General features: G+C 43.0%; 1 protein-coding gene across 2 annotated transcripts; it reads right to left on the bottom strand.

Moving 5' to 3' along the window:
• Window positions 1-34,288: 34,288 nt before the first annotated feature.
• TLE5 (TLE family member 5, transcriptional modulator) lies at window positions 34,289-59,245 on the bottom strand. Of its 2 annotated transcripts, none has more exons than XM_075281823.1 (7): window positions 58,920-59,245; window positions 57,570-57,667; window positions 51,774-51,837; window positions 45,190-45,234; window positions 42,941-43,003; window positions 40,055-40,129; window positions 34,289-38,421 (listed from the first exon to the last, which is right to left on the bottom strand). In XM_075281823.1, the coding sequence occupies exons 1-7, from the start codon at window positions 58,950-58,952 to the stop codon at window positions 38,203-38,205; spliced, it is 597 nt and encodes a 198-aa protein (XP_075137924.1). In that variant the 5' UTR covers window positions 58,953-59,245; the 3' UTR covers window positions 34,289-38,202. The 2 variants fall into 2 exon arrangements, with proteins under 2 accessions (XP_075137924.1, XP_075137932.1); XM_075281831.1 differs by having other exon boundaries at window positions 34,289-38,418; window positions 58,920-59,244.
• Window positions 59,246-72,089: the final 12,844 nt, after the last annotated feature.

Here is a 72,089-nt window from a genome sequence, read left to right as displayed (position 1 = left end):
GCAGTCTCTGATCTTGCTGACCTGGTATATTTTTTCTTGTATATTTCTTTTTTTTTTTTTTCAATTCTCAGTTTTATTAAGTTTTTTACAAATATTTACAATAGAGTTTACAGATAATTGTAAACATCGAAATTAAAACAAGTTAATAAACAATGAAGTTGAAAAGGATGTGCTGATGCAGCGGTCCAATACAAGAGTTATAATTTACGTAACTTTAAATTGATAAGGTACGCGTAAATCTAATATTCATACATCAAAATTATTTTTTCAATGAAAGCATTAGAACCGTGTTTTCTCAGTTGTTATGTTATTAACTAATGGAAAAAGGGAAGTGAATGGGGGGGGGGGAGCTGTTTTAAGGAGGTGTTGTCCCACAAACTTGGATTAAGAGCAATATTTCCACAATGGTGTCCAGATTTGAAGGTATCTGTCATGTGTTCTGTCTTTACAGCTTATTAGCGCCTCGAATCTCGCAATTTGGTGTATCTTTTCTCTCCACATCTGCAGAGTTGGAGGTTGTTGTTGTAGCCATTGTAGTGGTATGAGAGTTTTTGCTGCTTCTATTAAGTGCGTCATGAGGATACGTTTGGAAGGAGAGAATTGGCCAGTGGGTCTCCCCAAGAAGGTTCATGTCTGGAGTGAGTGGGATTCTAGTCCCAAGGATGTGGTTTATTTGTTCATGATGTCTTTCCAGAAAGGTTTAATAAGATCGCAGCTGCACCATAAGTGTAGCATGGAGCCTGGGTGTTGTTTGCACCTCCAGCATAGATCTGAGGTGGCCAACTTATGGTTGAATAACCATGTGGGCGTCCTATACCACCTAACTAAGAGTTTATAATGTGATTCTTGAAGCCTCACGCAAGTGGAGAAGCCATGTGAGAGGGTCAAGATAAAGGCGGTCTCTTGCTCAGTAAATTGATGTGTAAACCTTTTCCCCATGACCGGAGGAAAGAGGGTTTGGTGACTTTATGTGATGAGGTTATAAATGTTTTACAAGTGTCGAGCTTCCTAGTTGAAGTTGGAGTAGATATTAAAGAATTTTCAAAAGGGGATAGCTGTCTAGAGGGGAGATTTGTTTTCAGAATATCTAAGATCAGACCTCTGTAGTTGTATAGTTCTATCATGCCTTGGAAGTCCTTTCATATGAATTTAATGTATTCTGTATTTTTCAATAAAATAGTTTTGTATTTTCTATAGATTTTTGTGTGTGTATATTTTTGTGATATGTTGAGTGTTGTACTTACCTCTTTTTCTGAATCAGCTGTTTGGTAGGGACACGCCTATTTGAGGGCTTTATGGTATTAGTGGGGGATTATCCACTTGGAAGTGAGTTGTAAGTAATTCTTTCCCCCCGGTGTGCTATGTTCTTTTTCTTGTTCTTACGGTACTTTGGATGGGGTGGTTTTAGGACTGGGAACAGAAGACAGATTGTAGTTTGAAGGACAGTTTGGAGTCAATATGATGGCAATAGTTGGAGAAAGAGGCCGGGTCATGAACTAGTCTGATGGTTGCATGTTTAAAATCCAAAGTAACTAATTAGGCCAAAGCCTCAAAATTACTCTGTGCTCCTGCTTTTGTTAAACTCTATGATTCCATGGCATGACAGACTTGTTCATCTTCTGCATAACACTACATCCTTGTTTCTTTACGTCTCTGTTGGTGTCCCTCAAGGCTCTCTTCTTGGACCCTACCCCTTTCCATCTCTACCACTTTTACAGCATGACTCTCAAATTTACTTCTTTGTTATCTAAAATACTAGAGAGTATATCAATATATCTTCCTTCAAATCCCACTTTCTAAGACTCAGCATGGAAATACATAAATGTATAATTTCTCCCAAATCTGCTGAACCTGCCCCTCCAGACCTATCAATCACAGTGAATAGCCTGAACACCTTTTTCATTCCCACAGGAGTGAAAGCTGCCTTGGGATAATATCTGATTTGGTCCTTAATTTCAAACTGTAAATCCAAGCCCTTACTACCTTGTTGAAGCTTCTGAAATCTGCTCTTGCCTCGACTTTGAGTCAGGAAAGATGTAAGTAAATGCCGTAGTCACCTCCTACCTAGACTATGGTAACATCATTTTCAATGGTCTCCCATCTAACTCCCTTGTACTCTTACAATCTATGCTCTACGTCTCCTCTCTGCCAGAGATTTTACTGGCTACTCAGCACCCAGCCAATTCAGTTACAAATATTAACCCCTTAAGGACCAGGCCATTTTTTGGTTTCGCATTTTCGTTTTTCCCTCCTCACATTTCAAGAGCCATAACTTTTTCATTTTTCAGTTCACAGAGTCACATGATGGCTTATTGTTTGCGGGACAAATTGTACTTTGTAATGGCATCATTCAATATGCTGTGCAATGTACTGGGAAGCTGGAAAAAAAATCAGAATGAGGTGCAATTGGAGAAAAAATGCATTTGCGCCATTTTCTTATGGGTTTAATTTTTACAGCGTTCACTGTTTGGTACAAATGACATGTTACCTGTGTTCTACGTGTCAGTACGAACGCGGTGATACCAAATTTATATAGTATTTGAAATGTTTTGATACTTTTAAAAAAATGATAAACTTTGCAAAATAGAAAAAAAATTTTGTGTCATCATGTTCTAACACCTGTAACTTTTTCATATTTCCATGTATGGAGCTGGTTGCGGTGTCTTTTTATGCGGGACAAGATGACGTTTCTATTGATACCATTTGGGGAAAGATCTGATGGTTTGATCACTTTTTATTCAATTTTTTATAGGAGGCAAAGTGTTGAAAAAAACGCTTTTTGGCTGTTTTTATTTTTTTTGCCGCTACGCCGTTCGCAGTACAGGATAAATGTTTTAATATTCTAATAGTTCGGGCATTTTGGAGCGCGGGGATACCTAATATGTTTATGTTTAATGTTCTTTAATTACTTTTATAGCTAATCTAGGGAAAGGGGGGTGATTTGAACTTTTATATTTTTTTTATTTTTTTAATACTTTTAAAAACTTTTTTTTTTCTTCTGTTACATTTATGATCAGACCCCTTAGGTACCTTGAAACCTAGGGGGTCTGATCGCTCATACTATTCACTGCAATACTACAGTACTGCAGTGAATAGGAAAATCCCAGCACTTCTATTAGACGATGCCTCTGGCATCGTCTAATAGATCTCATGCAGAGACAAGCCTGGAAGCCTTCAATAGGCTTCCGGCTGTCATAGCAACCGATCACCGCCCTCTTGTGACGTTCAGGAGGGCGGCGATCGGCAAAACATGGCGGCGCCCATGCCGCCTGCGCTGTTTACACGCTGCGGTCGCGTTTGACCGCAGTGTGTAAAGGGTTAACAGCAGCGATCGGCTCGGGCACCGACCGCTGCTGTTAGTGGCAGGTCCTGGCTGTATTATACAGCCGGCATCTGCCGTGTATGGAGCGAGCTCAGCGTGTGAGCTCGCTCCATACATCCCCATGCGACCCATGACGTACAGTTACGTCAAGGGTCGCTAAGGGGTTAATAATAACATATCAGGCTGGCTATAACTTGTCCACTCCATACATAAGATCTCCTCCTTTGTTCTCCTCTTGTCTTCTCCACACACACTTCCCTCCAAGATTTCTCCCGTGGATCCCCCATAATCTGGAACTTGTTACCCCAACAACTCTCATCCAAGTTCAAAACTTTCAAAGGCAACCTGAAAACCCACCTTATTATAATTTAGAAATTATTGTTTAACTTGCACAGTGCTGTGAAATTAATGGCACTGTGAAAATAATAAATATGCAAACTGTGGACTACTCTACTCCACAATTGCAGTCTGCATTATGTTGCCACATATGGTAATCATTAAAAGTTGTGTGTCTGGCTGCTCTTTTGTGCATGCAATTGATTTGACTTGTCATGCACATAATACAAAGTAGTAGCTACACAAATCTGTGGGTTACAATATATCACTATAAGTAAAACATATTAGCTTGGAATCAATGCATTGGATTCATGGATGCAACTTAGGTTAAGGCCCCACATTGCGGAAACGCAGCTTTTTTTTGTCGCAGATTTTGTTGCGGTTTTTTAAGCCAAAGCCAAGAGTGGCTTACAAATGGAATGGGAAATATATAGGAAGTTCTTATACTTCTCCCTTTTTCTCAATTCACTCCTGCCCTTGGCTCAGAAAACCGCAACAGAATCTGCAAAAAAAAAAGCTGCGTTTCTGCAATGTGGAGTTTCAGCCTTAGGGTAAGTTCAAACTAAACATTTTTGCCAACAACATCATGCTACAAACTATATATCTCTTACAATGGTAAAATTGGCCATGATTTAATAATAAGATGCACTAAAGCTCTAACAGAAATTGAAAGCCAAATTACAAATCCCCCGCCCACTAGATGTATACAGTATATATGTATATATATATATAGTACTGCCTGATTGAGGTCTTTGTGCTTTAAATAGGTCTAATGCCTCTGCAGAAATTCCCCTACATACATGCGATCTGACAGGGTTAAGTCACTGAGCTGTCTGGCAAGGATTTTCCCTAGAGATACAGCTTCTGAATATTTCATGCAGCCTCATCTTTTATGAATGAACGTGTTTACTGCCGGATGCAAGGGCAGAGCGTGGGTGGAATAAAAATGGCAGAAGCCTAGACCTCTCTGCATGTTATTAAATTATTCTACATGTTACTTATGTGGCTCTGTAGGTCTATAGTTGCTATGCATTCTTATGATGTTGCTAATATATATATATATATTTATAGTGTTGGCCAAAAGTATTGGCACCCCTGCAATTCTGTCAGATAATACTCTTTTTCTTCCAGAAAATGATTGCAAGCACAAACTCTTTGGTATTAATATCTTCATTTATTTTGCTTGCAATAAAAAAAAAAACACAAAAGAGAATGAAAAAAAAGTCAAATCATTGATCATTTTACACAAAACTCCAAAAATGGGCCGGACAAAAGTATCGGCACCCTCAGCCTAATACTTGGTAGCACAACCTTTAGACAAAATAACTGCGAACAACCGCTTCCGGTAACCAGCAATGAGCTTCTTACAAGGCTCTGCTGGAATTTTAGACCATTCTTCTTTGGCAAACTGCTCCAGGTCCCTGAGATTTGAAGGGTGCCTTCTCCAAACTGCCATTTTGAGATCTCTCCACAGGTGTTCTATGGGATTCAGGTCTGGACTCATTGCTGGCCACTTTAGAAGTCTCCAGTGCTTTCTCTCAAACCATTTTCTAGTGCTTTTTGAAGTGTGTTTTGGGTCATTGTCCTGCTGGAAGACCCATGACCTCTGAGGGAGACCCAGCTTTCTCACACTGGGCCCTACATTATGCTGCAAAATTTGTTGGTAGTCTTCAGACTTCATAATGCCATGCACACAGTCAAGCAGTCCAGTGCTAGAGGCAGCAAAGCAACCCCAAAACATCAGGGAACCTCCGCCATGTTTGACTGTAGGGACCGTGTTCTTTTCTTTGAAGGCCTCTTTTTTTTTCCTGTAATCTCTATGTTGATGCCTATTCCCAAAAAGCTCTACTTTTGTCTCATCTGACCAGAGAATATTCTTCCAAAACGTTTTTGGCTTTCTCAGGTAAGTTTTGGCAAACTCCAGCCTGGCTTTTATATGTCTCTGGGTAAGAAGTGGGGGTCTTCCTGGGTATCCTACCATACAGTCCCTTTTCATTCAGACGCCGACGGATAGTACGGGTTGACACTGTTGTACCCTCGGACTGCAGGGCAGCTTGAACTTGTTTGGATGTTAGTCGAGGTTCTTTATCCACCATCCGCACAATCTTGCATTGAAATCTCTCGTCAATTTTTCTTTTCCGTCCACATCTAGGGAGGTTAGCCACAGTGCCATGGGCTTTAAACTTCTTGATGACGCTGTGCACAATAGACACAGGAACATTCAGGTCTTTGGAGATGGACTTGTAGCCTTGAGATTGCTCATGCTTCCTCACAAATTTGCTTCTCAAGTCCTCAGACAGTTCTTTGGTCTTCTTTCTTTTCTCCGTGCTCAATGTGGTACACACAAGGACACAGGACAGAGGTTGAGTCAGCTTTAATCCATTTCAACTGGCTGCAAGTGTGATTTAGTTATTGTAACCACCTGTTAGGTGCCTCAGGTAAGTAACAGGTGCTGTTAATTACACAAATTAGAGAAGCATCACATGATTTTTCAAACAGTGCCAATACTTTCGTCCACCCCCTTTTTTATGTTTGCTTTGGAATTATATCCAATTTGGCTTTGAAAATTCTTTTTGTGGTTTTTCATTAAAAGAAGATAATAATACCAAAGAATTTGTGATTGCAATAATTTTCTGGAAGAAAATGAGTATTATCTGACAGAATTGCAGGGGTGCCAATACTTTTGGCCAAGACTGTATATATATATATATATATATATATATATATATATATATATATATATATATATACAGTCCTATGAAAAAGTTTGGGCACCCCTATTAATCTTAATCATTTTTAGTTCTAAATATTTTGGTATTTGCAGCAGCTATGTCAGTTTGATATATCTAATAACTGATGGACACAGTAATATTTCAGGATTGAAATGAGGTTTATTGTACTAACAGAAAATGTGCAATATGCATCAAACCAAAATTTGACCGGTGCAAAAGTATGGGCACCTCAACAGAAAAGTGACATTAATATTTAGCAGATTCTCCTTTTGCAAAGATAACAGCCTCTAGTCGCTTCCTGTAGCTCTTAATCAGTTCCTGGATCCTGGATGAAGGGATTTTGGACCATTCCTCTTTACAAAACAATTCAAGTTCAGTTAAGTTCGATGTTCGCCGAGCATGGACAGCCCGCTTCCAATCATCCCACAGATGTTCAATGATATTCAGGTCTGGGTACTGGGATGGCCATTCCAGAACATTGTACTTGTTCCTCTGCATGAATGCCTGAGTCGATTTGGAGCGGTGTTTTGGATCATTGTCTTGCTGAAATATCCATCCCTGGGGTAACTTCAACTTCGTCACTGATTCTTGAACATTATTCTCAAGAATCTGCTGATACTGAGTGGAATCCATGCGACCCTCAACTTTAACAAGATTCCCGGTGCCGGCATTGGCCACACAGCCCCAAAGCATGATGGAACCTCCACCAAATTTTACAGTGGGTAGCAAGTGTTTTTCTTGGAATGCTGTTTTTTTGGACACCATGCATAACGCCTTTTTGTATGACCAAACAACTCAATCTTTGTTTCATCAGTCCACAGGACCTTCTTCCAAAATGAAGCTGGCTTGTCCAAATGTGCATTTGCATACCTCAGGCGACTCTGTTTGTGGCGTGCTTGCAGAAACAGCTTCTTTCTCATCACTCTCTAATACAGCTTCTGATTGTGCAAAGTGTGCTGTATTGCTGACTTATGCACAGTGACACCATCTGCAGCAAGATGATGCTGCAGCTCTTTGGAGGTGGTCTATGGATTGTCCTTGACTGTTCTCACCATTCTTCTTCTCTGCTTTTCTGATATTTTTCTTGGCCTGCCACTTCTGGGCTTAACAAGAACTGTCCATGTGGTCTTCCATTTCCTTACTATGTTCCTCACAGTGGAAACTGACAGGTTAAATCTCTGAGACAACTTTTTGTATCCTTCCCCTGAACAATTATGTTGAACAATCTTTGTTTTCAGATCATTTGAGAGTTGTTTTGAGTAGCCCATGATGCCACTCTTCAGAGGAGATTCAAATAGGAGAACAACTTTCAATTGGCCACCTTAAATATCTTTTCTCATGATTGGATACACCTGGTTATGAAGTTCAAAGCTCAGTGAGGTTACAAAACCAATTTTGTGCTTCAGTAAGTCAGTAAAAAGTAGTTAGGAGTATTCAAATCAATAAAATGATAAGGGTGCCCATACTTTTGCACTGGTCAAATTGTGGTTTAATGCATATTGCACATTTTCTGTTAGTACAATAAACCTCATTTCAATCCTGAAATATTACTGTGTCCATCAGTTATTAGATATATCAAACTGAAATGGCTGTTGCAAACACCAAAATTTTTAGAACTAAAAATGATTAACATTAATGGGGGTGCCCAAACTTTTTCATAGGACTGTATATATATATATATATATATATATATATATATATATATATGTATATATCCTTCAGATTAATGCATTCCTGTATTAAAAATAATCCAGTGGGTTGTTTTCTAGGCATTATTAGTTATATTTATTTACAACATATTTTTTATTAGTATTTTTATGTATATTATATAACCAAAAGATGCACAATAGGCCCACTGCTTTTATATAGTTTATGTCTCAATTATATAGATATTACGCAGTAGGGGTGTATTATGTCATTTAGAGCAGTAGCTTCAAGTCAAACACAATATAATCTGTTAGTGTTATGGATGATTATTGTTGTAATTAGCGGTATCATTTTATCACACTAGGGATCTTTGCAGAATCCCAATGCACCTGGAGTCCTACCACACAAATATGTCTCTTGTAAACCCAACTGTGCTGTCATCTGGAGAAAAGCCAGACTCAAGTCTGAGATAAAAAATATAGGAGTGTGCATATGGTCTATGAAATCACATCCTGAATGGTGAATTTCTACTTGGGGTACAGATTAAATGCCTACTAACAGGAGTTCAGTGTAGACATTACTGGTGGATCTGGTTATTACACCAAGGGCCCATTTAACACAGTAAGGTACCCTAGGTACATGTCCATACACTGACCAATTTGACCAATCCATTAGCAATAAGGAACCAACAGTTTCGTGTTTCTGAACATGGGTTCACATTGAGAAATATAGTTTCAACAGTATTTATTGAAATGTTGCAACAATGATAATCCAATCAATAAGACAATCGTAATACAAGTGTAAGAGTGTGAAATAACAGAAATACAAACAGGTTGTCTATAAACAATGGAAGTCAGTAAAAAACATAACACAGGGAAAGAGGTTTAAAATAACTAATACCTTAAACCAACTATAGAGGTGGGAGGGCAGAGTGCTCTTACACAAACAAATAAGAGGTTGGTGGGAAGAAGATACTAGCTGAATTAAGGAGGAGAGGGGATGAAGCATTCTGGGAATTTTATTCAACAAATCAAAGCTGTAGACAATATAGCAGACCCAGAATGCGAGACCTGTTAATCCAAGGTGTCCAGATCTTATTGAAAAGCAGGCAGGTATCAGCAAGACAGGCATTAATTTTTTAATGGAGCATGACAGTATTGACTCTTCGAATAATGTCAGTCAATGTGAGAGAAGGTTTCCTCCCATTGAAAGTGATATGAATTCTGGTGGCCATCAAGATATACTGAAATAGTTTAAACTGTGCATATCTGAGGCTCACGGGTTTAAAACTAAGAAAGAAAACGGAGGTTGACATAAGAAGGGACCATTGAAAAAAGTTAGCGAGTCATTCTATGTATGGCTGTCCAAAAGCGACAGGCATGAGGGCAGGACCACCACATATGGAACGTAGAGCCTATGGCATTAAAACCCCAGATGCAGAGGGCTGAAACCGCTGGATAAAAGCTATGTAATCATTGAAGGACCAAATAGGTCCTATGAAGGACCTTCAATAATGGTTCCATAAGGGAGAACTGCCAGCCGCCTTTGATAATGGCAGTGCAACAGTCAGTCTATTGGGCAGGGGTTAGAATAAAGCCACGGTCTTGCTCCCAGGCCACCATAAAGTTGTGTTTAGCATCAGGGATGAGACATAAACCATATATAGATCCCCTCTCTCTGCATCGAGTAGACAGAGTCTTTCAAAATTAGTAAGGGTAATCTGAGGAAGGTGGGGAAAGTGTAGTAGTAAGGTATTAGTCTTTGGTGTAAACCCACCTGTTACAGAGGAAGTCATGAAGGTGGTGGAACTGAACGCATCTCCACCAAACACCTCGGGGGATAGGCCAGGACGGAAGAGAAGGATACATAACATTCATATTAAAGGCAAAATCTGGCTTTGAAGGCCATGTTGAAAATAAACAGTCTGCCACAATTGTAACATGTAATCAGTCACCTTGGCCTCAGCCGGAACATTAAGGGCTATTGACCTTGGAGTCCAAGGTAAGGCCTGTAAAGAAGTCAGGGCTATTAGTGCCAAGTCCATTGTTACCCATTGTGGGCAGTTGGTCTCTTTATGGATAGAACTTGGGAGAGCGTATCAGCAAAGCAGTATTTATAAAGATGGGGAACTGACAACCCACCCAGCCTCCTATAATAGTGCACGACTCACCTGTGAATTCACAGTTGTTTATAAGTCCAAATAAAATCAAAGATTTCTTTCTAGAGGTCAGGGAGGCAGAGGTCACCGGGGTTGGGAGGGTGCAAAAGAAGTAGAGGAAACGGGGCAAGGTAACCATTTTTCCTGAGTGGATACATCCAATTTAACAGAGAGTTGGGTAGTGCCATAAATGAGTTCTCTTAAAAGCTTCTGGATCAGTGTAGCATAGTTCCATTTAAAATGGGTTTCTATTGAGTGACAGAGATTAAACTCTTAGGTATGGCAGGAATTTATTGTCATGACCTGATTGTTTGTATATATTGGTGTGTATTCTGTTGGGGATTTGATCCGGTGGTCTGGGGTCTTGTGGTAGTGTTCTTGCCATTGGGCTGTCTGCTTGGGCATTTAGTATCAGCCTTTGGAGTATACCTGAGGTTCTATGAATCGAACCTCAGGTGTGGGTCATTATAATTATCCAATGGGACTATCCTGGGGCCTTTATTAGGAGGAGGGCTGGCTTCCCCAGTTGCTGGTTTTTGTGGTTACAACCTAGAATTTGTGGCCCTGGGAGGAGGAGTGTTTTTGCTAGTACTTCAACTGTCTAGGAAGTGGCATGAGTGTTGCTTTGTGTTTGAGTCTGGTTTGTCCCTCCACACTTCTACTCAACCCTGTCCTTCAGCTCTGTTTGCCTGGCACTATCTTGTTGTTTGAGGTTTGGGTTCCAGTTTGTTTTGCCCCAGTCCTGTGTTAACCCTTTCCTCACCTCTCCACTGTCCCTCTCCTCATTCTCTTGTTGCGTATTGTGTTGTGCTGCGTGTACCTTGGTTTCTGTAGGGGTGACCACCTTAGAATTTGTTTATTTATTATGCTTACATATATAGCACCATCATATTCCGCAGCGCTTTACAGACATTGACAGTCACTGTCCCATATAGGGTTCACAATCTAAATTTCCTATCAGTATGCCTTTGATGTGTGGGAGGAAACCGGAGTACCCGGAGGAAACCCACGCAAACACAGGGAGAACATACAAACTCCTTGCAGATGATGTCCTGGGTGGGATATGAACCCAGGACTCCAGCGCTGCAAGGCTAACCACTGAGCCACCGTGCCCCAGTCCCTAGCTCTCTTGTAGCTCTTGCCCTATCTGTCGGCTAGGCCTTCGTGTTAGAGAGCCAGGAGTTGTCGGGGCCAAGGCTAGCTTGGGAACAGCTGACCACCACCCGCAGACAGGGCCTAGCTAGCCGCCATAGCATCAGGGATAGTCTCCTTCTCCTGTTTCCTTAGCGGTGCAGTCTGCAGTCCGGATTCTGGGTCTGGACTTAGACACGAACGTGACATTTATCTCTAGTCTGGAAGCCAAAGTTTAGGACGATTAGTTTAGCAGTAGCTGGAGGGACGCTGCAATGAAGAATCTCCGATTTAGATGTGTTGAGCTTAAACCCTGACAACTGTATATAATGGGATAGGGTATTAATCAAGTTTTGGAAGGAAACTAAAGGGTTAGCAATGGTAAACAGCTTATCATCCGATAAGATTAGATTTATATTCATGATAACCAATTTGCAAGCTCTTAATATCAGGGTGGCAGCAAATGGCCACCTCCAATGGCTCTATCACTAGGGTAAAGAGGGCAACCCTACCTAGTAACCACGCTGTACACGAATAAGTGTTGGAGAGTCTGTGGGGAATTTCAAGTACGCAATGGAGCCAAAATAGAGAGACCAAAGGGCTTTCTAAAAGTGGCTGTGATGCCCTCAAATAATGATGATCTCAATACATAAGTGAGGTATGTCCAGGAGAGACTATCAAAAATCTTATTATATGCAGAGGCAATAAGGAAATGGCCTAGTAAATAATATTACAGTGTTTTCTGATACTATTAGAGGCCCGTCTGCCGAGGATAAACCCCACCTGGACAGGATAGATAAGTGACGGGAGAAAAGCTATTGTAACAAGTGGCAAGGATGGAAGAGAACATTTTCATGTCTAGTTTTAGGAGCAATAAATAATTAGCAGTGGTAGTGATGTCCTTTCCAGGTTTGGGGAGAACGGTAATGGATGCACTAAGCATGACCTGGAGAAATTTTCCTCCCTGGAGGATATGGTTAAACATGAGAAGGAGCTGTGGGGATAGGAGAACTTTAACTTTTTAGAATAAAGGGAGGATAAACTGTTTGGACCTTGTGCCTTCCCATTTTTAAGGGCGTTGATGGTGGTATCTAGAGATGAGCGAACACTAAAATGTTCGAGGTTCGAAATTCGATTCGAACAGCCGCTCACTGTTCGAGTGTTCGAATGGGTTTCGAACCCCATTATAGTCTATGGGGAACATAAACTCGTTAAGGGGGAAACCCAAATTCGTGTCTGGAGGGTCACCAAGTCCACTATGACACCCCAGGAAATGATACCAACACCCTGGAATGACACTGGGACAGCAGGGGAAGCATGTCTGGGGGCATAAAAGTCACTTTATTTCATGGAAATCCCTGTCAGTTTGCGATTTTCGCAAGCTAACTTTTCCCCATAGAAATGCATTGGCCAGTGCTGATTGGCCAGAGTACGGAACTCGACCAATCAGCGCTGGCTCTGCTGGAGGAGGCGGAGTCTAAGATCGCTCCACACCAGTCTCCATTCAGGTCCGACCTTAGACTCCGCCTCCTCCGGCAGAGCCAGCGCTGATTGGCCGAAGGCTGGCCAATGCATTCCTATGCGAATGCAGAGACTTAGCAGTGCTGAGTCAGTTTTGCTCAACTACACATCTGATGCACACTCGGCACTGCTACATCAGATGTAGCAATCTGATGTAGCAGAGCCGAGGGTGCACTAGAACCCCTGTGCAAACTCAGTTCACGCTAATAGAATGCATTGGCCAGCGCTGATTGGCCAATGCATTCTATTAGCCCGATGAAGTAGAGCTGAATGTGTGTGCTAAGCACACTCATTCAGCACTGCTTCATCACGCCAATACAATGCATTAGCCAGTGCTGATTGGCCAGAGTACGGAATTCGGCCAATCAGCGCTGGCCAATGCATTCTATTAGCCCGATGAAGTAGAGCTGAATGTGTGTGCTAAGCACACACATTCAGCACTGCTTCATCACGCCAATACAATGCATTAGCCAGTGCTGATTGGCCAGAGTACGGAATTCGGCCAATCAGCGCTGGCCAATGCATTCTATTAGCCCGATGAAGTAGAGCTGAATGTGTGTGCTAAGCACACACATTCAGCACTGCTTCATCACGCCAATACAATGCATTAGCCAGTGCTGATTGGCCAGAGTACGGAATTCGGCCAATCAGCGCTGGCCAATGCATTCTATTAGCCCGATGAAGTAGAGCTGAATGTGTGTGCTAAGCACACACATTCAGCACTGCTTCATCACGCCAATACAATGCATTAGCCAGTGCTGATTGGCCAGAGTACGGAATTCGGCCAATCAGCGCTGGCCAATGCATTCTATTAGCCCGATGAAGTAGAGCTGAATGTGTGTGCTAAGCACACACATTCAGCACTGCTTCATCACGCCAATACAATGCATTAGCCAGTGCTGATTGGCCAGAGTACGGAATTCGGCCAATCAGCGCTGGCTCTGCTGGAGGAGGCGGAGTCTAAGATCGCTCCACACCAGTCTCCATTCAGGTCCGACCTTAGACTCCGCCTCCTCCAGCAGAGCCAGCGCTGATTGGCCGAATTCCGTACTCTGGCCAATCAGCACTGGCTAATGCATTGTATTGGCGTGATGAAGCAGTGCTGAATGTGTGTGCTTAGCACACACATTCAGCTCTACTTCATCGGGCTAATAGAATGCATTGGCCAATCAGCGCTGCCAATGCATTCTATTAGCGTGAACTGAGTTTGCACAGGGGTTCTAGTGCACCCTCGGCTCTGCTACATCATATTGCTACATCTGATGTAGCAGTGCCGAGTGTGCATCAGATGTGTAGTTGAGCAAAACTGACTCAGCACTGCTAAGTCTCTGCATTCGCATAGGAATGCATTGGCCAGCCTTCGGCCAATCAGCGCTGGCTCTGCCGGAGGAGGCGGAGTCTAAGGTCGGACCTGAATGGAGACTGGTGTGGAGCGATCTTAGACTCCGCCTCCTCCAGCAGAGCCAGCGCTGATTGGTCGAGTTCCGTACTCTGGCCAATCAGCGCTGGCCAATGCATTCTATTAGCCCGATGAAGTAGAGCTGAATGTGTGTGCTTAGCACACACATTCAGCTCTACTTCATCAGGCTAATAGAATACATTGGCCAATCAGCGCTGGCCAATGCATTCTATTAGCTTGATGAAGCAGAGTGTGCACAAGGGTTCAAGCGCACCCTCGGCTCTGATGTAGCAGAGCTGAGGGTGCACAAGGGTTCAAGTGCACCCTCGGCTCTCCTACATCAGAGCCGAGGGTGCGCTTGAACCCTTGTGCAGCCTCGGCTCTGCTACATCAGAGCCGAGGGTGCGCTTGAACCCTTGTGCACACTCTGCTTCATCAAGCTAATAGAATGCATTGGCCAGCACTGATTGGCCAGAGTACGGAATTCGGCCAATCAGCGCTGGCCAATGCATCCCTATGGGAAAAAGTTTATCTCACAAAAATCACAATTACACACCCGATAGAGCCCCAAAAAGTTATTTTTAATAACATTCCCCCCTAAATAAAGGTTATCCCTAGCTATCCCTGCCTGTACAGCTATCCCTGTCTCATAGTCACAAAGTTCACATTCTCATATGACCCGGATTTGAAATCCACTATTCGTCTAAAATGGAGGTCACCTGATTTCGGCAGCCAATGACTTTTTCCAATTTTTTTCAATGCCCCCGGTGTCGTAGTTCCTGTCCCACCTCCCCTGCGCTGTTATTGGTGCAAAAAAGGCGCCAGGGAAGGTGGGAGGGGAATCGAATTTTGGCGCACTTTACCACGCGGTGTTCGATTCGATTCGAACATGGCGAACACCCTGATATCCGATCGAACATGTGTTCGATAGAACACTGTTCGCTCATCTCTAGTGGTATCCAATTCCTCTCTAGTTCTGGGACAATTCAGAATATCCATCTGGGTGGAGGAAATGGTAGGGAGGTGGAGAGAGCTGAGAAAAGAGGCAATCTCCAGAGGGCACGTAGTATTGGGGAAAGGGTAGAGTTTCTCATGGAATTCGGGAAATTGGGCATAAATAAAATTAGGGTTAGAGGTCACAGTACCCCCAGGTTCACGTATTTGGTAAACAGCATTCAGTCTTTGATGTGTCTTCAACTTGGATGCGAACAGTTTATCGGGTTTGTTAGCTAGTCTATAAAAGCGTGACTGGGTCCAACACTCAGCCTTCTTGGTCCAGTGCCTAAGGATATAGTAAATAAGGTGCGAAAAAAAACAGGAAAAATTTTATAGAGCACTACTGTGAAAGGATGCAACACAAAAACTAAGTTTAGGCTGCAAAGCCGTGTTTATTCAGTTCCAAAGACAATGAAGACAGGGCTATGTATTTTGACACCGGGCGGGTATCTTCTTCAGGCCAAGCAGCAGGTGCCCAGCAAAAGCCTTGGAACCAAATCAGGCCTTCCAGCCTAAAGTTACTTTTTGTGTTGCATCCTTTCACAGTAGCACTCTATACAATTTCTTGGGTTTTTTTCGCACCTCATTTTCTGTTTCCACTACCGTTCTTGACTGGTGTCCGGGTAGGAGCTGCAACTGTCACCATTTGTCCACACCTGAACCCATCTACGGGCGCCAGGTTTTCTTTTTATTAGGACATAGCAAAGCTGCAGTTTAACATGCATTTAATTAAGTATTGCTAGGGTTGAAGCTGGTTAGCAATTTCAAGTTTCATGATTTTATGTTCCAAGTCCGCTTGAACCTCAATTTGCTGTCTTTTTATGAAGAGACTTCCACTATGAGGGTACCTCACATTATGGTCTTATGGGTCACACAGTTAATAGGTGGGTCAGTGTCCAAGGCTGTGTTAAGGGCAAAGTAATGATTAAGTACATTTCCGGTATGTCCTTGGATACCAGGGTCGGTTAGGAGGGATTAGTTTAAGTGCCAGCTAGTACAAGAGGGGGGTTGAAAAGTGATCATAACCAGGTCATGATTCAACTAGGCACAAGGAACATGATGGGCGTAGGTGAGGTCCGGTAGTATGGAGGTAAAAAAGAATTCTGTTAATCCTAGTGTAGTGGCGATGTACACAGGAGAAAAATGTGTATCCTGTGCTGGGCAGAGTAGACCTCTCCTCTGACCCTGGAGAAGAGTCAGCGGAAAGGGAGGACTGGTCTAAAACAGTATTAACAGTGAAATTAAAGTCCCCATACCAAATCAATTTAGAGTAATCTAATTGTCCTAGAAAATTACATAGTTCATGGAAAACGGAATTCAATGGGAGCATAGGATTTAACTAGATAGAGGTGGGACTCTTGTATACACAAAATATTGGGTTTCAGGTTCTCGGACTGGAGAAATGCCTTTCGACACTTCTGCAGGGAATTAAATCCCCTTACATTATGGGAAATAATCTTTCACATGAGGGGGGTGAAAAGTGGGAGCTAAGTAATCCATTTGTAAAGGAGTCTGCACAGGTACAAATGGTAAATCAAGCAGGGTGTTAACATATACCTAGACATAGGCAATGAGAGGATAGCATGGTAAGAAAAAAAGGTCATTAACATGAAACAAGACATAAATAGGGTAGAGAGTAGGACTGTAAGGAAAAAGGGGTTAAAACAGGAAAAGACAATAACAAACTCAGCATCAATGCACGCACTGAAGGAATAAATGGAGAGTGGTAAACCCTGTAGTACTGGTGGGTAGAGATGAGCAAACACTATTTGAAACAGCCGTTTCGAGTAGCACGCTCCCATAGAAATGAATGGAAATTTCTATGAGAGCGTGCTATTCGAAACGGCTGTTTCGAATAGTGTTCGCTCAACTCTACTGGTGGGACATGGGGACCACAGTCACAGCTCACTCCTCTTAAATAATAGGAATTCCGCCCTAGCAAAGAGTATGTAACAATAACAGGAACAGTAACATCTGTGTATAAGACAGTATGAGAACAGCAGCAGGTCCGGGGTGCCAAAGCATCAATTAGGTATCGGGGACAAGTTAGAAGAGCTTAACTCCAGACTCTGGGACTGCTGACTCAGTGAACAAGGTAAACGATAACACATCTGAACCATTACAGTAAACCCACGACAATCAGGTCCAGGTCCCACTGGTAGTGCACATGAGCTTTCTTGAGTGCAGGGTCATGGGGAGCATAGTACTGCATCTGTCTAGGGTAGCTAGAGCCAACTCAGAAACTGTTAGTAGTGAAGCTTAAGGATGATGTCTCTAGGGGTGTTTAGTTTCTTAGGGGGCCCCAAGGCACAATGAATGTGATCCATATGCAGTAACTCAAGGTCAACTTGCGGGAGCAGAGATGCAATTATAGCGGTGATAGACTCTCACAGCATAGTAACAGACTCAGGGATTCCTCTGATACAGATGTTGACTCACCTGAATCAGTTTTCTAGGTCTTCTAATTTTAATTTGATGGCACCAAGTTTTTGAGCAAGTTCGTCAACGCCTGTCTTTTATTTCAGATCGTCAGCAACTTCATCTATTCTGTTCTCCTCCACCTCGTCGACCCTTGTAACCAACTCTTGGATCTTTTTAGTGAAATAGTTTACAGTTTTCAAAAGATAAGAAGAAAATAATTGCTGGGACTATGGATCTGGATCCCTCAACTTTTTTTTTTTTTTTAAATAAATTTCAGCAAACACCATGGGTTTGTTGTCAGAGGCTGTGGGTGAGGTAGCACCATCATGCAGTCTTCCTTTCTCTGGTCACAAGGCCCAGGAGTTCAGGCAGGGTGTTCCAGGATACTAGGTCGTCTTTAACTTTGCAGGTGGATTGCAGGTTGTGGCAGACTTTCAGACCCCACTGGGAGCAACCAGTATCAGTACCAGCGTCCATTATCCAAATGGAGAGAAGCTGTTGTGATGAGTGCAATTCAGACTGAGAAGGGCAGCAGGCAGGATCCACAATGACAGGAGAGGGGAGGATGTAATGCTTTAGTGCTGATGGCACCTGGAGGTTGCTAGCACTGATGATATTCCAGACTTTGGACAAGCAGGAAGATGGTGGTGCTCCACATCTGGAGGCCGCAGTATGAGAATTTCGGGGCACTGCTGGGACACAACCGCGGAGTTGGTAGACCCCTTCAAAAAGGAACCCGGATAGTTTGTGGTGTGTAGGGGTGCAATAGGTAGCGGGAGGAACTCCCATGGCACTTTTTGGGTAGGTGACGCTGGAGCTGAAGAAAAGTGTGTCTGGAACAGCGTCAGGCTAAGCTCAACATAAATTAAAAAAAAATATAAAAAAAATATATATATATATATATATTAAAAAAAAAAGATTGACTGTGAAGGAATTAATTTATCTTTCAGAAACAAATGACTAGTCGACAGCAGGTCTGGTAGGAGGCTGAAATAAGCATCAAGTTATTTGCAAGGCAAGTATTGGAGGATGCGTCATGTGGAGATTGCATAATATACCCTGATTGCACAAGCTCAAGGTTATTAAATGTGCAATAATGCCATCCAGAATTTAGGTAACTACACCAATACCAAAAATGTGGCAATCATTTTTGAGGTTGCAAGTGCTGAAGAGTAGAGATGAGCGAACAGTGTTCTATCGAACTCATGTTCGATCGGATATTAGGCTGTTCGGCATGTTCGAATCGAATCGAACACCGCGTGGTAAAGTGCGCCATTACTCGATTCCCCTCCCACCTTCCCTGGCGCCTTTTTTGCTCCAATAACAGCGCAGGGTAGGTGGGACAGGAACTACGACACCGGTGACGTTGAGAAAAGTAGGCAAAACCCATTGGCTGCCGAAAACATGTGACCTCTAATTTAAAAGAACAGCGCCGCCCAGGTTCGCGTCATTCTGAGCTTGCAATTCACCGAGGACGGAGGTTTCCGTCCAGCTAGCTAGGGCTTAGATTCTGGGTAGGCAGGGACAGGCTAGGATAGGAAGGAGAAGACAACCACAACAGCTCTTGTAAGAGCTAAATTCCAGGGAGAAGCTTGTCAGTGTAACGTGGCACTGACGGGCTCAATCGCCGCAACCCAGCTTTCCCAGGATCCTGAATGGAATACACTGTCAGTGTATTCCCGTATACCCGATATATACCCCCGATACCCGTTCCAACGGTGTGCCCCCCCACCTTCACCCCAGAAATACCCTGCAAGTCCCCTAGCAATAGAATTGGGGCTATATACACCCACTATTTTTGCTACTGCCATATAGTGCCATTGTCTGACTGGGAATTCAAAGAATATATTGGGGTTACGTGCACCCACAATTTTTACTACTGGTATACAGTGCCAGTTTCTGACTGGGAATTCAAAGAATATATTGGGGTTACAAATACCCTCATTTCTTGCTACTGCCATATAGTGCCAGTTTCTGACTGGTAATTCAAAGAATATATTGGGGTTATAAATACCCTCATTTCTTGCTACTGGTATATAGTGCCATTGTCTGACTGGGAATTCAAAGAATATATTGGGGTTACGTGCACCCACAATTTTTACTACTGGTATACAGTGCCAGTTTCTGACTGGGAATTCAAAGAATATATTGGGGTTACAAATACCCTCATTTCTTGCTACTGCCATATAGTGCCAGTTTCTGACTGGTAATTCAAAGAATATATTGGGGTTACGTGCACCCACAATTTTTACTACTGGTATACAGTGCCAGTTTCTGACTGGGAATTCAAAGAATATATTAGGGTTATAAATACCCTCATTTCTTGCTACTGCCATATAGTGCCAGTTTCTGACTGGGAATTCAAAGAATATATTGGGGTTACGTGCACCCACAATTTTTACTACTGGTATACAGTGCCATTGTCTGACTGGGAATTCAAAGAATATATTGGGGTTATAAATACCCTCATTTCTTGCTACTGGTATATAGTGCCATTGTCTGACTGGGAATTCAAAGAATATATTGGGGTTACGTGCACCCACAATTTTTACTACTGGTATACAGTGCCAGTTTCTGACTGGGAATTCAAAGAATATATTGGGGTTACAAATACCCTCATTTCTTGCTACTGCCATATAGTGCCAGTTTCTGACTGGTAATTCAAAGAATATATTGGGGTTACGTGCACCCACAATTTTTACTACTGGTATACAGTGCCATTGTCTGACTGGGAATTCAAAGAATATATTGGGGTTATAAATACCCTCATTTCTTGCTACTGCCATATAGTGCCAGTTTCTGACTGGGAATTCAAAGAATATATTGGGGTTACGTGCACCCACAATTTTTACTACTGGTATACAGTGCCATTGTCTGACTGGGAATTCAAAGAATATATTGGGGTTATAAATACCCTCATTTCTTGCTACTGGTATATAGTGCCATTGTCTGACTGGGAATTCAAAGAATATATTGGGGTTACGTGCACCCACAATTTTTACTACTGGTATACAGTGCCAGTTTCTGACTGGGAATTCAAAGAATATATTGGGGTTACGTGCACCCACAATTTTTACTACTGGTATACAGTGCCAGTTTCTGACTGGGAATTCAAAGAATATATTGGGGTTACAAATACCCTCATTTCTTGCTACTGCCATATAGTGCCAGTTTCTGACTGGTAATTCAAAGAATATATTGGGGTTATAAATACCCTCATTTCTTGCTACTGGTATATAGTGCCATTGTCTGACTGGGAATTCAAAGAATATATTGGGGTTACGTGCACCCACAATTTTTACTACTGGTATACAGTGCCAGTTTCTGACTGGGAATTCAAAGAATATATTGGGGTTACAAATACCCTCATTTCTTGCTACTGCCATATAGTGCCAGTTTCTGACTGGTAATTCAAAGAATATATTGGGGATACGTGCACCCACAATTTTTACTACTGGTATACAGTGCCATTGTCTGACTGGGAATTCAAAGAATATATTGGGGTTATAAATACCCTCATTTCTTGCTACTGCCATATAGTGCCAGTTTTTGACTGGGAATTCAAAGAATATATTGGGGTTATAAATACCCTCATTTCTTGCTACTGGTATATAGTGCCATTGTCTGACTGGGAATTCAAAGAATATATTGGGGTTACGTGCACCCACAATTTTTACTACTGGTATACAGTGCCAGTTTCTGACTGGGAATTCAAAGAATATATTGGGGTTACAAATACCCTCATTTCTTGCTACTGCCATATAGTGCCAGTTTCTGACTGGTAATTCAAAGAATATATTGGGGATACGTGCACCCACAATTTTTACTACTGGTATACAGTGCCATTGTCTGACTGGGAATTCAAAGAATATATTGGGGTTATAAATACCCTCATTTCTTGCTACTGCCATATAGTGCCAGTTTCTGACTGGGAATTCAAAGAATATATTGGGGTTATAAATACCCTCATTTCTTGCTACTGCCATATAGTGCCAGTTTCTGACTGGGAATTCAAAGAATATATTGGGGTTACGTGCACCCACAATTTTTACTACTGGTGTACAGTGCCATTGTCTGACTGGGAATTCAAAGAATATATTGGGGTTATAAATACCCTCATTTCTTGCTACTGGTATATAGTGCCATTGTCTGACTGGGAATTCAAAGAATATATTGGGGTTACGTGCACCCACAATTTTTACTACTGGTATACAGTGCCAGTTTCTGACTGGGAATTCAAAGAATATATTGGGGTTACAAATACCCTCATTTCTTGCTACTGCCATAAAGTGCCAGTTTCTGACTGGTAATTCAAAGAATATATTGGGGTTACGTGCACCCACAATTTTTACTACTGGTATACAGTGCCAGTTTCTGACTGGGAATTCAAAGAATATATTGGGGTTACAAATACCCTCATTTCTTGCTACTGCCATATAGTGCCAGTTTCTGACTGGTAATTCAAAGAATATATTGGGGTTATAAATACCCTCATTTCTTGCTACTGGTATATAGTGCCATTGTCTGACTGGGAATTCAAAGAATATATTGGGGTTACGTGCACCCACAATTTTTACTACTGGTATACAGTGCCAGTTTCTGACTGGGAATTCAAAGAATATATTGGGGTTACAAATACCCTCATTTCTTGCTACTGCCATATAGTGCCAGTTTCTGACTGGTAATTCAAAGAATATATTGGGGATACGTGCACCCACAATTTTTACTACTGGTATACAGTGCCATCGTCTGACTGGGAATTCAAAGAATATATTGGGGTTATAAATACCCTCATTTCTTGCTACTGCCATATAGTGCCAGTTTCTGACTGGGAATTCAAAGAATATATTGGGGTTATAAATACCCTCATTTCTTGCTACTGGTATATAGTGCCATTGTCTGACTGGGAATTCAAAGAATATATTGGGGTTACGTGCACCCACAATTTTTACTACTGGTATACAGTGCCAGTTTCTGACTGGGAATTCAAAGAATATATTGGGGTTACAAATACCCTCATTTCTTGCTACTGCCATATAGTGCCAGTTTCTGACTGGTAATTCAAAGAATATATTGGGGATACGTGCACCCACAATTTTTACTACTGGTATACAGTGCCATTGTCTGACTGGGAATTCAAAGAATATATTGGGTTTATAATTACCCTCATTTCTTGCTGCTGCCATATAGTGCCAGTTTCTGACTGGGAATTCAAAGAATATATTGGGGTTATAAATACCCTCATTTCTTGCTACTGGTATATAGTGCCATTGTCTGACTGGGAATTCAAAGAATATATTGGGGTTACGTGCACCCACAATTTTTACTACTGGTATACAGTGCCAGTTTCTGACTGGGAATTCAAAGAATATATTGGGGTTACAAATACCCTCATTTCTTGCTACTGCCATATAGTGCCAGTTTCTGACTGGTAATTCAAAGAATATATTGGGGTTACGTGCACCCACAATTTTTACTACTGGTATACAGTGCCATTGTCTGACTGGGAATTCAAAGAATATATTGGGGTTATAAATACCCTCATTTCTTGCTACTGCCATATAGTGCCAGTTTCTGACTGGGAATTCAAAGAATATATTGGGGTTACGTGCACCCACAATTTTTACTACTGGTATACAGTGCCATTGTCTGACTGGGAATTCAAAGAATATATTGGGGTTATAAATACCCTCATTTCTTGCTACTGGTATATAGTGCCATTGTCTGACTGGGAATTCAAAGAATATATTGGGGTTACGTGCACCCACAATTTTTACTACTGGTATACAGTGCCAGTTTCTGACTGGGAATTCAAAGAATATATTGGGGTTACAAATACCCTCATTTCTTGCTACTGCCATATAGTGCCAGTTTCTGACTGGGAATTCAAAGAATATATTGGGGTTACGTGCACCCACAATTTTTACTACTGGTATACAGTGCCAGTTTCTGACTGGGAATTCAAAGAATATATTGGGGTTACAAATACCCTCATTTCTTGCTACTGCCATATAGTGCCAGTTTCTGACTGGTAATTCAAAGAATATATTGGGGTTATAAATACCCTCATTTCTTGCTACTGGTATATAGTGCCATTGTCTGACTGGGAATTCAAAGAATATATTGGGGTTACGTGCACCCACAATTTTTACTACTGGTATATAGTGCCAGTTTCTGACTGGGAATTCAAAGAATATATTGGGGTTACGTGCACCCACAATTTTTACTACTGGTATACAGTGCCAGTTTCTGACTGGGAATTCAAAGAATATATTGGGGTTACAAATACCCTCATTTCTTGCTACTGCCATATAGTGCCAGTTTCTGACTGGTAATTCAAAGAATATATTGGGGATACGTGCACCCACAATTTTTACTACTGGTATACAGTGCCATTGTCTGACTGGGAATTCAAAGAATATATTGGGGTTATAAATACCCTCATTTCTTGCTACTGCCATATAGTGCCAGTTTCTGACTGGGAATTCAAAGAATATATTGGGGTTATAAATACCCTCATTTCTTGCTACTGGTATATAGTGCCATTGTCTGACTGGGAATTCAAAGAATATATTGGGGTTACGTGCACCCACAATTTTTGCTACTGGTATATAGTGCCAATTTCTAACTGGGAATTCAAAATGCGCAAGGCTCCCGGAAAGGGACGTGGACGAGGCCGTGGGCGAGGTCGGGGGAATGGTTCTGGGGAGCAAGGTAGCAGTGAAGCCACAGGGCGTCCCGTGCCTACTCCTGTGGGGCAGCAAGCATTGCGCCACTCCACAGTGCCAGGGTTGCTTGCCACATTAACTAAACTGCAGGGTACAAACCTTAGTAGGCCCGAGAACCAGGAACAGGTCTTGCAATGGCTGTCAGAGAACGCTTACAGCACATTGTCCAGCAGCCAGTCAGACTCTGCCTCCTCTCCTCCTATTACCCAACAGTCTTGTCCTCCTTCCTCCCAAAATTCCCAAGCTTCACAGAACAATAACCCCAACTGTCCCTGCTCCCCAGAGCTGTTCTCCGCTCCTTTCATTGTCCCTCAACCTGCCTCTCCACGTCACGATTCCACGAACCTAACAGAGGAGCATCTGTGTCCAGATGCTCAAACACTAGAGTCTCCTCCATCTCCGTTCGATTTGGTGGTGGATGACCAGCAACCCACCCTCATCGACGATGATGTGACGCAGTTGCCGTCAGGGCATCCAGTTGACCGGCGCATTGTGCGGGAGGAGGAGATGAGACAGGAGTTGGAAGAGGAAGTGGTGGATGATGAGGACACTGACCCGACCTGGACAGGGGGGATGTCAAGCGGGGAAAGTAGTGTGGATGTTGAGGCAAGTGCAGCACCAAAAAGGGTAGCTAGAGGCAGAGGCAGAGGTCAGCAGCTTAGGCGAAGCCAGGCCACACCCGGAATCTCCCAAGATGTTCCAGTTCGTACCCAGCCCCGAAAAACTCCCACCTCGAGGGCACGTTTCTCGAAGGTGTGGAGTTTTTTCAAGGAATGCGCCGAGGACAGATATAGTGTTGTCTGCACAATTTGCCTCTCGAAATTGATTAGGGGCTCTGAGAAGAGCAACCTGTCCACCACTTCAATGCGCCGTCATTTGGAATCCAAGCACTGGAATCAGTGGCAGGCAGCAACGGCAGGACAAAGGCCGCCTGCCGTTCACGCCACTGCCACTGCCTCTGCCTCTGCCACTGCTGACTGTGCTGGCGATGCACTCCAGAGGACGAGCCAGGACACCACTTCATCTGCCTCCGCCACTTTGTTGACTTCTCCCTCATCCTCCCCTGTTCCTGTCTTATCTCCTTCTCCTGCACCATCAAAGGCACCATCAGGCGCTTCTTTACAACAACCCACCATCTCTCAGACATTGGAGCGGCGGCAGAAATACACTGCTAACCACCCACACGCGCAAGCCTTGAACGCCAACATCGCTAAACTGTTGGCCCAGGAGATGTTGGCGTTCCGGCTTGTTGAAACTCCCGCCTTCCTGGACCTGATGGCAACTGCGGCACCTCGCTATGCCGTCCCTAGCCGTCACTACTTCTCCCGGTGTGCCGTCCCCGCCTTGCACCAGCACGTGTCACTCAACATCAGGCGGGCCCTTAGTTCCGCGCTTTGCACAAAGGTCCACTTGACCACCGACGCGTGGACAAGTGCATGCGGACAGGGACGCTACATTTCACTGACGGCACACTGGGTGAATGTAGTTGAGGCTGGGACTGCTTCCCAAACTGGCCCGGTGTACCTCGTCTCCCCGCCTAACATTCCTGGCAGGGACACGAGAAGAACACCCCCCTCCTCCTCCTCCTCTACCGCCTCCTCCTCCGCCACCGCCTCCTCCTCCGCCACCGCCTCCGCTGTTAGATTGACCCCAGCTACGAGTTGGAAACGTTGCAGCACTGGCGTTGGTAGACGTCAGCAGGCTGTGCTGAAGCTGATCAGCTTGGGGGACAGACAGCACACTGCCTCCGAGGTGAGGGATGCCCTCCTCGATGAGACGGCAATATGGTTTGAGCCGCTGCACCTGGGCCCAGGCATGGTCGTTTGTGATAACGGCCGGAACCTGGTAGCAGCTCTGGAGCTTGCCGGACTCCAACATGTTCCATGCCTGGCCCACGTCTTCAACCTAGTGGTGCAACGTTTCCTAAAGAGCTACCCCAATGTTCCAGAGCTACTGGTGAAAGTGCGGCGCATGTGCGCCCACTTTCGCAAGTCGACAGTAGCCGCTGCTAGCTTAAAATCTCTCCAGCAACGCCTGCATGTGCCACAACACCGGCTTTTGTGCGACGTCCCCACACGCTGGAACTCAACGTTTCAGATGTTGAATAGAGTGGTTGAGCAGCAGAGACCTTTGATGGAATACCAGCTACAAAACCCTAGGGTGCCACAAAGTCAGCTGCCTCAGTTTCACATCCATGAGTGGCCATGGATGAGAGACCTTTGTGACATCCTACGGGTCTTTGAGGAGTCCACAAGGAGGGTGAGCTCTGAGGATGCGATGGTGAGCCTTACAATCCCGCTCTTGTGTGTTCTGAGAGAATCCCTGATTGACATCAGGGATAACTCAGATCACACAGAGGAGTTAGGGATAGCATCCGATCCGTCACAGCTGGAGAGTAGGTCCACACATCTGTCCGCTTCACTGCGTTTAATGGAGGAGGAGGAGGAGGAGGAGGAAGAAGAGTTGTCCGATGATGTGATGGTGATACAGGAGGCTTCCGGGCAACTTCGAATCGTCCCATTGTTGCAGCGCGGATGGGTAGACATGGAGGATGAGGAGGAAATGGAGATTGAACTTTCCGGTGGGGCCAGAGGAGTCATGCCAACTAACACTGTGGCAGACATGGCTGAGTTCATGTTGGGGTGCTTTACAACCGACAAGCGTATTGTCTAAATCATGGAGGACAACCAGTACTGGATCTTTGCTATCCTTGACCCCCGGTATAAAAACAACATCTCGTCTTTTATTCCGGTAGAGGGGAGGGCCAATCGCATCAATGCTTGCCACAGGCAATTGGTGCAGAATATGATGGAGATGTTTCCAGCATGTGACGTTGGCGGCAGGGAGGGCAGTTCCTCCAGTAGGCAACCAAGTTCTCACCGGTCCACACAAACGAGGGGCACACTGTCTAAGGTCTGGGACACCTTGATGGCACCCCCTCGCCAAAGTGCCGCCACGGAGGGTCCTAGTGTCACCAGGCGTGAGAAGTATAGGCGCATGTTGCGGGAATACCTTTCCGACCACAGCCCTGTCCTCTCCGACCCCTCTGCGCCCTACACGTATTGGGTGTCGAAGTTGGACCTGTGGCTTGAACTTGCCCTATATGCCTTGGAGGTGCTGTCCTGTCCTGCCGCCAGCGTCCTATCTGAGAGGGTGTTCAGTGCAGCCGGTGGCATCATCACTGACAAGCGCACCCGTCTGTCAGCTGAGAGTGCCGACCGGCTCACTTTGATAAAAATGAACCACCACTGGATAGAGCCTTCATTTTTGGGCCCACCTGTGTAAAGCACCCCAACATGAAACTCCATGTCTGTACTCAACCTCTCCAATTCCTCCGCATCCTCATACTCATCCACCATAAGCGTTGCACAATTCTGCTAATACTAGGCTCCCTCCACCCTGATTTCCCCCAACTCTGCTGGTTAGAGGCTCCCTCCACCCTGCTTTCCCACAACTCTGCTGGTTAGAGGCTCCCTCCACCCTGCTTTCCCACAACTCTGCTGGTTAGAGGCTCCCTCCACCCTGATTTCCACCAACTCTGCTGGTTAGAGGCTCCCTCCACCCTGCTTTCCCACAACTCTGCTGGTTAGAGGCTCCCTCCACCCTGATTTCCACCAACTCTGCTGGTTAGAGGCTCCCTCCACCATGAATTGGTCCAAACTGGGCTGTTTAGCGGCTCCCTCCACCATGAATTGGTCCAAACTGGGGTTTTTAGAGGCTCCCTCCACCATGAATTGGTCCAAACTGGGGTTTTTAGAGGCTCCCTCCACCATGAATTGGTCCAAACTGGGCTGTTTAGAGGCTCCCTCCACCATGAATTGGTCCAAACTGGGGTTTTTAGAGGCTCCCTCCACCATGAATTGGTCCAAACTGGGCTGTTTAGAGGCTCCCTCCACCATGAATTGGTCCAAACTGGGCTGGTTAGAGGCTCCCTCCACCATGAATTTGCCCAAACTGGGCTGTTTAGAGGCTCCCTCCACCATGAATTTGCCCAAACTGGCCTGTTTAGAGGCTCCCTCTACCATGAATTGGTCCAAACTGGGGTTTTTAGAGGCTCTCTCCACCATGAATTGGTCCAAACTGGGCTTTTTATAGGCTCCCTCCATCATGAATTGGTCCAAACTGGGGTTTTTAGAGGCTCCCTCCACCATGAATTGGTCCAAACTGGGGTTTTTAGAGGCTCCCTCCACCATGAATTGGTCCAAACTGGGGTTTTTAGAGGCTCCCTCCACCATGAATTTGCCCAAACTGGGCTGTTTAGAGGCTCCCTCCACCATGAATTTGCCCAAACTGGGCTGTTTAGAGGCTCCCTCCACCATGAATTGGTCCAAACTGGGGTTTTTAGAGGCTCCCTCCACCATGAATTGGTCCAAACTGGGGGTTTTTAGAGGCTCCCTCCACCATGAATTTGCCAAAACTGGGCTGTTTAGAGGCTCCCTCCACCATGAATTGGTCCAAACTGGGGTTTTTAGAGGCTCCCTCCACCATGAATTGGTCCAAACTGGGGTTTTTAGAGGCTCCCTCCACCATGAATTGGTCCAAACTGGGCTGTTTAGAGGCTCCCTCCACCATGAATTTGCCCAAACTGGGCTGTTTAGAGGCTCCCTCCATCATGAATTGGTCCAAACTGGGGTTTTTAGAGGCTCCCTCCACCATGAATTGGTCCAAACTGGGGTTTTTAGAGGCTCCCTCCACCATGAATTGGTCCAAACTGGGGTTTTTAGAGGCTCCCTCCACCATGAATTGGTCCAAACTGGGGTTTTTAGAGGCTCCCTCCACCATGAATTGGTCCAAACTGGGCTGTTTAGAGGCTCCCTCCACCATGAATTTGCCCAAACTGGGCTGTTTAGAGGCTCCCTCCATCATGAATTGGTCCAAACTGGGGTTTTTAGAGGCTCCCTCCACCATGAATTGGTCCAAACTGGGGTTTTTAGAGGCTCCCTCCACCATGAATTGGTCCAAACTGGGGTTTTTAGAGGCTCCCTCCACCATGAATTTGCCCAAACTGAGCTGTTTAGAGGCTCCCTCCACCATGAATTGGTCCAAACTGGGGTTTTTAGAGGCTCCCTCCACCATGAATTGGTCCAAACTGGGGGTTTTTAGAGGCTCCCTCCACCATGAATTTGCCCAAACTGGGCTGTTTAGAGGCTCCCTCCATCATGAATTGGTCCAAACTGGGGTTTTTAGAGGCTCCCTCCACCATGAATTGGTCCAAACTGGGGTTTTTAGAGGCTCCCTCCACCATGAATTGGTCCAAACTGGGCTGTTTAGAGGCTCCCTCCACCATGAATTGGTCCAAACTGGGGTTTTTAGAGGCTCCCTCCACCATGAATTGGTCCAAACTGGGCTGTTTAGAGGCTCCCTCCACCATGAATTGGTCCAAACTGGGGTTTTTAGAGGCTCCCTCCACCATGAATTGGTCCAAACTGGGGTTTTTAGAGGCTCCCTCCATCATGAATTGGTCCAAACTGGGGTTTTTAGAGGCTCCCTCCACCATGAATTTGCCCAAACTCTGCTGGTTAGAGGCTCAATCCACCCTGATTTTCAAAACAAATGTTGGTGCCAACCTCAACTTACTACAAGGGCCAAATTCACTGCTGGTGACAAGCTCTCCTCACTGCAAGTGCCAAATACACATGTTTCAAGGTGTTTTCCTACTGTCAGAGAGGTGGTATTGAGTGTGTAAAGTGTGTAGTTGTTAGGCTGTGATGTTGGGGTAATAGAGGGTCTTTGGTGTGTTAGATGCCCCCAGACATGCTTCCCCTGCTGTCCCAGTGTCATTCCAGAGGTGTTGGCATCATTTCCTGGGTTGTCATAGTGGACTTGGTGACCCTCCAGACACGGATTTGGGTTTCCCCCTTAACGAGTATCTGTTCCCCATAGACTATAATGGGGTTCGAAACCCGTTCGAACACACGAACATTGAGCGGCTGTTCGAATCGAATTTCGAACCTCGAACATTTTAGTGTTCGCTCATCTCTACTGAAGAGGCCTAACATGCCCAACGGCTGTCCATTCAAAAAAGTAGTGGTTATAGAAACTGCAGTTTATTGAAAATGCACACATTCCAATAGACAGGCATTATACATTCACTGTTCACTCTCCCTGCAGCCAGGAGCATTCTTAGCTATTTCAGAATACATCATTTAGATTGTCTCCCAAAGTGACACTAGGGATGATGGTAATAGTTTGGGTCAAAAGTCTCGCACTTGGTCTAAGACTTGCAGCAATAATACGGACAAAAGTTAACAAATCCTACCAGCTTACAAATAATTCAGAGAAAGTTTATTAGTTCAGTACCCTGCCAGTATATCGTACTGAAATACGTATTTCACCCTGCAGGATTCTATAGCAGTGTATTAGCGCTGTATTGTGGATCTTGACACCTAAAAGATATGTTTAGAACCAAAAAAAAAAAAAAAAAAAAAAAAAGGATCAGATCCTATCATGGGAAGCTAAGAAAAAAATATTTATTCCCAGAGAATCACCCAATGCAGATATGCATTGATCAACCATAACATTAAAACCACTAACCTAATACAGCTGCAGGTCCCACTTTGTCCTTCTAAAACAGCTCTGATGAGGTAAGGGCCGTATTTTCGCCAGATTTACTGGCTTGAACTTCTTGCTGGGAGTGGGACTCTTAGCATCCTAGTTATCTTTCATGGTAGGAGTCCCTACCTCCCAGCGACATACTGTCCTATACCAATTACAGTATGGGGTAGTGTCACTGGGAGGCAGGGAGTCCTAGCGTCTATAGATCACTGTACACTGGGTACCGCACCACTTCTGAGAACGTGGTTCTCCCATCCTGATGAAGTGGCAGGCATGTTATAAAGTTATCCTTTTATCAATAGGATAAAGAGCAGTGCGTTAGATTTATTCTTCAGGATTGCAGTGGATTTAAAGAGGACCTTTCGTGCCTTTGTGCACAGGCAGTTCTATATACTGCTGGAAAGGCTTTCCCGATCTGTGCCCTGGGTAAAGAGCTATCGGTCCCGCTACCATAGCTCTTTACAGTCAGAAGGGCGTTCCCGACAGTCAGCCAGGAACGTCCTTCTCCACAGCAGCGCCTATCGCACTGTACAGTGTGAGCGGGGAGGAACATTCCCTCCCCTCCTGATAGTACTTGTCTATGGACGAGCACTGTGAGCAGAGGGAGGGGGTGTTCTTTCCAGCTCACACTGTACAGCGCGATAGGCGCTGCTGTGGAGAAGGACGTTCCTGACTGACTGTCAGGAACGCCCTTCTGACTGTAAAGAGCTACGGTATTGGCAGCGAAAGCTCTTTACCCAGGGCACAGATCAGGAAAGCCAACAGTGCGCTAAATTCAGCGCACTGTCGGCTTACCAGCAGTATATAGAACTGCCTGTGCCCCAAACCAAGAAAGGTCCTCTTTAACTACTGAGAACCCCACTGATTGAGAATGGGGCTCAGATTCTCCTGCTCCATTCATTCTCAATGGGAGCGATGGAGATCACACTCTGCCATCTCAGGTGCTATCCTGTATTTGATCATCAATAAAAGGATAGATATAACTCCTTTAAGGCCTCAGAAGGGGCCCTGTGGTATCTAGCACTAATATGTAAAGCTGGTCATAAAATATTTATTTTGCAGATCCAGATTTTAGCATCTGCTATAAATCTTATGACTATGACCAACACACACACTTCTATACAGGTTAAAAAAATTTAGCTGACTCTGCATACATATCTTCAGCAACAGATTCTTTTAGCCTTGGGCTAAAAGGTGGGACCTCCATTGATTAGCCTTAAAGAGGTTGTCTATTTTCAGACAGAGATAAAGTGTTATTGTTTGTATAATGAAAAATTATACAATTTTCCTATATACTTTGGGGTTAGAAACCAGCCAAGGAGATCATTTGCATATATGTTCTCCCTGTGTTTGTGTGGGTTTCCCCTGGCTACTCAAGTTTCCCCTTAAAACATGGGCCTCCAACTTTTAGGCTTAATTCACAATAGGGGTAAAATTTCCCCATTCTCAGGATCGGTGGGCATAACTACCGCAAGTCCACATGAATGCCAAGACCCAAGGTTTTCCTAGCAGAACTCTGCTTAAAGCATCACATTGCCTTGTATTGCTTCTCTAGCGTACACTCCTGACCTGGCTGTTCATATTATATAAATGACGTGTGAAATTGGTCTAAAATCCATAAGCACTTAAATACCTGTTTTCCAGGTTTTTTTTTTTTTTTTTTAGAGATTCCACTTTTAGTAACATGCCCAGAATAAAAGCAAATAGCGTTTTTATGGTTTCAGTGAAGCAGTCACTTCAATACAGTGCTGTCACACTGTCCAAGGAATACTCCAATCTCAAGCATTCATCACCTATCCACTGAAAGGAGATAAAATGATAGATTGGTAGAAGCCAGGTTGCTAAGACCTCCGCCAACTGCCAAAATGGGGAACCTTGTTCACCTAATTTCCTCAGCCACAATGCGATGTTAGGAAACATTGGAATAGAGCATCTGAATATGTGCCCTACTTTATTGTACTGAAGGAATCTGCTGTCCGTTTGATAGAGCGGCAGGTCTATTCCACTCAAACTTACTCTAGCGGTTGTCTTCTGATCGGCCAATAGATAGGTAATAATTGCTTTGGACTGGACTATGCCTTTAATTAACATCTTAGTCACAGTGAGCTGCTTGTCAGTGTAAACAAAAGGGGACAACACAGCAACAGAATACATTTTGCAACTTCAAATGCAGTTGTCCTTTTATTATAATATGCCATAATACATTTTTTTTTTTTTAACAACAAATTACGGTAATTCCACATATTTAATACAACTGATGGAAAACTTGTTTTGGGTGGAGTTTCCCTGTAGGCTGAGTTGAGTAATATTTCTACAAGTTTAAGAGCATTCCCATACTATATTAAAAAATAAAAAAAAAAATTCTAAAGCATCAATGGTAAATTTAGCATTTTTCCTTCATTTAGTAATTACAGGGTTAAGGAATTTGTCTCTTCCTGCCAAAGCTTAATCAGGCGGTCTGAGAAGGCACTGCCAGCCCTCTGAGGATTCCTTGGCACAATCTTACAGTTTAATGGTTCTACTCTGCCAGCCAAGGCTGTGAGTTGGGCAGGATCTGAATTCCTCCCTCCAAAAAAATCGTGAACCTGATGAGAAGACGAAAAGAGGTAGGGATTGATGTGGGAAGACCTAGAACCATGAGCTGGCATCAAACACATAGCCTTCCTCTATCTACAGGAAAGTACAAGTATTTATGCAAGACATTCTGCACTGTATATGTTATATGAACTAATCTGCTAAGTAAATCTGTATCTGTCAATATGGGAGAGTTCTCTCAGGATGAAAATAGGAAATCTGGACTGAAAAAAAAAATCAAAAGTCACATTCACACAATTTTAACATTTTGAGGGACAAACTTTACGTCCCGTCTGAACAGCCGCTGTGTGTGTCTGTACCCTCTGAACATACATTTGCACGTACCTTCAAAGTGGAGGGAAAATATGCGCTATGTATACAGAAGGCAGGACAAATGTATGGAAATGTAAACCGAGCGCCTTAAAATGTTCTAATTCTGCTTACTTATCTATGTCTCTAGATAGTGGATACTGGAGAACAATCTAAAGTGGTAGTCAAACGGCCCACAGGTGTTGTACTGCTGCTTTCCACAAACCCTGAATGGCTGTATTATAGAACAGAACTCAACGATAATGGCAGTCATGACCTATAAACCAGGAAGCAGTGGAAAGCTGGGTGAGTTTCCTTGTATCACAGTACAATAAACAGGTGTTTTATTTATATTTAAAAAAAAGCCTATTTTACCAACAGTAGAAGTTCCAGACCATGTTCGACTGCTCCGACTACTCCATATACAACAACCCAATAGGCAATGAGAGGCATACAATCTGAGCAGGCATTAAAACAATTTATTGAAAAAGGCACAGTCACACCCTCACCCTCCACACAGAATATCAACATGGTCAGTGATCAGACAAAAAAAAAAAAAAAAATTAAAAAAAAAATTGAACAAAATAAGAAAATAGAAAGATAGTCTTGTAGAAATACTCAGACACTATGTACAGAGCACACACCTGGTCTGGGTACACGCTACCTTACAAACATATGGAAGGGTGTTATATAGTTTTATTTTAATTACTTTTTAACTCATACAATGCCAAGCAATGTTTTGGCAGACAGAAGGTTGTTATTTTTACCTAAGCTCCTCCTTGCCATTGGGATTAAAGATGCAACGCTGTTTTGCAGAGACGGAGTTTAATTTATTCCACAGTAAAGAATTGCCAGTATACATTTACTAGTGGGGTTACTTGAAAGTGAAGGGGCTTTCTGGCATTACTGAATGCAACTAGGGTAATGCTGATGAAACTATGCAATTTATACTACAGTCAATGTTTGTTGACAGAGATCTTTAGAACTATGGGAGAATAGACATGCAGTATGTGGACACACGTGGACAAAATTGTTGGTACGCCTCATTTAAAGAAAGAAAAACCCACAATAGTCACAGAAATTGAATCTGACAAATTGGAATTTGGCACACTACATGTTGATAAGCCACAAAGCTTCTGGGAGAATGTCCTATGGACAGATGAGACAAAAATCTAACTTTTTAGGGGCAACGCGGTGGCTCAGTGGTTAGAACTCTTCTTGCAGCACTGGAGTCCTGGTTTTGAATCCCGCCAGGAACAACATCTGCAAGGAGTTTCTATGTTCTCCCCCTGTTTGCGTGGATTTCCTCCCATTCTACAAAGGCATACTGATAGGGAAAAAAGTACAATGTGATACCTATATGGGGCTCACAATCTACATTAAAAAAAAAATCAAATCAAACTTTTTGGCAAGGTACATCAGCTCTATGTTCACAGACGGAAAAATGAAGCTAATCTTGAAAAGAACACTGTCCCTACTGTGTAACATGGAGGAGGCTCTTATGTTCTGGGGCTGCTTTGTTGCATCTGGCACAAGGTGTCTTGAATCTGTGCAGGGTACAATGAAATCAAAACTTTCAAGGGATTCTAGAGAGAAATGTGCTGCCCAGTGTCAGAGAGCTTGGTCTCAGTCGCAGGTCATGGGTCTTGCATGACCCAAAACACAGTTAAAAAAACCAAGAATGGTTAAGAGGAAAACAAGGGACTATTCTGAAGTGGCCTTCTATGAGCCCTGACCTAAATCCTAGTGAGCATCTTTGGAAGGAGCTGAAACATGCCGTCTGGTAAAGGCACCCTTCAAACCCGAGACAACTGGAGCAGTTTGCTCATGAGGAGAGGCCAAAATACCTGCTGAGAGGTGCAGAAGTCTCATTGACAGTTACAGGAATCGTCTGAATGCAGCGATTGCCTCAAAAGGTTGTGCAACAAAATATTAAGTTAAGGGAACCATCATTTCTGTCCAGGCCTGTTTCAGTTTTATTTAAAAAAAATTTTTTTGTTGAAGCGAAAAACAATGTCTGACCTTCATTTGTTCATTTTCACAGAATTTTTATTCATTACTTTTGTCAGATTCAAGTTATTTCTGTGACCATTGTGGGTTTTTTCTTTTATTAAACGAGGGATACCAACAATTTTGTCTACGTGTGTATGTTACCATAGGAGTTATTATGCTATGGTAACTTATACAATAAGAGAAGTGTTCCTTGAGAGCTCCGTATGGGGACAAATTGTCACAAAGCAACACGTTTCAGCAGGGTTAACCATGCAGCACTTTATGATACTGGACAACCCATTTATGAACTAATGTCATTTATTGGAAACACCACCCTTAAAGAGGACCTCCTCTACTAATTCTATTTCCAAGCATCTGTTAATAAGCGCCGTCTCACTGATTTTGAATTTTTTCTCTAGCCTTCATCTTTCCTGAGCAACAATCACAGTTAGTTTTGGTGCCTGATCTGCTACTTCAGCTCTGTAATGTCAGAAGAGCAGTGTCAGGCAGGGGGTGTGACTCAGAGCTCCAATCAGAGGTGGATAGTGTCAGAGCTCAGAACCACACCCCTTGTCTGCTCCTGCCTGACACCGCCCTCCTGACTGTACAGAGCCTAAATAGTGTATCAGCCACCAAAACTAACAGCATTGATAGCTTGGGAATGGTGAGGGCTAGAGGAAAAGTTCCAACTTTTCCAGAATCTATCTATTCTATGTAAAGAGATAGACTTGTTGGAGGTGATGAAAGGTCATCTTTAACGGGATCAATGTAAAAAGGTGTCTGTCAGCAGTTTTGACCCTGTAAAACAGTGGACAGTGCTAGAAAAGTGACCTGGAAAGCTGTTTATAGAGATTTTTCTGGCTGCGTTTATTTTTGTCATGGTGCTGCTGATAATAATCTTGTGTGGACTACTCTCACAAGTGCCCAGTTGGTAGTCCCTTACACTGAAGAACTCTTGGGTCTCTAGTGAGCCGTTTCAGAGTCCCTCCCCTCTGAGTGACAGCTGTAGAGTTCAATCCAGAGACCTTTCAAAGTAGAGCGAAAAGGTTATAAAGCAACTTACTGCAGGGAGTAGGAGAATGACCGCATGAAGGAAACCTTTTGGGCACTTGAGGAAGCAGACTGCACCAGTGCTGCTCCTAATAAAATCATGCTCAGTGGTAAACAGCACTCCAAGGCTCCTGCCTAGCATTGCCAGCAGTTTTACAGGGACAAACCTGCTCACAGCTTCCTTTTTTTGAACCCATCAGTAAACTATGTTTATCCGCAGGCTGTTTCATTCCCGTTTTTAATTGAATGCAGCTTTTAACTTACATTAAATGGGCATATGTGTCAATAACATATCAATTTCCCTTCATTGATCAAAGTTAATGGAAACTAAATGATGGAGATTTATACTACCTTAAAAATAAATAATCCTTCCTGTCAGCAATTAGAAAAATATCTTCCAAGTAGCAGTAGAAGTTGGAGGGAAAAGCAGAGAAATATCTAAAAAAGCTCCATTCACCCAAATATTAAAAAAAGCACAGAAAACCAACAGAACTGAACAATAGAAACACAGGGGTGTGCAGCAAGAAGGCCTCCACTGTGAAATAAAAAAAAAAATAAAAATAAATCAAAAGCAACCTTCCCCCAGATCAATGGCTGACTTCTTGTCCTACTTTGTAGTAAAATGAACTGAGCTTCTCCTTTTACTTAATATTCTAAATTTCTGACCCCATTAAAGATTTAGTGTGCCAGTCCCTAAACCTAGAAGTGGCTTCTCCCGGGTGAAAAAGACTGGAGATGACTATTTCTCATAAATTTAACACTGTTCTCAAAAATCGACACAAAGAACAGCCGCCTCTATTGTGAGTAGTTGTCGGATGCACTTTAAAATGGCCTCCACACTTTTTATATTGGATTACATTCGGCTGCCATGCGACAAGGGTGAGGTGGAAAGAAAGCCAATTACACAGCAGTAAATAAGGGGCCAGCTAAACTCTTCTCCACACAATCTATAGCGAAACCTCTGCAAGGGAGCCTCACAATAGCCTCCAAATAATGGTGCCCCAGAGCTGCAGTTAACATAAGCACTACACTAATGTATCAACATGGAAAGGTAAACTCTGTAGAAAAGGTGGGGGTTGTGCTTTTAGAAGAAGTAAAATCAGCCAATTTACAATACAGTTCGCAGTACATTCCCATATATGTACACACATATACAGTGTCAAGAAATGCATTAACCCCCTTGGCTGCCAGTGTCCTGCTTTCATAAACTCTTGGACACAAGAAGCTGTTCCAGTGCATGATGGGATAAGGCTCTACAATGTAACTCCACCTGGCAGTGCTAGAGTTACAATTGCGCTGCACCCTTATCCATCTAATTGTCAGCCTTGTTTTTAATCTGATTTGTCACCATCATCATCAGGTCGAGGATCCCCGTCGTGACCGTTCTTGTCTTCCTTTGGAAGATGTCCTTGGGAGCCCAGGGCAGACAAGGAAAGAAGCCCACTGCTGGCACTGACAGGCAGAGAGGGCGCCTGTAGCCCCACAGGTAGCGGTGTGAGAGGGAGGGCAAGCGCCTGTAGTTGAGACAGCTGATGAACTTGAAGCTGCTGCTGTACGAAAGGAAAATGAATTAAAAAAAAAAAATACAATACGTGAACCTGGACAGTCACCACTGCCAGAAAGAGCTACAAAAAGATATACTATTAGAATGCAAGCAAACTGAACCTCTTTAGAGAATGTGCTTCTAAAGCTACCATACCAGGCATATCCAAATGTTTTAGAAATAAAATATGAAAATATTTATGAAAACTATAGCTCTTGGGTTACAAGAAAATTATAGTATTGCTGGATTCTACAGACGGTACTTCCTTAAAGAGATTGTCCAGGCAAAGATGGACAACCCTTTTAAACTTTTAAATCAGATGGGGGAAGTGGAAAAAAAAATTAAAAAAATATATATATATCCCTGAAGCTCCTGGTCCTTCTGCTGAAGGAGTCTCGCTGAAGCTGCCGGTTGAACTCACGTGAGCAATGAGACCAGTCAGTGAATTGCATGTGATGTCACTACTTGCGTCTTTTCTTGAAGCCTGCAGAGGCCCACTGATTGGCCTCATTGGTCACATGATTTAAGAGTTAAAGGGGGAGGGGGTTCAATTTTGCCTGAACAACCCCTTTAATATATCTACAAATACTACTTATAACCCATCCTGTGTAAGAGATTCAACTATATAGAACTATTAAAGAAAGGGGCATATTGGGACAGAAAACATTTCTGAATGTACATAACTGGGAGAGATGACTGGCTGCCAGACACCATTGGAAAAGCTTAAATCGAAAGAAACAGTAAAGGCAGGTACATGGTCAACCAGTTGTTTCCTAATAGTAGACACTGTTCTGGCTACTTAGCTCAGACAACGATACAGTGTTAAACTTTGACAAGATAGAATCTTGGAAACCATTATAGGGGCTATATTTCAACTATCCACTTAGTGATTTGAACATAGGTAAATACAGGGAAGACACATGCAACGTTTACTCTGCAGTCTGTGCCGGTTGCAGTCTCATAGAAACTCAGGATGTTACAAAACACCTAATGAAAGCACAGCTTGCCATTACATTATTTCAGTTCTTGATCACTTTTACAATGGGTTTTCAATGTGGAAGCATGATCCTGGTGATAGCAGTGTACACAGTAGAGTACTCTGCCATCAAACTGTGGCCATTAACAACCAGAGAACATAAAACAACTGGAAGTTCTGAAGCAACTCAAGTAAAATCTTATAATATGTTTAATATAAAGAAGTTTGCTTCTGGAACATAGACGATGTACCAAATATACATATACTTTCAGATAGTTAAATGTTTTTACTGGCAGAATTCTACTCTAACTGTGGTGGCCACATATGCCAAAAATGACAGGAAATGTTGGTAGTCACCTTGTTTAAGGATACTGATATAATGACACTCTCTCATAGATATAATATATGGCTGCACTCGGTCACCTTGCGGGCTCTATAATTTTGGGTTTACCAGTCTATGGACAACTTGAAATTTTGGATAACAACCCAACCAGACCTATTTAACTTTTTCCTGATTTCCATTGATGCCCTCACTGGTTACAAAACACCTTAAACTGACCTTGCTTGCTTTGCCAACATAATGTAATCTTTAAGTCAAGGTAGCCCATAAAAAAAACCCCTTATATTAACTGTTTTAAACACCACCAGCATATTTCTCACGTACACGGATGATAGAGTTCAGTTCTGGCGCAGTCACTTGCTTTGCCCGCTCAATAGCTCCAAGGACCTGTTGCTGGTGCTATAAACAGAATTCAAGATCACTATTTTTTCATATAAGTAAACCAATCTTGCAAAAATACAGGTGGCAGCACAGGAATAAGAGTTTATTATCCTCTGCTTCTCTTTAACATGTTCTGATAATTTTCTTCAACCCCCCCCCCCCAAACATACAGATTAAAAGGAGTCCATCATTGCTCAAACACATTTTTAACTCAAGCCATGTTAGCTATTCTACTCCTACCTTCATTTATCTTTGTCACCGTTTTTTGAGAAAAAGAAATCCAGTTCTATACTCAATTGAAAATTATTCTCCAAGTGCACCATAGTCATCCCCTGTATGCCACCTCCAGTGATTGTCATTCATGTCCCCTGCATATTTTGCTCTTCCTTTTAGCTGCGCTAGTAGCCTCGGTGGTCATCGGGATTGAAATCCCATTCATGCACTTCGGCCAGTGCATGCTCCGCTGGCCATCTGTATTCCATATTGCGCCTGCAGTATGGAATAGAATAAAGATGGTCAGTGGAGCAAGCTCTGTTGGCTCTGCCCGAACCCGTAGTGGCAGAGTGACAGCCTTTCTAAAGGCTATTCCGACATGTCTTTAGTTTAAAATGCATATCGCCAATGAAGGGCTCCCTTTAAATATCTGTCATCCAGATGCTTGTTTGGTGACAGTTACAGTATGTCAGCTCAACCCTCTTGTGACCAATATTCTGAGGAAAAAGAAAGGGTTAGAAATGTTCCCTTTTTCTCCGGTCATCTTTACTCAGGGTAAATTTAGGGCACCCTAAGGCCTGGTTCACATCTGCGTTCAGTATTGCGTTCGGGCAGTCCGCTTGGGAAGCGCTTAGCTAAGAAACCACACAGACCGCATAGACTATAATTTTCCTGATGTAGACTAGAGACGGAATAGGAGGTTAATTTCATGACTGTAGGAACAGGAAAATGGCAGGGAAAATTTCTAACTTATGGATTTTAACTTTATTGAAAGACAGGTCACGTAACAAGAGGTTGTGCAATTAAAGGGATTCTATCATTGGCTATAGTGATTTTTAGTAATCTTCTCAGCTGTTTTTGAACTATCCCGCTTTTAATGATATGCTAATTAACCAGTACGGAGCACCAGAAGCTCGCTAAGCACTGTCTGCTGTGTGTACACAGGGGGAGGTGAGAGTAGGGAGGCTGCTGCAGCTGATGACTCCTCATCAGCCTTACCTAGCTCTCACCTCCCTCTGTTTACACACACAGCAGTCAGTGCTGGTTAATTAGCATATCAATAAAAGCTGGCTAATTCAAAAATGGCTGGGAGGATTACTAAATAAAAGGTATGTCTGGAATAGCCTTTCTAAAGGCTATGCAAATATATGCTTAGTTAAAAATCACTAGAGCCAATGATAGAATCCCTTTAAGGATAGGGGACAAGTGTCCAGTCACTGAAGGGCTCAATCATGGAGCACCAGTGCACTTGTGTAACCGGACATCTATTTACTTCTTTGGGGCTGTGGGCACTGCTTGAGTTTATAGTCCTGGCAGCCCCATAACAGTAAATAGCACACCAGTCACCAGCGGTTGGGGCCAGAACAATTTTACACTTATCCCGTGCTGCAGATAGGTGATGTGTACATAAAAGCAGAACCCCTTTAACCTCTATCCCCAAGGAAAGTGAATAACTTGCCAATTGGTTGGGGTCGGAGTTCTGAGCCCCTCTCCAATCATGAGATCTTGGGTGTTTTGCGCCCTAGTTTAAGTGGTAGGTCAGAAAGCAAGCCCCCATTTGATTAATTTCAATGGGAAGGGAACGACAGCCAACGTCTAGTGCTTGGCTACCTCCAGAGCTTCCAGATGAAATAAATGGAGTCACAGCTTGCATTTTCAACCTGCCTTTCCAGTCAAATTGGGGGGCAAAACACCACAATTCTTGTGATCATTGGGGAGCCAGCAGTTGATTGACACCCAGAGAACAGAAAATTACCACCTGTTCTGTGAATAAGGGGTGATGTGTTGATACTTATTTAACTGGAATATTAATACTGGTGACATGCCATGTATTGTAGGGGACAAGCAAAGCCCTCATGCTAAGCCATTATTGTACAGAACAGTATATAATCCCTGGTGATACTTTGTTGTTATTTATATTTGTATGGGGTATTTGTCTTTAGAAACAATGAAAGCTATTAATTAAGGAAAAGAAGTTTTTAAAATTAATGAAATTTTATGACTATCTGTATTAGATATTCTAAGAAGATACAAAACTTGCCACACTGTTTCCAATCATTACAATACTATTACACAATATAATGCATCTTTCTTATGATACCATGTCACATATGTACAAAACACAAGGTATCTAGCATAGCATGAACAGAGTTTTCCCACCTTAGCAACTTATGCCCTGCTCACAGCATACGGAATAAGTTGAAAGTTAGTGGGGGTCCCACATCAATCAACAACGTATGTGGAGTTTTTCTCCCCAGTCAAAATGGAGCATAACTGGAAAAGCACACCCTGCTCCTTTCAGTTTAAAGAGGCTGCCAGAGATAGCTGCAGTCCTGAATTTCTATCTTGAGCAGCCTCACTGAAATGAATGGAGTGAACCATTCTAACCCCTGTTCCATACAGACTGGGAACCTAAACATCCCCATTCTTCTAATTGGTGGGCATGTGATCAATTTGATTCCAACTTACTTATCCTGTGGATAGGGAATAAATTGCTAAGGCAATAGTATCACAACATTTCAAATTGTTATATCCAGTGTCTGGAAAGGGGGTATATATTTAGTATCAGCATTGCAGAAAAAAAAAAAACAAAAAGAAAAAAACAAACAAACATACCTCCTGAGAAAGATAAGGCAGCACCTGTGCACAAATTCCATTCAGCCTTTTGACTATTTCAGCCTGGTAGAAAAGAAATGAAGGGTCACAGATTCGTTTACAGAAAAAAAAAAAAAAAAAAAAAAGTCAATTCTACATAGAGTATTCATTAATGTACTCATATAAACCTATTAAGTCCCATTATTACTATTCTACCATATAATTATACATAAGATTTTCTCTTTAATAATGGATTTGTGCTGGCTAAATAGACAGTTAAACAGATGACCCAATCAGTTTTGTAGTTTTATTCTATTTACAGTCCATATAGCTTCTATAATACATACAATACCAGTCAGTTTGGACACCACTTTTCATCCCATGGCTTTTCGTGTATTTTATTTTATTTTATTTCCCACATTGTAGATACATGCTGATGACACCAAAACTATGAAGCAACATATATGAAATGAAGGAGTCAGAGTGTCATTATTTTAATACATTTCTTTATGTATAGTAAAGAGTCTCAAGGCAACAGCTTATCTCAGATGTGAGGTGACTGACTGATGGTGTGGGCATATATAATATGGCACATAGTAAGGGTGCATGCACACTACGTAACGCCGGGCGTGTATGAGAGCCGTACACGCCAGCGTTACAGCAGGGCTGCCGAACACTTCCCATTCACTTCAATGGGAGCGCTCATAAACGCCGCTGTTACGAGTGCTCCCATTGAAGTGAATGGGAAGTGTTCGGCAGTCTGCTGTAATGCCGGCGTGTACGGCTGTGATACACGCCCGGCGTTACTCAGTGTGCATGCACCCTAAATCAGAAATATAGCTCCTTATCCTGCAATTAGTGGAAAAGCTAGCGGCTAGTGTGAAAGAGCAAGTTCAGTACACAAATCTTCAGGAATTGTTATATTAAAATGTGGACTCTAGGAAGAGCTGAGATTTTATTACTAAATGTAAGGTGTAGCTCCTTCCATTATGGTCAAGTTCAGCACTTCTGCCTTGCAGTGTCAAGTGCCCTAGTTGACTGTTTATCACACAGTCATGTATCTATTGGCAAGCTAAGGTAAAGAAAGAAGTATTGTGTTGGAATGTAATACAGACTCACATACCATATACCCCATACATACCATATATCCCATTGAGGCGCCTTGTGGAAGCACTGTATTCTCCCTTACGATATTAAAAGTAATAACGGGACCAGCTTCCACAAAAATTCTTCAAACGCTAATTTTCTACAGTCTACGTGCACCCAGAGGAAATAACTGCTGCAGCATATTCGTGGCAGCAGTGGTTGTCCAAAATACATAGACCTTTAAGCTGGCCATGCACATTAGATTAAATAGAACATCAGCATGATTAAATGGCCAAAAGCAGCCCTCAGCCAACCTGAGCAGACTCACTGCTTTTTTTTTTCCCCAACTGCCCCCAGTTCATTTGTAAATGTTGATATTGGACTTGTTCGTATAAATGATCCCACTTTCCCCTGTATTCATATGTGGCGCAGAAACTCAGACTGAAAAGGTAAAAAACAAAAAAAAGTGTGTTTTGTAAAGCCTCTTTCTATTACTGACAATAGAGCCCTACCTAATCTTGTATAGCTAAAAGGTAAACCTTGTGGACAAGAATGAGAAGTGGTGCATAGAATCAATTGAAAAATTACAGTCATAAACAGTATAGTTAAAGTGAATGGAGAACTCTTGATTAGGATTGAAAATTTTTTTTTAATCCTCTACAAAGAACATGCAACCCAAAAATGGCATTTAGCTTAATTTCTTTTTATAAAATTGCCTTTAGAGAGGACCTGACACACAATACAATGTAATCTGCAGGCAGCATGTTACAGAGCAGGGGAGCTGAACTGACATTGAATCTTGATTCTACAAAACTATATATAATTTGTCATTTCTGGCCCTACTCAATCTGTGCTCAGGAGAGGTTCTTACTCACCGACTGACTGCCTTTCCAAGTGAGTATATAGACAGCTGTCAATCACTGATAGGACTGCCTACATTTCAGCTAAGCTCCAAATGAGCATGGATTCAGATAGATAAGATTCAGTTCTACTGAATCCTTTACCACAAAACTAGGCAATCTGCTCATCTTCTTCTCCTCTATAACATGCTGTCTGCAGGATTGCAATGCTCTATTAATGTGACAGATTTGCTTTAAAACTTTACATTTCACCCAAGCTCAGAAGGATCTCAAACTAATGAGTCGTCCCATGAGTTCTAAGCAGACTTCAAGGCAAGCACTCACCTGTTTGTGCATTTCAATGTTCAGTCCATAGGACATTTCATAGTACTGTGAAGACAGAAATCACAGATTATTCTTTAAATACAAACCTATTAGATGGTTAGTTAGTGTGACCTTACAAACCTCTCTAAAGCATACAATTCAGCCACTCGACCACTTGTTCCACTATAGTTCTTGATAAAGCTGCATTCACACGAACACTGAACAAACGCTGCGAAAAGGACGAATAGCACGTTTTTTCCCTCCATGGTCATTTTCAGTCTATTTAGGGATCCATGAATATGGCCAAATATAAGACATGTCTTTTGTCTGACAGCCTGTTAGAAAATGGCCATGTGAATAGACACATTACAATCAATATGTTCTAAATGGCTACACCCTGGCTGTTACAGAAGCTAGCATTAAGTGGCTGTTTGACGTTTGTGTGAAGCCGGCTGGGTCCACATGCGCTGGAGCCTCCGCTGCAGAAACCGCTTAAAATCGGCAAAAAGAGAAAAGTCCTGCACAAAGGGCTTTTTCTCAGCCTCTTTCAGTTTTGAAACAGTTGACACCACCATAGTCAGTGGGGTTCTCTGGTCTCTGTGGGTAACCCTAACAACGGAGACCATGATGCTAGTGTGAACCTAAAGTAAGGCCTAAGGGATGCACACACCAGGTCTTAACATGTAATCCTTTAAAGATAATCATAATGAACTACTGAAAATAGTCAAAATCGTTATCAAACACAGAAAAGCCACCTATAGGCTATGGCTAGACCGTGTCTTTTGGGCAAGCAACATTAATACAAGAGTCATGTTGCCCATCATAGCTAATTATAACAAATGATGGAGGGTTGGATTTCTTCCAATTGTCATTACAGCACCCTCCAGGTCGCAGTGCAACCCCATTTGCTACCATTAGATATGATAGAAGATTTTAGGGTCTCTACTATAACCAGAGGAGACTACAGGTCCACATGCAGTCCTAGTCTTTGCAACAGCCCAGAGACATGAAAGCATTCTTTTACTTTTTTTAGGTTTATACAGAGGGAAACAGATTTACCAAAGATATATTTATGTTGCCAGTTTAGTCACATTACTATAAGGAGGACCAAGGATCTATGGATTCGGCCATGTTATAGTTTACAAACAGTAATATAAGGGTCTGAAACGGTTAAAAAAAAAAATCCACTGTCTGGGAAAATGCCTCCTCCACCTCCTCCCCAAAGTCTGACCTCTTTGTCTTACAAGTCCCAGAAAGATTTTTAGGCAGATTTACACTGTGCCCTGGCCCTCTCCCCTCCCCACCCTGTAACAAGCAGCTGTCTGGAAGAGTGAATGAATGGCATAACCCCACAAGAGAGGGATAAGCCAGGAGACCTGCTGAGAGGGGAAGGGGGGGGGGGGGGGGTCAGAAGGGAGGTGGATTTATTTTTTGGCAGCCAGCTCTAAACTACTCAAACTCTGGTTTCTCCTGCTTCCAAGTCTTGGCTATCTGATATAACCCCTTCTCTTCCAACATAAGATCTGCATGTTTATCTTCAGTCCTGAGCTTGCTGCAGACCAAAGCAACCAGTACCAGCAACCAAAATTCAACAATACCTACTCACAAGCTCTGTTTGTTTACACTTGCTGGCATTATGGTCCCTTGAGATGGATTTTAGGAGGCAAGGATCATTACCCCATATAAAAACAGGAAGGTTTCTGTAATTGCCCTCAGGGGTTAATGCAGAGCAGGAGCACTGCTGGCTGCTTAAACATCTGCAGCTACATCTTGGCAGACATAATTAAAGATCTAATTGCCCTGAACTGAGAGAGTAAAGAGCTTCTCCGAGGGGATAAAATAAGGGAGGCCTCCTAAATTGGTCACAATAACTTGGCGTTAGCAGAGACCCTTGAATGAGAAGCTGGCCTCTTAAGTGGGAATAAAATTATGCAAACTGAATCAAATACATGTGTAAATCACAGAAGATGTGCTTTAATGGATACTAGGAGACCCCCAAAGTCTAAAGCAGGAGCTACTGTCTGGTAGAAGTGACCTTGGGTAGTCACTCTATGTTATGCAATTCACCAGATACCTGAACTGAAATGAAGTTCAGTATTTATTAAAGAAGCACTCAAGGCAAGACACCATGTTCCATCTCTGCACCCCTCACTTGACTGTCACACTCCAGGCTTCTTTCATGTATTCTGCCCTTGTCTTGCAGCGTTGGGAGATTCAAATTCAGCTAAGGGCAACATCTGAAAGGAATTATGTATGCTCTGCCTGTCAGCGTGGGTTCCCTCCAGGTATCTCCCACACTCTAAAGACATACCAATAGGGAATTTACATTGTGTGCACAGCTTAGGAGAGTGTTGACAACATCTAAAGCGCAAATTATGTTGTGGCTATATAAGTAAACAAATATCCCTACAATCCAGCTTCTCCTCACTCCTTATCAAACTCCATTTTGACTTTTCTATTTCTCTCTGTGCCATTATCAATCCTATGATGCCTCAGAGCAGTATCACATGGGCAGCAAGAGGACTGTACCATCACTGCTGCTGGGGAAGGGGTGGGAGAGGATTTTTTTCTCTTTACATATTCTCCAAAATAATTGGAGACCAAAAAGATACAATCAGGGTGGCTGGACTGTGATCTGCACTATAGGATGTGTAACAAGTGACTACTGATAGCTTTTGAGTCCCCCCTCCCTATACAGCCTGTGTGGTACAATCCATGCTGTTTGAATGATATGAGAGGTCTGTTTCGTAAGATGGTGACCCCCTGACAGAACAGAAACCAGAAGATGCCAACCATGATTTTTTGATAGAGGAATAACTATAATTTCAGCTTCTATGACCTTATTTAAAGTATATAAATATATATTTGTTATATAATGAATGAAGAAAAAACTATTCTGGAGTGCTTCTTAAAGTATTTGTCCATGTAGCTTCTATGCCCTTCTAGCATCTGCTTCCTGTATGCTAATGAGGGCCTGTCCTAAATCCACATTCCATCCTATGCAACTCAGAACTACTGAAGAGGTGTATTACAAGTGACCCATCACAGTCAGCTCATGTTATTACATGAGTAGCCAACAGAAGGGTATAGTCAACTGGTAGTACGCCTCTATGATGTACAAGTAGTTGTGCTGAAGAGACTACCAACCAGCCGCTCCCACAGATCCTGAAAGCAGTGACAGGACACGTGACCACAAATGTATGAAACAAGGATTCAGGACAGAGGTCCCAAGCGGTCAAGCATTAACCATCTATCCTGGGGATGGGGGATGACAAATGAAATGGTCTTTGGGGCTAGGGCAACATGTAGCAAAACCAGCTACAAAATGCTGCAGAAAACACAATCCAATAAACGCTTCCATTTTGCCCTAACCCGTATAGGGCCATGTGGAAAACGTAGCAGTTTCCTGAATAATATCAACATGTTGCGTTTTCTAAACAGTTTTTTTCCTACAGTAGGGATGAGATTAAAATCTTGTTTGCTTTAATGGTATTGTAAGGCTAAGGTCTCACAGCAAAAAAGCACTGTGGGAAAAACCGCAGTGACCACGCTTCGCTTTCTTCCTGCAGCACTTTAAACAGAAAGTTTGCAGAGTTTCCGCCACAGACTTTCTCCGCCACTCTGATATTTCTGTAGGTATAATTGATACGCTGCAATTTTCAAAACCACGCCATGTCCGCACAGCGGTTTTTACCTCAAAGTGGGCATATTATTCGCTAGAATCCCATCCACTTTGCCCTTACTGTAAAACGCTGTGATTTTCCCACGGCGGAAATGCCATGGGCAAATTGCAGTGTTTCCGTCTTGTGGGGGCCCCGGCCTAAAACCGTTTTTTCCTGCTACGATTCCAAAACTACCAAAAAGCACTACACCTCCACAACATGTGGCTTCAGCCTAAAAGGGGTACAACAATAGACTGGTGGGGTCAGAGACTCTGCACCACTGCTGATCAGCGATCACATGGCATTGTGACGCATAGACACAAGTGTTGTGAAGCCATGTGACTCACATGACCACTTGAGCCCAATCACAGGTCTCAGCAGTCCCTGACAACAGTCAGAAGACCCAAAGAACAAGGAATCTTGCAGGAGTCCAGGAGAAGCAAATAACTGTTTTTTTTTTGTGTTTTATCATCTCCCCTGGCCCTCTACTCATTATACTCTGGGCTCTGAAGCGACCCACAGTATAATAGCAGTTTTGGTTTGAACATGTTGGTCTAAACGAAACTGCCAGTGGAACACTGCAAATATAATAAGCAACATGCACAAAGTCACATTGGACATCCAAGGTGACATTTGGTTAATTGCCCAGCCCTGGTAAGGGCCCATTCACACAGCTGTATTTAGTCAAGAAATATTGTCCATGTGTTTGTATTTTGTAACCTGAATTGAGAGTATCAGACTGATCTACAATGCTGTGAGTTTCAGAATTACCGCAGCTCTAATATCCTGCATTCACATTATGCTTATGTTGCAGTACAGAAGAGCTGAAGAAGTTCCAAATCTCACAGCGCTAAATCAGCATGATACGGCAAGTTCTGTGGTCAGACAGACCAGATTTCTCTGCCTAATTACAGCTTTGTGAAGGGCCCTTAGCAATATTCTTTGGTTGACTTTACACATTTCCCTAAGGACAACGTGTCTTTAAATGTTGAAGTTATTCAATAGTGTAATGAAGCTCAAATTGTAGTCTCAACCTTCACATTGGGCTTTACTTTCTGGTTTTGCATGACAACAATAATTTAAATGGCCATATCATTGTGCAATTGAATGTATGCATGTTTGTAGACCTGAACTCAAAATGTTACAGCTAGGGGTGATTTGCCCTAACAAGTATCTGGTAAAAAATAGTGGGTCAGGCACACAAACACCGTAGCCTTGCTTTGCCTTAGTTATGGTACTACATCTAATAGCATAGCCTGTAACAAGGATATTCAACAGGTGGACCACCATCTTAACCCAGACCACAGCCACCAGCTGTCTGGACCCGTTCATTATGACATGACATTATACTGTGCATGACGCCCGGAAGTGGCATTACACTGTGCAGTGAGCCAATAATGGGACTTTAGTGCCCTCTACACAGTATAATGCCCCATTAGATGCCTCCACATGTTAAATCCACTTTTACCACTATTGTACGGTATTTGTGTTTAGGGGACTGCAGTTGTGAGATGAATGTTTCTACCGATCTTAGTTAAAAGGGTATTCCCATGTACATAATTATTTTTAAATTTGTAGATCATTAAAACTTAAACATTTTGCAGGGTTTTAAAGATTTTCTCTAAATATCTTGTGGTCACAAGTTGTTGTCTTGATCGGTTGCCCGTGGATACGACCATGAACACAGGACCTTTCTAAGGTCAGAAAATCAGCCATGATTTCCTTATTGTGTCCAGGATATCTTCCTATACATGTAGTGTCCCTGTCCGATAATGTGTCCACAATAAGGTAATCATGGCTGGGTTCCTGACAAGTCCCAGACCATAGAAAGTTTCTGCATTTGTGGTCGTAGCCATTGGCAACTGATCAAGACAGCACACTGTCACCATGAAGATGGTTAGAGAAAATCTTTAAAACTCTGCAGAATTTTTAGCTACTTATATTTGCAAAAATGTTTAACTTAACTATCTACAAATATAGATATGATTATGTACATGGGAATATCCCTTTAATGTCCATTCTTTGTGGTGGACACTCAAGAGCAGTATATTGTATGAGGGGCATTAATGGAGACATATACTGTGTGTGTCACTAACAAACATTAGACTGTGAAGGGCCACTAATAGTACATTATTAGAGATGAGTGAGTACTGTTCAGATCAGCCAATCCGAACAGCACGCTCGCATAGAAATGAATGGACGTAGCCGGAACGCGGGGGGTTAAGCGGCCGGCCGCCGTCAAAGCGGAAGTACTAGGTGCATCCATTCATTTCTATGGAGCGTGCTGTTCAGATCGGCTGATCTGAACAGTACTCACTCATCTCTATTCATTATAACATATGGAGGGCACTAATGGGGCAATATACTGTATGGAGGCCACTAATATCCAGTCAGTGCCTCCCCACATGGTATAAAGTCCCATTAGTGCCTCCCCACACAAACAGGTCAAAAATCAGATCTAATTTCACCCCATTCATTCAAAAGGAAATATTTTATGCTTTGTAGACAACCTTATTTTTAAGATAGGCTGGAGGAGGAGAGGAGAAAAAAAAAAAAAAATAAAGTCACTCACCTGTCCCCCATGCTCTGGAGTCCTCCTCATATGGTCTGGTCCTGCAGCTTGACTGCCTTCTTGCTGCCCCATTCCCTTCCTGAGGCCAATGATGGGCCTCAGCAATCACGTGCAGCCAGATGGCAACAATAGAACTGCCGGACCAGACTGTGCGGGGGAGGCACCATTTTCACCGCCCCAGACAATTTTAAAAAAAAATTATTTGGATGTCCATTTTTGTTTGAACAATCCCTTTAAAGGTAGGTGCACACATCAGTCAGAATGGAAGTCACGACTGAATTTCCCTCATTTGCAGCACTTTATATTCTTAGCCTGTGACGCATGTGAGCGTACATGATGAAAAGAAATCGTCCAATACTCTAACTACTTACCATGACATAGTGCCTCTGCATCTCCGATTTCTCACTGGCCAACTTGTCACATTCCAACTTAAGACTGAAATACATAAATGATCTGTTAGGAGAAGATCACACAGCTGATATGTCACATTGGTGTTATTCATGCTGCATTCTGACATTTATCTAGAATGTCGCACTGGGCTAACCTCTGATCTAAGTGTATTGCTGTCTGCCCTTTAAGAAGTCATTATACATTAATTTATTTCAGTTATCGTACCTTATAATTACTGTGGTTTTTTTTTTTAGCTAGCCAAGTTTGTGCTGCACAAAATAGTGTAGAAGACTTGATAATGTATCACAGTGTGATACATGCATTATTAAAAATAATCTAATGTAATGGATATGAATTTGCTGATCTATCAAATCTCTATTATTGAATCCATGTCCTAACACTGCCATTAAAGGGGCTCTATCATTGAGAAAAGTCATTTTTAGCTAAGCACCTACTTGCATAGCCCTTAGAAATGCTATTCCACAAATACCTTTTGTATGTAAATTTTGTATGTAAACTGGCCAGGAAGAAGGGACACGTCATGTCCGGAAACGCGTAGCCTTTTTTCATGTGATATCTCTGACCGTCCACTGGATGTTACTTTGTAACACTTTTTATTGGAATGCTACAATAAAAGTTATTTTTTTAAGTAATTTTCATCGTGTCGCCTGGTGGAGCTGGATTTTTACACTATTGGATTCTACTTTATCACTGGTTAAAGTCCTGCCAGTTTCCGAGTCTCCCAGGAGCACATCATCTTTAAAATTTGTTTCACATCTTATGGGTGAGCTGAATCTTTTACGAGTTTTATGCAAGGATGTGATTAGTTAAAAGTGACTTTTCCCAATGATAGAGCCCCTTTAAAGGATAGGTCACCAATTGTATACTATCCAATGAAGACTGCTGATGTGAATAACAAACCAAAATTCAGTGGTATGTGAAAAGGGAAGTGTCTTAAAACAATTGTTCATTAATTGTAATTGGGGTAAAACGCTCAATTTAGTCATTACTTTGATTTCTGTCAAACTTAGCAGAATTCTGGATGATATGAGTGGTGCAGTTTTGCGCTAAGTTCATACTACTGTTGTGCTCTCTATTGTTCGAAATGACTATAACGGAGTCTGCTCTTTCAAAACAGAAAGCAGCAGAGGGAAAAGGCCACAATGCAGGACTTCACTCTGCCATTATTTTTGGCACTTTCAGCGATAGGAGCTTGATGATGATTGCAGCCTTAGACTAAGTTTATACCACCAATTAACACCATTATTGCGACAGCCCTCCCCTTTCCAGCTAGGCCCTACATTCTTGTCAGTCAAGGTTGTAAAAAGTGTCTAAAGCAACTTACAAATTTAATGCACAGCACATAATTTACGTTTTGTGCAAATTCTGGGTCCAGGTTGTGCAAGTAAAACATTGAAGCATTTTAGCCAGATATCAATACTGGCTGCACAAATTTGCTGTAGCTGCGTATGCAGCTGAAATTCATTGTTGTGTTTCACTTACACAATAGTGAACCCCACCACAGCCTGCAGACTTCTGCATGTGTCACCACTAAATCTGCCCATGGAGTTTTCATAGAGTAAAACTACATTGGAGTAGTTTGGCAGTTTTTCAACTGTGCCACATTAGGGCAGACAGAAGAACAGAGACTTTTGGATATGGGGCAGTTGGAAATCAATTCTTTACTTTATCAGATCGCCAACCTTCTGCTCTGTACATGCACAATGCTTTAAAGGGATTCTACCACTAAAACCTTTTTTTTTGTGGATAAGGCGTCGGACTAGCCTTTAGAAAGGCTATTTGTCTCTTACCTTCAGATGTGGTCTCCGCTGCGCTGTTCCTTAGAAATACCGGTTTAAAAGAGTTCTCTCGCAGCGATGGGGGAGGGCCCCAGCGCTCAAACAGCGATGGGGCCGTCTCCACCACTGCCAGAGAAGTTCCTCCAGCGACGCCCCCTCCATCGTCCGCAGCGTCATCTTCAGCGTCTTCTTCCGGCGCAGGCTCGTCACTTCTAGGCCTCAGGCAGAGCAGACTGCGCAGGCCATGGGAAAATGGCCGATTGCACAGTATTTTTAGCGGCCATTTTCCCGTGGCCTGTGAGCCTGCTCTGCCCAAGTCCCGAGGCCTAGAAGTTATGAGCCTGCACCGGAAGAAGACGTTGAAGATGACGCTGTGGACGAAGAAGGAGGTGTCGCAGGAGACACTTCTCTGGCAGCGGTGGGGACGCCCCCTTCGCTGTTTGAGCTATGGGGCCCGCCCACATCGCTGCGAGAGAACTCATTTGCATACCGGTAAAAATCGGTATTTCTAAGGAACGGCGCAGCGGAGACCACGTCTAAAAGTAAGAGACAAATAGCCTTTCTAAAGGCTATTCCGAAGTTGTATCCACAAAAAATAAAAGGTTTTAGTGGTAGAATCCCTTTAAAGGGTACCTAAATTTTCATGAAAACTTGAAATATCTGAAGGTCTTTCTGGGCAGTCTGTACTATGACTGTATTAGTCTTCATACATGATGTCCTAGTAGTTTTTCTGATAAATTCCAACATAGAGAAAAAGGGGTCCACACTCTTTGAATTTCTTCTTTATAAAATGTAGCTTTTAATCCATTAGTTTAAAAATTGATAGAAAAATTACATACAAAAGTGTAGAAATCAGAAAAATAACACAAAAGTGATTAAAAAATCGCTAACGGCTGACATGTTTCAGGACCAAACCTGTCCCTTACTCATAGCCAAAATGAATGTTCCATGTAATTTTTCTATCAATTTCCAGGTCTGTAATTGAGGTCACACGTGAGTATAAGGAGAGTATAAAAGTGTTTGTTATTTTTAATAGTTTCCCCTGGACCTCTGATTATTATACATTGGGGTCTGACAATACTCCAGTGTATATTAGCACATGGAGCATATTGTACTGTGTGGGGGCCACTGTCGGAAACATATTGTAATGTGTGAGGACCAAGCGGTGAAGACCCGTTAGAAGAAAGCATGTGTCACCCATATGTACCTCCATCACGTGACTGGTCTCACATTAACATAGGCAAATACTGCCGCATGGTCACCTGTCCGTGTGGCCCTGCACCTGTTGCAAAGCTACAACTTCCATTACGCTTGGACAGGTTGGGTATGATGGGAGCTGAAGTTTAACAACAGCTGCAGAGCCACAGCTACAGTGTTGCACAACCTGTGGCTCTCCAGCAGCAGATGCCCACCCCCACAATTTTTTGTCCTCTAAGGGTCCATTCACACGGAGTTTCCATGCGAGGATTCTGACATGGAATTTGCGTCAGCATCTGAAGTCAATGGGAAGCTTTTTTTTTCCCCCACGCAGATTCTGACACGACTTCCGCGTCAGAATCCATGCACGGAAACTCCGTTGAATGGACCCTAAAACCCAGGTGCATCTTATGGTTCAATAAATAGGGTACATAGACTTTTCTTACAATGTAACCTGTGAGATTTACAGAATCCTCAGTCTTTTGCACACAACAGCTTGCAGACATGTCTGTGCAGGCTATGAGCAGAATCAACCCCTCCCCTCTACATTCACTGCGTGAAGAGTGAAAATGACTGCCCTCTATACTAACTGAGCTAAAGAAGATGGAACGGAAAGCACCTAGGAATGGACTTCCTTAGAAACACACACACACAAAGAGCAAATTGGCTAGAAGGGAGACACCTAGTGGCATGTTTTTCAGGCCACATTTTTAGTTAGAATGCATTATATTTTGGTCCAGAATCACATACAGAATGAGACTAAGTCGAAAAGTTAGTGACAATTTAATAACTAAGCTCAGTTTGTATAGACTGGCTACTATGTACAAGCACACGCATAAAGTTCAGCATGAAGCCACTGCATTGTGAAGATTAGTACTGCAACACTAAGAGCAGCAAAAAAAACTAGTGGGGGGGGGGGGGGGTGAGGGATGACCAAGTACACTGTACATTCAGTATACTGATTAAGTACATAATTTGGTAGAAAGCATGTAAGCTCTGCTTTACAATGGACCATTCTGTCATATATAAAGATTCAGCATGACGTAACACAATGAAACCTTTGATGGCTGGTTCACACCAGCTGCTGTACTTTGTATGAGGATTCCGTTCCCCTCTCCGAATGAAAAATGTGGAGAGAAAAGCGCTGCAAGCGCTTTTCTCTCTGCATTTTTTGCCCTTTTCAGGCGGAAACTGAACGGAAACCCAACAGACCCCATTATAGTCTATGGGGTCTGGGGGTTTCTGCTTTTTTAAGTGGATTAGGTTTCCATTCAGGGGGCCCAAAGCAGACCCCCAAACACTGATGTGAATCAGGCCTAAGAACAAATACAGCAGAACCAATTTTCATCTCTTCATCTGATTGTCACTCATGTATACTGTCCTCATATCCCCACAATCCAGTTTCTCCTCTGCTCCTTATCAGATTCCATCTCAGCTCTTGTGTTTCTCTTTGCTATGCCATTAATCAGATGATGCAGGAGTACAGGGTCACTTTGGCAGCTGTAGACTGTACAATTTCTACCTGCTTAAGGACAGTGTGATTATCTCTCTCTGTATTCTCCTAAATAATCTAAGAGACTATCTGTATATAGCTAGAGGGGATAAACTATGAGCTCCTGCTCCTTAGCTGTGCTCATCAGTAATTAGCAACAGAAGTTTTGGTCTCCCCTTTGGACAAGAAATCAGGGGCTTGTACATTAGTTTCTGTACATTTTATCTGGTCACGGAGATAGTCACATGACCTAGCAAACGAAAAGGAACAAGGTAATACTGACTAAATTATTTATATTGGGGTAAAAAGGTATTGGAGGTTTAAAAAAACAAACAAACAAAAAAAACACATCAGAGTGCTTCTTTAACACATTGTCGTCCTAATCTCACCGTTTCCTGCTGTCGGTGAACAGAAACATTCTTGTTACATATAAAGGCTAAAAATCCATATAGACGAGACAGTGGTCACCAGTGACAGTTTCATACGCTATGCAACTGTCTGCAAGCTAACATCTTTGACTCTTGACTGAAGTATTACAGTAAATAGGAAATTATGTTTTTAGTTCACTAAAAGATACCATGCAAGTTAGACTATAGCTGGTTGAAATGGATAATTTTGCCTATTAAAAAAATAAATAAATATTTGCCACCGATGTACAACTTTTTTCTGCCAAAGATAGTTTAACCTTGTTGGAAATTTTCAGACTGCCCAAAATGATAGTTTGCCACTTTTGTCCGATCAGACCGGTTGCTCACACTCAGTTTTTTTTTTTTTTTTTTTAATTGTTAACTATAGCACCCCCTGATTGGCAGTGTAGTCACTAACATTGATGGTGGGAGGGCTTATACAAACAACCTCACGATCTTCCAAACGACCACATCGTGACTGTCCAAAACCACACGTGGTAACTTTTACTTAATTCTTTAAAAAGGGCCAAAATATATACCCTCCGCATCTGAAAAATAAACCTATCTACATCATAGCACTGTGGAAGACAAATACAGAAGTAGCTGAGGGAGCTGCTGTGACAGTTGCGTAGCAGAGTTCATTACAGTAGCAGAGCCTTGGCTGCGGGCCAGGATTTAGGTGAAGAGACAACTGTGTCTGTGGGAAGTGCAGTGGAGGAATATACAAGCTAGCTGCCAAGCAGGATTGTGGGGACTGGTGAGCATGCGGGCAGAATGGCACACACTCATTAGACTGGATGAATAACGGCACAGGAGGCTGTAGCAAGGGAGCAAGCTAGCAAAGACAAATGTCTCATAGGCTACAAATATGCCTTCTCCTACCTGTGATACTGTGCCTGCAGCAACTGGAACTCATCTTTAATACGATCACAGGAATCCGAGGTGGTGAACTTGAGTTGCTGGGGCAGGTGAGAGGAGCTCTGAGAATGAGAGAGGAGACTTCAGATAATGACATATAGATGTAGAGCACTACTAGCGTCTTAGCCCTGTCACTTCACCCTACTGTGCAGCACAGCAGGGTATAATACAAGTCAATTAAAGGCCCAGGTAGATGACGTGATTGCTGCGGTAATGAAGACGGCTGTTCACACTGCAATGATAAAGCGTGAGCAATCCACCCTACTTGCAAAGTGTGTGGAAAGACATTTATAGTATATATTAATCGATAGTAGTCAGAAACCTAAAGCTTCACCTTGGAAATAAACTGGAACTGATCCCATAGAATCGTATCCAAACACTGCCCATAAAGGGTGACTTAGATAACTACATTACATTAGGGAATTACTTTTTATGCAACTACTGAAAGCAAATGACAAGGAATACAATTCTACAGCGACTTCCTAATACTGTGTCAGATGTCCAGTGCAATAAAAAGAATACGAACCCCAAAGGTTTAAGCATCAGAACAATAAAATTTTCTAAAAGATGACAGTAAGCATGAAGGTAATGGTCTAGAAATGCGTGGGAGAAATTCATTTTAGTATGTGCAGGTTATTGGTCGGTAAAGAAACATATTTTTAGGTCTGTAAAAGTTTCTACAATGATTTGCTTATTGAAGCGGTTTCCTGTGTCAGCATGTGACCGTGGCCTAATAACTTATGTAAAAACCTGGCCGGTATATAAATATTAGAATAACTGGGCCATAGATTTTCTGGCCATGGTGACCACATCTATGCTACCAAAATGATCACGTACAACTAAGGCCTTATACACATGGCAAAGCCTGTCCAGCAGCACATGGAGTACTCGTCTGGATTACGGAGCCGTAAGCCATACATAAGGCGCCGTGTTCTCCGCTACCAGATATTTTTTCTCTGTGTAGTAAATTTTTTGGCCCTGATACGATAGCATTGATATAAAAATCTTCTAAGGCAATCATATTTCTTTAAAAAAAAAAAAAAAAACCACCCACATAGAAGCAGGATACGGGTACATGTATGGAGCCATATAACCTGAAGTAATATCTACTATACAATGTTACGCCCACAGGTCAGACATTAAAGACATCAGCTATGAAAATAATGAGGAACTTGCAAACATTACAAAGAAATAGGCTTTAGGTAGAGGAAGGCAATGCTGGCCCAGATAGAACATGGGCACCCGTGTGCTATATACATACAGGACACAGACATACATACAAAGCCACACAATACTAGACGGGCCTGGCCTCACCGAGTGGCGGCTGCTGCTTTGAGGAAACATCATGTCCCACTCTGGCCCCGGTCTGTGGTGATCTTGTACCCAGTGTCAGTGCCTCCAGCACCAGCCTCTCCTGCTGGTCTGCCAGAGATCAGTGCCCTCAGCCCTGGCCTTCACAAGCTTAGTTACCCTTTGTCTCCTACTCCTTCGCCCGTGCACCGTATTCCTATCCCCTACCTCCCCGATGCTTTGCCCCGCTCTTTCACCCGGTTCACCCCCTCCCCTCAGGCCCCGGCCTGTCCCAGCTCTGCGCCTCGATCCCAGCTCTCAGGCTAATCAGGATCCTTTTGTTTAATGGCGACTGCCGCTCGGTGGTTCTCTGGCCCCCTCTGCAGGTCAGCAGCGGAACTGCGCGGAGACTTCCTACATCTATACCAAAATCTTACACCTCTAGAACTCCTACACCAAACAATTGTAAGAACTTCCTGACTAAGCAACTGATGTTGTTTGAGAAGCTATCCATATGTATGCATGCACCCAGTGGGTAACAAGTGTCTTGTGGGCCCAGGTGCAAACTGTTGTCGTAATAATCAGAGGCCCAGGGAAGGTAAATAAAAATAAGAAACACTAAGGGCTAGTTCACACGTGAGTATAAGGGGAGGTTTTTGACAGCGGATTTCGCGTCCAAAACCTCCCCTTATAATGGTGGTCTATGGAGACCGCCGGGCTTCTGTTCTCCGCTAGCGGCGAGCTGCTGCTAGCGGAGAAAAGAAAGGACATGTCCTTTCTTCAGGCGGAAGCTGCGCAGGTTCAGCCGCGCGGCTTCCGCCCCCGGCAGCTCCCTCCTATGTCGGCTCATTCATTTGAGCCGACAGCAGAGGGTTAAGGCGCGACAGCGATGGTCGCGGCGGGCGGGTTTTGACAAGAGAGAGACGCGGCTCGCCGCGTCTCTCTCTGTGTCAAAACCCGCGCGGGCAGTTCACGTGTGAACTAGCCCTAATACTCACATTTCCTAGGCATCCTGGCTCCAGCTGTCTTCAGCATCTACGGCTACCTTTCCGATGTCCCTGCTGAGGCCTATGATTGGTCCTCAGCGGTCACGTGGGGGCGCACTGACGTCATTACACCGCCGCGCCTCATGTGACCACTGGGGCCTAATCACAGGCCTCAGTCACGAGACGGAAGAGCACTGGAGTGGACACTGAGCACAGGAGAGGTGAGTATAACTATTTATTATTTTAAGTCATCTCCTCTAGGCTAGTATGTATAGCGTTTGGTGAACCAGGCTGTCATAGTTGTAAGGTACAGGGCACTCTCCAGCTGGCCGCGTACCCCGTACCTTACCAGGCCTAGTCATACTCTGTGCGACCATGATTGTTACACCCCTGCATGCACCCTCCTGCCATGTGCCCAGTTTGCCTTGTAGATACCAATACCGGTTCGCCTGTAATCATATGAAGGATTGCTACAAAGCTGGAGCCCCACAGCCAGGGTACGTTTATGCAATGATAGATGTTAAAGCTATATTTAGGCCAGGTTCAGGCTGGGTTTTTTGGGCCACGTCAAAATCTGGCTCAAAAACCCGCCTTCCATTGAAATCAATGAGAGCTGGTCATTTCCTTTTTCTGCGAGTGGTTTGTTCCCGTTTGTAGAAAATAGAAGTGACATGCCCTTTCTTCAGGAGGATTCCACAGCTGATTTAGCCGTGGACGTTCGCCTCGCAACACTCCCTCCTGACTAGGCCCATTCATTTGGGCCTAATCTGGAGCGGAATGCCGCGACTGGATGCCAGTGCACTGTATGCACTACACTGGCATTCATTCGTGGCTATCCATTTTTGGACCGGATTCTGAGGCTTCCGCCTCAAAATCTGGTCCAAAAAAATTCTGTGTGAACCCGGTATTAGACAGGTGTACAACGACCATGGAAAATGTCCATTTTTCAGAGCCATCTTGCAGCTGTTTTCACTGATTCCCCATATGTGAGTGTATAGAGGGATACATGAAGCCGACCAGAAATAGGACATGACCTATTTTTTTGCAATAGACCATCAAAATAACAGTCATGTGAATAGCCCCCCCCCCCCATACACTGATATTGAATTTAATGCCATAGCCTAAAGTATTTACACGACAGGTTTAAAAAAATAAAACAAACATTTTCTAAAAAAAAGTATAAGCACATTCACATGTCCTTTTTCAATAAACAGCTGATTAAAAAACTGACATGCTGTTACGGTTCTGTGTATTTATTAATATTTTTAAACGACAGAACCTAGTCTGCAAGGCACTGCAGTGAGGTCCACAGGCCCAATGATGGGTGGCTGTATGTCTGAATAGTGTGCTACCAGTTAAAACTGCACTGGCAGACAAGTGACGCAATACTTAAAGTGAACACGCTGCAACAGTGCCCTCCCAGTTAACCTCACTGGACAGGTGCACAGTACAGCTGAAAACAAACAAGGCTGCCAAGGGTTAACTCACCCCAGGTCAGCGACCACAGCAGCTCCTGCAACAGCCAGGAGTAACTAAGGTAGTTAGACAGTAAAAGGAGCTATCTGAGAAACCACACCTGCTATCAGCGCCTCAGGCTGGAACAGAGTCCACGGCTCCTAGCCTGGAGTAGGGCTGATAGTTCAGGATTTACAGGTACTGAACTACAGAGCAGATAGTGGCAAGGAAAACCCCACCCAGAGGCCTAGTCTGGCACCTGCCTGAAAACTGCAGCTAGCCCTGAACTACTGTCTTTAACAACCTAAGAGATTCTGATTCAAAGTGTGAGCGTCGGGTGGGCGTCGGCTCACACTTTTTAAAGGGGAGTCCCCGCCCAACAGGGCAGTGGCCATGACCTCACTGCTCATGCTCAGTAGGCAAGAAGTGGCACTTAGCCTGTGAGCGACTCCAATAGGTCTGAGCATGCTCAGTAGGCCGAAATCTGGACTTACACTCCAGACACCTCACTACATGAGGGCGAGGGTTAGATTGACCCGCAGGTGGCACTGTGCGCTGAGAGTGGACCCTGCGGGACCCAATCCTAACACATGCTCTATCTATGTCCATTTTGACAGACCCACGTCAAAGGATCTGTTTTTAACAAAAATAAAATGGAATGATTTTTCAGTTTTTGATTTTTGTTTTTGACTCCCCAAACCCCATAATTTTTTATTTTTCTTTTTCTTTTCACAGAGCCATATAAGGACTTACGAATCTCTGTGGGGGCAAATTGTTCTTCATAATGGTACCATTTATTATTCTGTACAATATACTGGGAAGCTGGAAAAAATTCAGAATAGGGTGGAATGGGAGAAAAAAATGCATTTTTTGCGACTTTCTTCCGGGCTTCATTTTTACGGCGTTCACTGTGCAACCAAAATAACATGTCACCATGTGTTTCAGTACGATTCCAGGGATACCAAATTTCTATACTACACTGGCATATGTTATGGTCACTATTACATCTGGCTAATAGTGACCATAACATAATAAGTTTTCTTGTACACATTAAGGACTCGTTCACATCTGTGCCCAGGACTCCCTTCTGCAGGTTTCCGTTTCCTGTGCAAAACTGGGCAGGAGACGGAAACCTGCCGGCATCTTTCAAACCCATTCATTTGAATGGGTTTGAAAAGTGTCCGGCTGTGAGCGTCGGTGAGCGTTTTATGCTCTCCGCGGCGAAACCGTTTTTTTTAAACCGTACACGGAGTCGGACATGCAGTACTCTGTGTCTGGTTTTAAAAAAAACGGTTTCTCCGCAGAGAGCATAAAACACTCACTGGCGTTCACAGCTGGACTTAGCATGACAGGTTTCCGTCTTCTGCATGCAGAAGATGGCAACCTGAGAACGGAGACCGAACACTGGTGTGAACCCAGCGTCAGAAGATGTTTAGTAGAGGGGGTACAAAAACACTAAACTTCAGGAAAGCCAATTTTAACCAGCTGAGAGAGGATCTTAGCAGCATAAACTGGGACAATGTCCTAAACGTGACGGGAACACAAACAAAATGGGACGTTTACAACACATTCTAAATAGGAGCAGTAAAAAACACATACCTTATGGGAATAAGCGGGAGAGAAATAATAGAAAACCAATATGGCTAACTAAAACGGTAAGGAGTGCAATGAGGGATAAAAAGGAAGCATTTAAAGTACTAAAACAAGAAAGTAGCGACAGCATTAAAAACTATAAGGAGAAAAATAAATTGTGCAAAAGACAAATAAAGGAGGCGAAGATTGAGGCTGAGAGAAAAATTGCCAAGGAAAATAAAAATAATCCAAAATTATTCTTCAATTACATAAATAATAAGCGAATATAAACTGACAATGTGGGCACTCTCAAAAATAATCTGGGTGTAATGGTGGAGGAGGATGAGGAAAAAGCACAAGTACTAAATGCCTTCTTCTCTACAGTGTTTACACAAGAAAATCCATTGGCCAGCAACATGATTAGGGGTAATGTTAACTCTCAATTAAATGTCACCTGCTTAACCCAGGAGGAAGTGCGGCGTCGCCTGCAAAACACTAAAATAGAGAAATCACCCAGTCCAGATGGAATACACCCCCGAGTTCTGAGGGAATTAAGCATGGTCATATATAGACCCTTGTATCTAATATTTAAGGATTCAGTAATGACTGGGTCTGTTCCACAGGATTGGCGAATAGCAAATGTGGGGCCAATTTTCAAAAAGGGGTGTAAGAATGAGCCTGGAAACTATAAGCCAGTAAGTTTGACTTCCGTGGCAGGTAAGATATTTGAGGGCTTTCTAAAAGATGCTATCCTGGAGTATCTCAATGTAAATAATCTTATAACACCAAATCAGCATGGGTTTATGAGGAATCGGTCCTGTCAGACTAATCTGATCAGCTTCTATAAGGAGGTCAGTTCAGGACTGGACAAGGGTAATGCAGTAGACGTGGTGTATCTGGACATGGGTAATGCAGTGGACGTTGTGTATCTGGACATGGGTAATGCAGTGGACGTGGTGTATCTGGACATGGGTAATGCAGTGGACTATGTGTATCTGGACATGGGTAATGCAGTAGACGTGGTGTATCTGGACATGGGTAATGCAGTAGACGTTGTGTATCTGGACATGGGTAATGCAGTAGACGTGGTGTATCTGGACATGGGTAATGCAGTAGACGTGGTGTATCTGGACATGGGTAATGCAGTGGACGTGGTGTATCTGGACATGGGTAATGCAGTGGACGTGGTGTATCTGGACATGGGTAATGCAGTGGACGTGGTGTATCTGGACATGGGTAATGCAGTGGACGTTGTGTATCTGGACATGGGTAATGCAGTGGACGTGGTGTATCTGGACATGGGTAATGCAGTGGACGTGGTGTATCTGGACATGGGTAATGCAGTAGACGTGGTGTATCTGGACATGGGTGATGCAGTAGACGTGGTGTATCTGGACATGGGTGATGCAGTAGACGTGGTGTATCTGGACATGGGTGATGCAGTAGACGTGGTGTATCTGGACATGGGTAATGCAGTAGACGTGGTGTATCTGGACATGGGTGATGCAGTAGACGTGGTGTATCTGGACATGGGTGATGCAGTAGACGTGGTGTATCTGGACATGGGTAATGCAGTAGACGTGGTGTATCTGGACATGGGTAATGCAGTAGACGTGGTGTATCTAGACATGGGTAATGCAGTAGACGTGGTGTATCTAGACATGGGTAATGTAGTAGACGTGGTGTATCTGGACATAGGTAATGCAGTAGACGTGGTGTATCTGGACATGGGTAATGCAGTAGACGTGGCGTACATGGACTTTTCAAAGGCTTTTGATACTGTTCCCCATAAAAGGTGCAAAATGAGAATGTTGGGACTGGGGGAAAACATATGTATTTGGGTAGCAACTGGCTTACTGATAGGAAACGAGGTACTTGTTAATGGTAAATATTCAGACTGGGTCACAGTCACCAATGGGGTGCCACAGGGGTCAGTACTGGGTCCTCTCTTGTTTAATATCTTTATTAATGACCTGGTAGAGGGGTTACAAAGCAGGGTGTCCATATTTGCAGATGATACTAAACTTTGTAGGGTAATTAATAATGAGGAGGATAGTAGAATATTACAGGGGGATCTAAGGAAACTGGAAGCATGAGGAGGGCGGAGACTTGGCAAATGAAGTTTAATGTTGACAAATGTAAGGTAAGATTATGGGGATAATGTCACTCCTTAGGGAGAGACCACCTTTTCAGGTGTGTGGAGACTTATACAGCCATAGTTGCTCCACTGCTAGGGAACATGGGAAGAATATGCAAATCTGTCTCCCAAGATGTAAACAGGGAGACAGTGCCTCTGTTATGCTGCCCTATATTGGGAAGCACCCTGAACATCATGCCCGTGTTTCCCAGAAGTCTTTACTGCATAATAACCCCGCATTATGCAGTAAAGACTTCTGGGAAAGTCAGGCATAATGTTCAGGGTGCTTCCCAATAGAGGGCAGCATAACAGAGGCACTGTCTCCCTGTTTACATCTTGGGAGACAGATTTGCATATTCTTCAAATGTAAGGTAATGCACTTTGGGCAACGTAATAAAATGTATGACTATGTACTTAATAGTAAATTACTGGGTAAGACTGCCAATGAAAAAGACTTAGGGATTTTGGTGGACAGCAAGCTTACCTTTAGTGACCGGAGTCAGGCAGCTGCTGCCAAGGCAAATAAAATTATGGGATGCATCAAAAGAGGTCTAGATTCTCATGACAAGGACATAGTTATGCCTCTATACAAATCACTGGTACGGCCACACTTAGAATATTGTGCGTAATTTTGGGCCTCAATATACAAGAAAGAGATAAGTGAACTTGAAAAAGTGCAAAGACGGGCAACCAAAATGATTAGGGGAATGGGTGGACCGGAGTACAACGATAGATTAACAAACTTGGGGTTATTCAGCTTAGAGAAAAGACGTCTATGGGGAGATCTAATAACAATGTACAAATACATGAAGGGACAATGCAAAGAACTTTCTAAGGATCTTTTTACTCCTAGGCCAGTGACAGTGACAGGGGGACATCCTCTACGTCCGAAGGAGAGAAAGTTTCAGCAGCAACATAGAAGGGGATTCTTCACAGTAAGAACAGCGAGGCTCTGGAACTCTCTGCCCCAGGAAGTGGTGATGGCGGATTCACTGAACAAGTTCAAAGTGGGCCTGGATGCCTTTCTTGAAAATAAAAATATAACAGGTTATGGACTCTAGATATTAAGGACACGTTGATCCAGGGTTTTACACTGACTGCCAGATTGGGGTCGGGAAGGAATTTTTCCCTGAAATAGGGCAATTGGCATGAGCCTCATGGGGTTTTTTGCCTTCCCCTGGATCAACACTGTAAGGATTGTAGGGTTATAGGTTGGACTTGATGGACTGATGTCTTCATCCAACCTCATCTACTATGTAACAATGTAACTATGTATAGTTTTATTTACACTTTAACCCTTTGACAAAAATCCAAAACTTTGCAAAAAAAAAAAAATTATTTTCTGAAAGATGCCATATTGTGATCTGTAATTTTTTTTATATTTCCGTGGATGCATAGGGTGTCTTTTTTTGTAGGGTCAGGTGTACTTTTTAGTTATACCATTTTGGGAAATTTCTATTGCTTTGACCACTTTTTGTTCAAATTTTTAACAGAGGCAAAACAGCAAAAAAAACACCTGTGGTTTGGCACTTTTGATTATTTTTTACTTATGGCATTCAACATACAGATTCCTTATGTGTATGTGTTTTACAGTATTTAAATACTTTTATATGTTTTCTAGGGAAAGGGGAGAGTGATTTAAATTTTTTATTTTTTTATACTGATTGTAGGGGGTCTGATCACTAATGCAATGCATTACAATGCTAATGTATTATAAAATACTGGCATTTGTATGACAAACCGCATAAAGGCGGATGTCAGGAAGGGGTTAAAAATGCATCAGTGGGTTGGTTGATAAAGGAAAGGCCAATTAAATTCATCCATTAAAAACACATACAAAATGGAGGACACGGCCATCAAAAATGGAATAAATGTAAAATGGGCACCAACAACAGATGTTGACGGACGCTTTTAAAGAACAGCACTGTCATGTGAATAAGGTCTAAGCATAGATTAACACCTTTGAGACTCGGTCCGTGTGCGCACTGGATTTCCCGGCCTGAACACTATGCCAGGAGAGCAGGGGCGCACCTCTAATTAGGCGAAGTCACTGTTTGGAGGGGCGGCATTTTTACTATTTATATAGTCTTAAAGGGATTCTGTCTTTAAAAGGCACGTTATAAACTAAAAGCACACAGGAATAGCCTTTCTAAAGGCTATTCATCTCATCCTTTTAACTTGAAGGTCTGCGTCACTGTTTTTGAATTTTTCCTCATTCTCTCTGTGCTCAGAAAGCATAGGGGTCGTTCCCCCTGTGCTCTGAGCACAGCATTGTTATCCATTCCAGCGCCGCCTTTCTTCTGCTCCGTCAGCTATTCTCCTCCTGTTCTTACAGGAGACCACCATAAAATGGCCAACAGAACAGCCGACTGAACGTGTCCATCCGTGTTCTGTGATCAGGGCCACTGTGGGCCATAATACTATGTGCAGGGGCCACTGTGGGGCATAATACCATGTACAGGCGTCGCTGTGGGCCATAACACCTTGTGCTTCAATGTCTACCACTGCAGTCTAGTTCTGCTGCTCCAATGTTTTCTTCTGGCGGAAGTCCCCACCGCACATCAACACTGTGGTCACTGACATGGGACGTCACAGAGTTGTGGGGCTTCCGCTGGAAGAAAACACCAGAGCAGCAGGACTGGAACGCGCTGGAAGACACTGGAAGACACTGGAACACCTTCCCCAGCATCATATTAAAAAAGTGGTTATTCTGGACAACCCCTTTAAGGTGGCAATTAGGTTTTAGGGACTTTCCAACTCATTTTTATTGATGATCTATCCTTAGGACACATCATCAGCAAGAGATCAGTAGACCCCCCCCACCCAGATCAGCTTATGAAGGGACTATGGCGCCTGTTTATAGTGACCATGTGATGTAATTACAGTCTTGTCACATAGACGTGTATAGGACTAGGCTGTAGTTACATTACATGGAAGGTATGAGATGAATGACAAATTGTAAAACAAGAAGCGGTCACAGTGCTTACACAGATACCACGGTTCATTCAAACAGCTGATTAGTGGGGGGCCTGGATATTTGAACCCCATTGATTTTTTTTTTTTTATCAATGGAAAATATTAATAAGAGTATTATATAAGGTATACATGGACTTTATTATTATAAAGATGCACTTGGGGTATTATTCATTGTGGGGTTGTTATATTATATATTTTATAATTGGGGTAGCAGCAGGATGGGGGCTTTGTGTAGGTGAGGACAATGAGAGTGTTATGGTCAGCAAGGTTTATTAAAAAAAACTTAAATGAAAACCCTACGGAGCCCTCTGGGCCATTACTGCAACCAACCTGGTGTGACTACAGACTAACAGTTCCTGTCACTGCCAGCTAAATTAAATGACCAGGTGCGCTCTGTTAATATTCACAGAGCCCTGTGCAGTCAAAGCAGCCGCACAAATAAATAAACTGGCTAGCCTGAACTCCAGGACTAGCCAGAGACCAAGTAACCCTGTGTGTGGTAGTTCCACCCAACCACCCAGGCAACTATTGCCAAGCCCACTCCCAGTCACCCTGTCTGGGAATTACTGCTAGTTGACCCTACAGAGTTTTACCACAAACACACACATACAGGGCAGCATGCTGCCTGACAAAGAGTGGCATTGCTATCTCAGGGGTCTTTTGCTAACTAGGGCAATGTTTACAGGCCGGACCGCACCGCACCCATCATTTCGGGTTTGGAATGCGATCATAGAGCGCCGGGCATCCAGACCAGCCCCCTTATATAGGCAAGGGGCGGTCACCAGCAGATAGCCCAGCTGCCCAATCCGAGCGTCTATTGGTCGACTCCTAAGTCGATCACCCAGCCGACCACGCCCGGCTGCTGCAAGGCAGATTAACCCCTGCAACCCTGGACTGTGCATAGGAACAGGCAGCGACGCCCATGTCATGGCCGCAGTTACTGCACAATCCTAACAGAGAGTTAGGTTCTTAGAAAAGTGAGGAGCCAAAGATGTCTGTGTTGAAAACTTTACAGAGACAAGTCACAACTGGAAGAAGTGGTCATGGCGGTCCAAAAGGAAGAGAAAGGAAATGTGAATGGTTAGTCAAAGATGTAAGACCTGTAAGTCACAAAATTCACCTAAATAATAGAGCATAAATACCTGATTGATGGGGGGATGTCTGCTGAGACCCCCACTGGGCCTGAAAATTGGCTTTTTTATCCTTCTACTTAGTAGAAGCCAGGCTGAATATAGGTATGTAGCTTGGTGGATGGATGAACCCACGCTCACATTCACTTCGATGGGAGTCCCAGAGATAGCCGAAGTCCAGTACTCAGCTATATGCTGCGCTCCTATTAAAGAGAATGAAGGCCATGTAAGCTCGTCCATCCACCAAGCAGAAGATGTGAGAAATTATTTTCATTGTTGAAAGGGTATTCCCATGTACATAATTATTTTTAAATTTGTAGATAATTAAAAGTTAAACATTTTTGCAAATATAAGTAACTAAACATTTTGCCGAGTTGTAAAGATTTTCTGTAAATATCTTGTGGTCAGAGTCTGTTGTCTTTATCGGTTGCCAGTGGATATGACCATGAATGCATGAACTTTCTAAGGTAGGAAAATCCACCATTATTTCCTTATAGTGGCCGGGATATCTTCTGATACATGTAGTGTCCCTGCATGATAACCCGGTGTAAGCCGATGGCTGGTCAGGTAATGGAAGGGGTGTACATCTCACCCAGACTACTCAGGTGGGCGAAATGAGAAAACTCCAGAAGGAATGTTCGTTCTCAGCAGACAACTTTCGTTTGCTGAGCATTTTGGTAAATGCTCAGTATTGGGCTGGATTTTTAGGAATGGCAGGTAGGTTGGTAGTGGGACCTGTAATTCCACCCCCCTCCAGTCCACACTCTGGGGATGATCTGGCAGTGACTCAGCTTCAGAGAGTCTGCTCATCAAGGGAGCTTAAGAATCCAGCTCCAGCAGCAGACTGTGGGCAGAGCTTGGCTGGAGAGCCAAAGAAAGAGGTCATATTTTTGGAGCTGTGTCCTGAGTGATTCAACTGGCTTTTTGACTTTTCTTATTTTAGGTGAGGTAACCTATTCTATGTTTAGTTAGAGCCTAGCTGGGCAGGGATTTATTCTTGTATTGTTTCCTTTTGTTGCTGCACTATATTTTTGAGTGAAAATAAAACCCTACCTTTGTTTTGGGCTAAAGAAACTGGACTTGTGTGTCTATGCCACCCCACCTAGCAACTCCAGACCCTGACACCGGCTACAATAAGAAAATCATAGCTGGGTTCCTGACAAGCCCCAGACCATAGAAAGTTTCTGCATTTGTCATCGTATCCAATGGCAACCGATCAAGACAACAGACTGTCACCACTAAGAAAGTTAGAGAGAATCTTTAAAACTCTGCAAAATTTTTAACTACTTATATTTGCAAAAATGCTTAACTTTTAGTTATCTACAAATATAGATATGATTATGTTCATGGAATTAATGCTGTGTTGTTGATCTTTGATACTGAGGGAATACAGGAAGAAGAATTCTTAAAAACTTTTATAACTTTGTGTATATTGTGCGATGATAGCAGCGTATGAAGCTAGTAGTATGTAAACTAAATTTTTTTTTGGAGGGGGGGTTGCGGCGCCTTTTTCTAGTCTTCCTCAGGCAGCAAAGAGGCTAGGTTCACCCCTGCAGGAGAGAGATTCCCAAAATTATAGTTATCTAGTCCCTACCTCCCAGCAAAATACTGTTCTGTAGTGATTACAGTGTGTAATTCAGGCAGATGAAGAGTCTCACATTAGACAATTAACAATCTACATACTGGAGTGCCCTTGTGGCCTCCAGTATGTGGACTGGACCCTAAGGTCTCTAAGGGAATGTATCAATAAGCATAGATCCAATGTCATTAATGGTTTTACTAAACACAGTGTCTCCTGCCATGCATTAGTTTACCACAAAAAAATATTTCTCTGGTTTTAGGGTGACACCAATTGACATGGTTCCCCCATCGGTAGTGGACAGGCTACATGCCCTGAACAGATGGAAAATGTATTGGATTTTTAGGTTGAACACCCTCCACCCTGCGGGCCTCAACATTACCTCTGAGGACGTCACCAAGTAAGAGCACACTCCAAAATTATTAAAATACATATATATATTTTTTTTATTCAAGTTTCTACCCATTCTTTATCAACCCATTCATTTTTTTCACCCTATCATTCTTTATCCACTGTCAGGGTCTGGTATTGCTAGGTGGGGTGGCATAGACACACAGTTTCTTTAGTCCAAAACCAAAGTAGTGTTTTATTTTCACTCAAAAAAAGGTAGTGCAGCAACAAAAGGAAACAATACAAAAAAATACTTGCCCGGCTAGGCTCTAACTAAACATAGAATAGGTTACCTCACCTATAATAGCAGAAATCAAAATCCAGTTGAATAATTCAGGACACAGCTCCAAAAAAAAAAAAAAAAGGCCTCTCTGTTTGGCTCTCCAGCCAAGCTCTGCCAAAAGTTTGCTGCTGGAGCTGGCTTCTTAAGCCTCCTTGACGAGGAGACTCTGAACAGCTGAGTTGCTGTAAGATCATCCACAAAGTGAGAAATGATCTTTCTGGAGTTTTTTCATCTCACCAAGCTTAGTAGTCTGAGTGAGATGTACACCCCCTCTATTACCTGACCAGCCATCGGCTTACACCACGCATTTCCCTATCTTTTCCTTTTAATTTTATTTCCTCTTTTTCATGCCAACCATTGTATTTTTTTTTATTTATTTTCTTCTTTTTTTTTTTCTTCCTTCCTCAGTATCCTACACATCCATTTTATATCCATCCAACTCCTCATCACTCACTTCACTCCCAATCAGTTTTTCCCATGTCACATTCATCTGCCATATTTTCTTAGCTGTCACTACTCTTGATGCCCATCCATTGCCTATCATACACTTTTTCATCTGTGAATCCTTCATTCCATTTCCACTCAACCTGCCCAATATTTTCAATGATGAATTTCATCCATGTTTCTGTCCATTCTATACCCAGTCTCATTCATTGCTCTTATCACTCCTATTCTCAGTTTTTTCA

The sequence above is a fragment of the Leptodactylus fuscus genome, chromosome 1 (genome assembly GCF_031893055.1).
Source record: "Leptodactylus fuscus isolate aLepFus1 chromosome 1, aLepFus1.hap2, whole genome shotgun sequence".
In the NCBI taxonomy this organism is placed as follows: domain Eukaryota; kingdom Metazoa; phylum Chordata; class Amphibia; order Anura; family Leptodactylidae; genus Leptodactylus; species Leptodactylus fuscus.
This window is presented reverse-complemented; position numbering and strand designations above follow the sequence as displayed.

Coding starts and splice junctions, on each gene's coding strand:
- TLE5 (XM_075281823.1), bottom strand. CDS start 58,952: ATGATGTTTCCTCAAAGCAGCAGCCGCCACTCG. Junction 43,004..45,189: donor ACATTGAAATGCACAAACAG/GTGAGTGCTTGC, acceptor CTTTTCTACCAG/GCTGAAATAGTCAAAAGGCT. Junction 40,130..42,940: donor TGCCTTATCTTTCTCAGGAG/GTATGTTTGTTT, acceptor TTCTGTTTATAG/CACCAGCAACAGGTCCTTGG.